General features: G+C 43.8%; 1 protein-coding gene across 1 annotated transcript; it reads right to left on the bottom strand.

Annotated features, from left to right (window-relative positions):
* Nucleotides 1-10976: 10976 nt before the first annotated feature.
* On the bottom strand, nucleotides 10977-53590 carry LOC140724683 (extracellular calcium-sensing receptor-like). The gene is made up of 8 exons (XM_073039108.1): nucleotides 53579-53590; nucleotides 52532-52702; nucleotides 36191-36354; nucleotides 27582-27873; nucleotides 24261-25097; nucleotides 18411-18638; nucleotides 11984-12107; nucleotides 10977-11884 (listed from the first exon to the last, which is right to left on the bottom strand). The coding sequence occupies exons 1-8, from the start codon at nucleotides 53588-53590 to the stop codon at nucleotides 10977-10979; spliced, it is 2736 nt and encodes a 911-aa protein (XP_072895209.1).
* Nucleotides 53591-64026: the final 10436 nt, after the last annotated feature.

Raw genomic sequence — 64026 nt, 5'->3', positions numbered from 1 at the left:
TAATCCTTGACCAGCCTGTCAAAGCATTTGAGACAAGACGCCAGTCGTTCAGGCATGTTACTTTGGTCTTTTTTTGGTCAAAATATTTTGAGGTCCCGGGGTGCTCTAGAAAAAAATGTCTGGGCCCTTAGTTTCGATCTGAACCACTCACGACGTTACGATAGTAAAATGGGAAAAGGAGAGGTCAAAATAAGCACAAAGGGTTTGACAATTGGAGGGACAAGTTTCTAAAATATTTAGGAATATAGAAAAATAGAAAACCTATAGCACAATACAGACCCTTCAGAAAGCTCATAAAGCTGGGCTGAACTTGTCCTTACCTTAGAAATTACCCAGGGTTACCCACAACACTCTATTTTTCTAAGCTCTATGTTCCTACCCAGAAGTCTCTCAAAATACCCTAACGTATCCGCCTCGACCACAGTCGCCAGCAGCCCATTCCACGCACTCACCATTCTCTGCATAAAAAAAAACTTATCCCTGACCTCTCCTCTGTACCTGCTTCCACGCACCTTAAAACTGTGCCCTTTCTTGCTAGCCACTTCAACCCTGGCAAAAAGCCTTTGACTCGATCTATCGCTGTCATCATCTTACACACCTCTATCAGGTCAGCTCTCATCCTCCATTAACTTTTCCAATCCTTCGGGATTTCCGAACTCCTTTAAAATCTTCACTCTCCACTGACCAAACTGGCAGTATTATAGCGAAACTGCCGGCAATAACCTTTGATACTTAAAACAGAAAGTAAAACTCCACTTTTGAACAAAACAGCGTCATAATATCGGAGTACGCAGCAACATAGAGTCAGTGGCGAATTCAGCCACGAACTGCCTACGTCACAGATTGGGATTCTCCATTTATATCCGGTTGGAACAAAACTATCACATGACCTCTCACTGGCGGGGAAAATGACGTCACTCCCCATCACAAGACCATTACCTCATCTCCAGCATAGCTTCAATTACATCACGGTCTCGTGACAGGTACAAGATACCCACGGGAATGTTACACCTACTTCCAAAAAAAATTGGTCTGTCAAGAACAAAATTTTAACAATTAACTATTTACAAAAAAAAACACAAATGTATAAAATTTACAACATACACAGTATACATAGTATTATCACACACCAACTTACAAATTATTACACAGGAGTGTTACAAATGTTAAAACATCACTCCATAAATAAAATTACATTGTACATTCAACATCGAGATAGACAATCAGCAATAACATTATCTTTACCTTTAATATGAGTTATCAACATATTAACCTCTTGTAACATTAAATCCCAATTTAATAGCCTTCTGTTTTTGTTTTTCATCTTACTCAGAAACACTAACGGATATTGATCAGTGTAAATGATAAGTGGTTTTTGAGTTGCACCAACATATACGTCGAAATGGTCTAAGGCTAAAACAAGAGATACCAATTCGTTATCGAATATCGAGTCGGATATCTTCTTTGATGCTCATTAAATTTCTTAGAAAAGTAAGCTACTGGATGATCAACCTCATCACCCTCATTTCTTTGCAATAACACTGCTCCTGCAGCCTCATCGCTAGCATCTACAGCTAATGAAAAAGGTTTTTCAAAGTCAGATACCTTGAGCACAGGTTGTTGACATATCATAGTTTTCAATTTCTCAAATGCTTCTTGACAAGGCACTGTCCACACAAACTTTTCATTCTTCTTCAAGAGGTTAGTTACTGGAAGGGCCACATTAGCAAAATCCTTACAGAATTTTCGATAATATCCTACCATAACCAGAAATCTTCTGAGAGTTTTTTTTCCCAGTTGGAGTGGGAATTTCTAAAATTGCCCGAACTTTTGCCTGAACAGGAGCTACCTTACCTTGACCCACAACATAACCAAGAAAAGTCACAGTGGGATGTCCGAATTCACTTTCAGCTAAGTTAATAGTTAAGTTAGCTTTGGAAAGCCTTTCAAATAATTTCTCAACCGCAATAATGTGTACTTCCCAAGTATCATTTCCTGTCACTAAATCGTCAATATAAGCATCTATATCTTTCAATCCCTGAATCACAGTGTTAATCATCCTCTGGAAAGTACCTGAGGCATTCTTCATCCCAAATGGATGAACATTATATTCATATAATCCAGATGGAGTTACAAATGTAGAAATCTCTCTACCTCTATCCGTTAATGGAACACACCAATACCCTTTCAATAAATCAATCTTTGTAAGGAAATTTGTTTTTTCCACTTTATCTACACAATCATCTACTCTAGGAATTGGATATGCATCTGTTTTCGTTCCAGCATTCACCTTCCTATAGTCGATACAAAACCTAATACTACAGTCTGGTTTCGGCACCATAACACAAGTTGAACTCCAATTTGAGTTAGAAGGTCGAATAATATAATTCGATAGCATATATTTAATTTCTTCCTCAGCAAGTACACATTTTTCCATATTCATCCTATATGTGATGTTGTTTAATGGGTTTGGCATCTCCAACATCTACGTCATGTGAAGCTATGGTAGTTATACCAGGAAAATCTGGAAACAAATCCTTATATTTAAAAATTAATTGTTTCACCTGCTGTTTCTGCTCTGGTTGTAAATGTGCTGATTTCTCATCAATATTTTCCAGAACGGTTGAGTTTGGTAACCTGGCAGAAACAATGTTGGGTTTAGAATGAGTTTCAGATGAATTATCCATTATGTCCCTTGTGAGATCAGATTCATTATTATTGACCACAACTGTCATAGTAGCAGACTGTTTCTCATAATATGACTTTATCATATTTATATGGCAAAGTTGTGTTGGCCTTCTACGATCTGGAGTTTTTATTACGTAATCCACATCATTGATTTTAGACACCATTTCATAAGGGCCATGAAATTTAGCTTGTAAAGGATTCGTTTGCACTGGGAAAAGAACCAGCACCTTATCTCCAGGTTTAAACGTCCTCATCCTAGCTTCTTTATCGTACAAGTTTTTCATTTTCTACTCAGTCAATTTAAAATTTTCCCTAGCTAAGCTACAAGCTTTGTATAGCTTTAGGCCAGTAAAAATGTTTTAAAATATTATCCAGAGTTTTCCTTACTCCTTGCTTTCCACCTAAGGGCACTCTATTAGCTAAAGTTAAAATCTCATTTCGATAAACTTTAGGAATAACTACCTGGTAAACAATATTCCATTCATCACTTGCAGGAATTGTAGGCGATCTCCACTTCCTCATCAACACTCCTTTTTCAAAATAATATCCTACTGGCGCCTTCTCAATTTCCCTATCTGGAAGAGCTTGTTCTTTTAATTTTATAATCTCAGGGTCTCTACTCTGATATCGTCTCCTTTCGAGACAGAGACAAATCTTCATGGTCAGACTTACTCCAAGAATCTTGTTCAAACAATGAAGGTTAGAAAGTTTCTGACACATCCTCAAAACTCGAATCCAGAGTTGAACAATCATGGGTCACAAACTCATCCTGCGCATCAATCTTTATAGCCATAGCTCGCGTTATCACACAGAAATAATCTGTGTTAGAATCCAACTGTGGTTCTTCTAACTTTATTGTCAAATGCTATTCAGGAAAAACTTGTCCACCTGCCAAGTCATTACCTAACAATAAAGTAATATCCTTCACAGGTAAGCTAGGCTGTAATCCTACTTCAACAAGTCCCATAACTAACCCTGACTTTAAATTCACTTTATGCAGATGTACAGGCATAAGGGCTCTCCCAACACCTTGTATAAAATTTATCTCACCAGTATCAGACTCTTCATTAAACTTTAACACACTGTCTAACATCAGTGACTGAGAAGCTCCAGTATCCCTAAGGATTTTTATTGGCACCAGAGTAGATCCTTCTTTAAAGGATACAAATCCTTCAGTTATAAAATGATCATAACCACTTTTAACTTGGTCAGACTAAGAAAACCTCATTTGCGTTTATTAAAATCTGTGGATTTACATGTGTTTCAGTATGTTGCACACAAGCATCTGGGACTGCTTCCTTTTCTTTCTTTTTCAATCGGAAACAGTTAGCTATTACGTGACCAGGTGTCATACAATATTTACAAATCTGACAAAATTGTCTTTCCTTCACAGGTTTTCCTTCCTCTTTACCCTTCACACTAACCTTCGATTTAATTACTGATTTACCTTGATTCACTATGTTATTTTTCCTTTTAAAAGTTCTACCTTGAGAAAATTTATCTTTATGAATTAAAGCATACTCATCAGCTAATTTAGTAGAGTCCTGTGTTTCCGTGTTTCTCTCATTTAAGTATGTCTTTACTTCATCAGGAATACTCCTTTTAAACTCCTCCATTAAAATCAGCTCTTTCAATTTATTATAGTCCCCATTTACATTTTTAGAGGAAACCCATCTCCCAAAACACATAGCTTTATCATAGGCAAATTCCACATACGTTTTCTCCACAGATTTCTTCAAATTTCTAAATCTTTCTCTGTAAGCTTCTGGAACCAACTCATGTGCCTTCAATATCTGATGCTTCACAATATCATAATCAAGAGCTTGCTCAGCAGTTAAATCTGTATAAACCTTTTGTGCTTTGCCTTTAATAACACTCTGTAACAACATTGACCATTTCTCTTTTAGCCACTCTGAAATCAGAGCAATAGTTTCAAAATGTGAAAATATTTTTCTACTTCTGTTTCACTAAATAGAGGGACCAAATTAATTGACTAACAACAAACGTTTTCCTAGAACCAGGAGACTGATTCGCAGACCTTAATTCGGTTATGGCCAATTCAAATTCCCTTTTTTTATTTTCTGTTTCGAACCTACAACGCTCCAAGTCTGCTTTACTTTGTTCCCACTTCATTTGTTCAATTTGTAACTGTATCTCTAGAGTACTTATTGGAAACGAATCTAAAACCGATTCATCAAAATCACCCGAATCTACACAGTGTGATGCGACTGTTCTCTGTATTAGAGCCTTTGATGTAGAGCTCGAAATACCTTTGAGTTCCAACCAACTAGCAATTTCAAATACAACAGTTTTTTTCGCCTTCGCTAATGGAGAGAAAATACAAATGAAAAGACTGAGGTGCTAAGGGTTTTGAGATTCCTTGTGCAGGACTCTCTATCGGTTAATTTGCAGATTGAGTCAATGGCGAGGAAGAGGACTGGAATATACCAAAAATCGGTGGTCTGGCATGGTGCCAGAGGAATGTAAAACTACAAAAGATACTCCACTCTTTAAGAAAGGAGAAAGGCAGCAGAAGGGAAATTATAGACAAGTTCGCCTGACCTCAGTGGTCGGGAAGGAGGTTAGAGACAATGGTTAAGGACGAGGTGATGGAGTGGTGATACAGGGCAAGATAGTACAACTTCAGCATAGTTTCTTTCAGGGAAAATCCTGCCTAACGAAACTGTTGGAATTCTTTGAGGAGATTACAAGCAGGTGAGATAAAAGGGATGAAATGGGCGCCTTCCGAAGGCCTTTGACGAGGGGCCACACATGAGGCAGCTTCAGAAGTTAAGAGCCCATGGTGTTACAGGAAATTTTCTAACATGGATAGAGCATTGGCTGATTGGTAGAAGTCAGCGAGTGGGAACAGAAGGATCCTTTTTTTGGTTTTCTGCCAGTGAATTGTGGTGTTCTGCAGGGGGCGGTGTTGGGACCACTTCACACTATTCTGTAGATAAGTGTTTTAGATGATGGAATAGATGGCTTTGATACGAGGATTGGTGGATGGGCAGGTAGTGCCGAGGAAACAAGTAGAACGCAGAACGATGCAGAAGGATGGAGATTAGGAGACTGGGCATGAAATTAGTAAATGAAATGCAATGTTGGAAAATGCATGGCCATGCACTTTGCTAGCAGAAGTAAATGTGCGGACTATTTTCTAACCGGGTTGAAAATCGAAGAATCTGAGATGCAGGAGGGACTTGAGTGTCGTTGTGCAGAACACCATGAAGGTTAACTTGCAGAGTGGGTGGTGAGGAAGGAAATACATTTATTTCAAGAGAACTAGATTACAAGTACATGGATGTAATGCTGAGGCTTTATAAGACACTGGCGAGGCCTCATCTTGTGTATTATGAGCATTTTTAGGCCCGTCATCTTAGAAAGGATGTGCTGGCATTGGAGAGGGTCTGGAAGAGGTCCACAAGGATAATCATGATACCAGGAATGAAACGGCTGTCTTACGGGTAACGTTTGATGGCTCTGGGTCTATACTCGCTGGAATTCCGAAGGATGATGGCTGATCTCATTGAAACCTTTCAGAGTAGATGTGAAAAGGATTTTTCCCATATTGGGAGAGTCTAGGACAAAATGCCATAGCCTCGGGATAGAGGGGATACCCTTTCAAAACAAAGATGTGGAGATATATCTTTAGCCAAAGGGTGGTGAATTTTAGGAATTAGTTGCCACATGCAGCTGCGAAGGCCAGATCGCTGGGTGCTTTTAAGGCAGAGATTTATAGGTTCTTGATTGAACATGGCATCAAAGGTTACGGGGAGAAGGCCAGGAGCTGGGGTTGCGGAGGAAATAGAAAAAAAAGATCAACCTTTGTTGAATGGCGTAGCAGACTCGAAGGGCCGGATAGCCTAATTCTTCTCCTGTATCTTATAGTCTATGGTCTTCTACCATAAAAGCCAGGAAGAAATGTTGGGAATTTATAAAGCACTGTCGGGGCTTCTCCTAGAGAATCGTAAGCAGGTTTGGGACGATTTTCTTAGAAAGGAAATTGGAGAGTGTTCAAAGGAGGTTCACGAGAGTGATTCCAGTATGACGTGGGTTGTCACATGATGCGCTTTTGGTGCCTCTGGTCCTGTATTCGCTGAGAAATGACAAGAACAAGGGGGGACCTCATTGAAACCTTTTGAATGTTGAGAGACTTTGATAGACTGGATATGGAGAGGATGTGTCATATAGTGCGAGAGTCTAAGATCAGAGAACAGAGGCACAGAATAGAGGCCCATTTAAGATCTCCCCCATTTCTTTTGGTTCCATACGTAGCCGACCATTCTGATCTGCAAGAGGACCAATTTTATCACTTACTATCCTTTTGCTCTTGATACACCTGCAGAAGCTCTTTGGATTACCCTCACCTTGACTCCCAAAACAATCCCATGTCTTTTAGCCCTCCTGCTTTCTTTCTTAAGTATTTTTCGCATTTACTATAGTCCTCAAACATCTGATTTACCCATTTCCCCATACATGTCATACATCTCTCACTTCTTCTCTACCAGAGCTACAATATCCCTAGAAAACCAAGCTTTCTTATTCTTATTCACCTTGCCTTTAATCCTGACAGAAAAGTACAAACTCTGCACTCTCAAAATTTCTCCTTTGAAGGCCTCCCACCTACCAATCACGTCCTTGCCAGAGAACAACCTGTCTCAAACCACGCTTTTTAGATCCTTTCTGATTTCTTCAGATTTGGCCGTTTTCCAGTTTAGAACCTCAATCCGAGGACCAGATCTATCTTTGTCCATGACCAAGTTGAAACTAATGGTGTTATGATCACTGGAACTAAAGTGTTCCCCTACAGACACTTCCGACACCTGTCCTAACTCATTTCTTGATAGGAGATATAACATTGCATCCTCTCTACCAGTACCACTATATATTGATTTCGAAAACTTTCCTGAACACATTTTACGAACTCTAACTTTTATAGACCTTTAACAGTATGGGAGTCCCAATCTATATGTGGAAATTTAAAACGCCCTACTATCACAACTTTATGTTTCCTGTAGTTGTCTGCTATCTCTCTGCAGATTTGCTCCTCTAGTTCTCGCTGACTATTCGGTGGTCTATAATACAACCCCATTAATGTGGTCGCACCTTTCCTGTTTCTCAGCTCCACCCATATGGCCTCGGTATACAAGTTTCACTAATGGCTACAATATCATATTTCACGTGCCAAACCATGCCCTCATCTCGTCAGACTTCTCCTCAATGCACCTCGCATTGAAATAGACACACCTCAGAAGATTATTACTACCACACACAGCCATTCTATTTGTGACTTTGCAGGAACCTTTAAAATCATTTATTTACACCCCCGCTCCACCATCAACTCTGGCACGCTTATTCTCACCCCCCTGCAGATCTAGTTTAAACCACCCTCCCACCAAACCTCCCTGCAAGGATGGTGGTTCCCTTGTAGTTCATGTGTAACTCGTCTCTATTGTACAGTTCCTACCTGCCCTAGAGGAGGTTCCAATGGTCCTGAAATGGAACCCTGCCCCCTACACCAGTTCCTCAGCCACGTGACTATCTTCCAGAGCATCCCATTCTTACTCTCCCTGGCACGTGGCATAGGTAGTAATCCTGAGATTACTATCCCCGAGGTCCTGCTTTTTAATTTCCTACCAAGCTCTCCATACTCACTCTTCAGGACCTCCTCACTCTCTCTTTCTACGTCATTGGTACCGCTGCGTACCATGACATCTGGCTGCTCACCCTCCCATTTCAGAATGCTGTGCACGCGATCAGAGACATCCCTGATCCTGGCATCCAGGAGGCAATAAAACATCCGGGAGTCTCTGTCATGACCACAGAACCTCCTGTCTGTACCTCTAACTATCGAGTCCACTACCACTACTGTTCTCCTCTTCTTCCCCCCTCCCTTCTGCTCTGCAGAACCAGACTCAGTGCCAGAGATCCGGCTGACGCAGCTTGCCTCAGTTAAGTCATCCCGCATGACAGTATCCAAATCGGTATACTTGTTGTTGAGGGCAATAGTCACAGGGCAGCCTTGCTCTGCCTGCACTTTCACTTTCCCTCGCCTGACGGTAACCTAATTACCTGTGCGCTGCTCCTTTGTCGTAACTACCTCCCTGAAACTACTATCTATAAACTGCTCATTCTCCCTAATGATCCGGAGGTCATTCAGCTCCTGCTCCAGTTCCTTAACGCGGATTGTTAGGATCTGCAGCTGGATGCACTTCTTGCAGGTGTCGTGTCAGGGAGAGCAGAGGTCTCTCTGACTCCCCACATCCTGCAAGAGGAGCATTCTAACATGCTGCCTGGAATTCTCTGTACTCTAAACAAACAAAAGAAAACTTGCTGGAACCAACCCTCGACTCTGCTCGTTCACGCCGAAGCCTGTTGAGCCAAAGCCGTCCCACTCTGACGATGGCCACTATGCGGATTGCCGCTGTAAATGGACGTCTTTTTTTTAAACCTTTGGCGCTTACGTCACGCGCCTGCGCAGTCTAGCATCTTTTCCCGGAGGAGTGAAAAAATGACTTCTCACCGAGATGGCTTTACGCCTTCAATCTTAGCCTCTTGCTTCGATTTAAAAAGTCCGTTGAAAAATTCCTCTCTTTTTTAAACCTTTGCCTTTCTACGTCACGCGCCTGTGCAGTCTAGCCTTTTTTACCCGTGCAGAAAAAGTGACTTCTCTCCGAGATGCCTTCAGTCCTTCCCTCTCAGCCTCTTGCTTCGATATAGAGTATTGTATTCTGTTGCGGTCACCTCACTTAACGAAGGAGGTTGTGTCTGTGGTGCACATAACGTTTACCGGGATAGTGTTTGAAGTTAAGGGCATGCATACGTGGAAGGATTGGATAAAGGTGTGTTCGCTGTAATTATGGGACTGCGAAAAGATCTCTTTCGGTTTTAAAGGTCAATGTGAGGCACAGAGTAGCGGCTAGTATCACTTCCCCAGGTTGAAATTTCCAGTACCGGAGGACGACCATTTAAAGTAAGAAAGGGAAAGTTCTGTGGAGATGTGCAGGGCAAGTTTTTTTTTACAGACAGTGACGGGTGTGTGGAATCCTCTTCCCTGGGAAGTGATGTTGCAAACCACGACAGAAGCTTTAGAGAGTCTGTTAGATAGGGTCATCAATTTGATAGATAGATAGGTAGATAGATAGATAGATAGATAGATAGATAGATAGATAGATAGATAGATAGATAGATAGATAGATGCAAGAGATGGAATGGTATGAATGTTAAAGAAAAAATATAATTCTGTTTATCATACGTCGATTGAAAAATACAGTGAAATGTGCTATTTGTGGTAAATGTAATCAGCGTAGACTGTGTTACAAAAAAAACCCAAAACTGCAGAAGTCACAATGGTCGCGGTGCCAATATTGCATGCCAACAACTAACTTACCCTTAACCTGTACAACTTGGGAATGTGGGAGGAAAGACATACAGTTATGGGGACAAGGTGCCAACTCCTTTCACAGAGTGGCAGGAATTGAACCCCAATCAGTGATCGCAGGTGTGTGAGTGATGCGTCAACTGCGACGCGGCCGTGCAGCTCCATTGTGTATGCAGAAATGATTAGTTGAGTTGTGTATTAAATTAGTTTATTTGGCACAATATTGTGGGATGAAGGGCTGTTACTGTGTTGTATTGTTGTGTTTTGTATGTTCTGATAAAGACACGATACACGTCTGATCAATGGTAATGGTTGCGAGTGAAATATTCAACACACTTCACTATATAAATGTACATTCATGTTAAAAATCTTCATTTCGACGTTTCCTTTAAGAAGATAAGATTAAGCAAGAGAGGGCACGGTTAAGGTCTACAAGGATGTTAGATGGAAAGAACGAGTAGTGTCATAGAACACTACAGCCAGAAACCGGCCTCTTAGCCCATCTGATCTGACTGGCTGCATCGTTATGAACCCGAGAGACAGCTCTCCACACCCCTACTGTCTATGTGCAGTCCCTATCAACAGTCTACTCAAAACTGCAGTGGTTTTGTACTTCCAGTAATGTGGGCCCAGGAAAGATTCCATACACGATAAATCCACAAGCCTTGACACTCACAGACGAGAGCTAGAGTATTATTAACTTCATTAGTTTGTGACGATGTTTTTCCGACAACGCAATTATATGTGTTATATGTGCAAAATGGACCAAATGTGATTGAACCGCAGTGTTATAAAGCTGCATATAATACGCTACATGTAGAATTAAATCTTTAAAAACACACGAAGGACACATGAAGGATAAAAAGGGCAAAACACTTCGTGCGTTTCGTCGATGCATATTATTCTATAATCTCTCTGCTCTACCCATCAACTGTTTCTTCGTGTTCTCTTCCGGTTTGATTAAAATAATGTAACATTTTGGAACAAAGATGCAACTTAACAATCCAAAGCTTGATGCTAAAATTGCAAAGATTTCCACAGCGACCGTGTACTTCCCGGGAGTGCTTACATAGGCTGGAATGAATGTTATCCACACTGCAAAAAAGATGAGCATGCTGAACGTTATAAACTTAGCCTCGTTAAACTTGTCCGGTAATGCTCTGCCCAAGAAGGCTAAGATCAAACATATGCACGCTAGTAGTCCGATGTAGCCGAAGACGCAGCAGAAAGCAACAGTGGAACCCACAGCACATTCTAGAATAATCTTTGAACTTTGGTATTTGGTGTTTTTCGACGGGAATGGAGGGGAAGTTAGTAGCCAGATCACACACACAATAACTTGAATCAATGTGGAGAGAAGGATAATGGATCTTTGCTGTGTAGGCCCGAACCATTTCATCACATTGCTCGACGGCAAGGTGGATTTGAAGGCCATCAGGACGACCAAGGTTTTGCTGAGAATACAGGAAATGCACAGCACGAAGCTAATCCCGAAGGCAGTGTGACGCACTGCGCACGACCACGGTGACGGCTGCCCAATAAACGCAATGGAACACAGGAAGCAGAGAATTAACGAGACCAACAGAAGGAAACTCAGTTCCGAATTGTTGGCCCTAACAATGGGCGTGTTTATGAAATATAGGAACACAGCCGCGACAGCTCCCGTGATGCAAGCCCCAAACAGGGACATGGCCGCGAGTATTACCCCCATGCTGTCGCGAAAAGAGAGGAACTCGATCTGTTTGGGAACACAACGGTCTCTTCGATCATTCGACCAGTAATCCACAGGACACTTGATACATTCTGTGGAATCTATGGATGGAAAATACAATGTGAAGATCTACAGTGGGAAGGAAGTTATCCGAAAATTCTGGGCATACAATCGTCCCTAATTCGATCAGTGTACTTTACCTGTTTGATTGCTAATCTCTCCGTCAGAACAGGGTAAGCAATCGAAGCAGCAGACGGGCTGACCTTGTCGAGCTCCCTTTCTTGTACCTTTAGCGCACGGTTCACTGCAGACAGATACTGGAACCTGTGGAGACAGAACATTGTATACTAAACGACACACTTATTGCGCAATTGCAGGACATGTCACTTTTTTGTGAGTTTTCCTTTCGAGGATTGAAGATTAACTTTGTCAGGTAGAGGTGCGGTAATAGGATACTGATCTGCGTCAAGCTTTAAAGCGTAGGTGACCCGGGTTATGTTCCCGCCGCTGTCTGTAAGGAGTTTGTTCATCCCGTGTCTGTGTGGTTTTCCTCCGGGTGCTCCGGTTTCCTCCCACATTCCAAAGGCATACAGGTTAGCATGTTAATTGGACAGCTGTGTCCAATTGGGTGCCGCGGACTCGTTAGGCCGAAAGGGCCTCAATGTACTGAATCTTGAAATAAAAAGAAAATATTTTCGCCATATGTATTCATATGTATGAGGATTTTTTTGTTTTGTGTTGGCGCAATAGGCAACAGCATTGTGCTTATTCTTTACTTGAGTCTGTACTTGATATGGTATTGAGAAATCAACCTGATCACGTGTCAGATCTGTCGGTGCGAGAGCGCGTTGGAGGTCGTGATCACAACTCCATCTCCTTTACCATAGCGCTGGAGAGAGTTAGGGGCAAACAATTTGGGAAATCATTTAATGGGCTAGGGGGAAATATGATGCTATTAGGTAGGGACTTGAGAACATAAATTGGGAGCAGATATTCTCAAAAAAATGAACGGCAGAAATGTGGCAAATGTTCAAGGGAAATTTGCATGGCGTTCTGCATTGATATGTTCCATTGAGGCAGGGAAAGGATGGTAGGGTAAAAGAACCATGGTGTACAAAGGATGTAGAGAATCAAGTTAAGACGAAAAGATAAATTTACAAAAGGATCAAGAAACTAGGTACCGACAGAGCTCTAGAAAATTATAGGTTTGCCTTCAAGGAGTAGAGGACTGACATTAGGAGAGCTAGAAGGGGCCATGAGAAGGTCTTGGCGTGCAGGATTATGGAACCCCAAGGAATTCTACAAGTATGTGAGAGCAAGAGGATAGCTATGTGAGAATAGGACCTATCAGGTGCGATAGTGGAAATACGTGCATGGAGACGGAGGAGGTAGTGCAGGTATTTAATAAATACTTTGCTTCAGTATTCTCCAGGGAAAAGGACCTTGGTAACTGTAGGGATGACGTACAGCGGACTGAAACGTTTGAGTGTATAGACGTTAAGTAAGAGGATGTACTAGAGCTTTTGCGAAAAATTAAATTCGATAATTCGCCGGGACTGGAGGAGATATACCCCAGGCTACTGTGGGAGGCGAAATAGGAGATTGCTGAGCTTCTGGCAATGATCTTTGCATCATCAATAGGGACTGGAGAAGTACCAGAGGATTGGAGGGTTGAAAATATTGTTCCCTTTTTCAAGAAAGTGAGTAGGGATAACCCAGGAAATTATAGACCGGTCTGTTTTACTTCAGTGGCAGGTAAGCTGTTGGTGAAGGTTCTGACAGGCAGGATTTACGTGATTTGGAGAGACATAATGTGAGTAGGGATAGTCAGCATAGCTTTGCCTGTAGTTGTGGTTGTACTTGATTTGGTTTTGAGAAATGTACCTGGTCACGTATCAGACCTTTCGGTGGGAGAGCATCTTGGAGGTAGTGATCACAACTCTATCTCCTTTACCATAGTGCTGGAGAGAGATAAGTGCAGACAATGTGGGTATTATTTATTTGGGCTATGGGGAAACGTGCTGCTATTAGGCATAAACTTGGAAATGCACGGCAAAAATGTGGCAAATGTTCAGGGATCATTCTCATGACGTTCTGCACTGGTATGTCCCAGTGTGTCAGATAAAAGATATAGGGTAGAAAACCGACGGTGTTCAAAAGGTGTACAAAATCAAGTTATGCCAAAAAGGAAGACTTACGAAAGGTTCAAGGAACAAGGTACTGACAAAGCTCTAGAAAATTAGTGTTGCCTGGAAGGAGTATAGGAATTAAATTAGGAGAGCTGGAAGGGGGCCATGAGAAGGCCTTGGCGAGTAGGATTAACGATAATCCCCATGCATTCTGCAAATTTGTGAAGAGCAAGAGGATAGTCATGTGAGAATAGGACCAATCAGGTCGACAGTGGAAACGTGCATGGAGTCGGAGGAGGTAGCGTAGGCACCTAATGAATACTTTTCTTCAGTATTAACCAGGGAAAAGGACCTTGCTAACTCTGAGGACGTCGTACAGCGGACTGAAACAGTTGAGCGTATAGAAAGCAAGAAGATGTGTTGGGAATTTTGAGAAACATTAAGTTAGAGAAGAGACCGAGACTGGACGAGATATACCCACAGGCTGCAGTGAGAGGCGAGGGAGGAGATTGCTGAGCCTCTGGCGATGATCTTTGCATTATCAATAGGGATGGAAGAAGTACCGGTGGTCTGGAGGTCTGCAAATGTTGCTCCCTTGTTCAACAGAACAGAACGATAAAGTGCTCAAAATGGTGTGCGTTCCTAACAGCCTCTCACAGTCAAGTTCAACTCTTGGCCTTCACTTGTGGCTCAGCTAAATCAGTGATGTGGAGAAGGATATCTCACTGCCTGGACAATAGACAGTTCTTCACATCTTCACCCTCCCCCCGAAGGTTTTTGCCCTGGGGAGGACACAGTCAATCAGAGGCTCAAACACATGATCCGCTGGGATAGACAGCTGCCTACTACAAGACCCTGGTTAGATCTCACTTGAGTGGGGTCACTTACAGGAAGGTTGTGGATTCTGTAGAAAGATTTACAAGGATGTTGCGTCGATTGGAGAGCTTGCCTTATGAGAATAGGTTACCTTTTCTTCTTGAATCCACAGGACATGAGAGGTGACTTGATAGAGGTGTATAAGATGATGAAAGGTATTGATCATGTGGATAGCCAGAGGCTTAGGACCAAGGCTGAAATGGCGTACACGAGGGGGCGTAGTTTTAAGGTACTTCGAAGTAGGTAGAGAGGGTATGTCAGGGGTACGTTTTTCACACAGAGAGTGGTGTGTGTGTGGAATGCTATGTTGCCGACGGTGGTGGAGGCGAGTACAATAGGGGCTTTTAAGAAACTCTTCGATAGGTACGTGGAATTTAGAAAAATAGAAGGCTATGCTGCAGGGTCATTCTCGGCACATTCTACAGTAGGTTACATGGTTAGCAAAACATTGTGGCCCGAACGGCCTGTAATATGCTGTAGACCTCTATGTTCTATCAAAAAACAAATTGAAAAGTTAGAAGAAATCAAGTTTTGTGTAAAATATATCTTTAAGGGTACCGATATGCAATAACTGTACATAAATACATAAATACCATCATGTATTTAAAATATCAACGCATAATAAGACTTGGTTTAAACTGTTTGCAGCGCATTGCAATAGAGAGTTGGGAATGGGAGGGCTAGCGAGAATGCTTGATCAGATTAATAGTATAGGGGAAGAATGTTTTAAAGTGCTGTGTTTGTTTATGTTAATAGCCTCATCACTCTTTCCAAAGGGAACTCTAGAAGAGTGGGTAGTCTCCACGATATTTTTTTGCCCTGCCCGCTTGTCGTGGAAACATACAAGTCCTATTTCTGTCTCAATTACTTCTTCTGGCAGTTCGTTTCATATACTAACTACCTACTGGATGAAAAAAAAACATGCCCATTAGCTCCCGGTTTAATCATTTCCCTCTCACATTAAACTTATGCTCTTTCGGCATTACTGTATGGTTTGGTGCAACATTCTTACATAAAATAGCACTTCCACAGTAAACTGTCAGGTCAACAGAAAAGGCCCTTGATTGCAGTCTGCAATCAAACGCACAAATTTCACAGATGAGAGTTGGGATCAAAGAGTGGAGGAGGTTGGTCTGGGGAGATGTGTGGAGGGTGTTGAGGGAATCTATGGTGGGACGAAGATCGAAACTCGACGGACACAAAGAGTCGACGGTGGGGCCTCAGAGACACGAGATTGCAGATTTGTGAGGGGAAATTAGAGACTGGGGTTCCAGTGACAACGACTAGTTCTCGGCCTGGACGTGCGGTCAGTGAAGGTCCAGGCTGCTGACAAAGTTGGATATAGCGTTTTTAGCAGTTTGAAGGTGTAAGGGATCTTTGGAACACGCATTGCCGGCGGTAGAACTGCGGTTTTGAATCCGTTCAGGATCATTGGAACCAGTGTTGACGATGTCCAGATACATCGGGGACGGTAAGTGATGCGGAGAAATTCGAAATCTAGGGGCATCCAACTGAATCGAGGCTCAATTCTGAGGTAGCAGGGATTGCAGTCTGGGGCCCTAGTGGGCCGTCGGCTTTGAAGACGACGGCTCTGCAGTCTGCAGATGAGCCATCTGCCGATCCTTGCTGACGCGGAGAAGGCGAGGAAACAGCGATCGAAATCTTGGATCCGGCAGCGATAAAGTATTGGAGGGATCAATTGCGTCTGGAGGAGTGAGAATCCCGGATCTGCTGCAGCGACTCCGACAGTCCCACCAGATTTCTCCGCATGGTGGAAAGGGTGGCGCGTGGCAAGAGTGTTGGGTGCGTGGATTGAACTGCCGGCAACGGTGGGGGAAGTGGATGCAATAGTGCTTTTTTAAAACTCTTAGATAGGTACATGGAGCTTTGAAAAATAGAGGGTTATGCAACAGGGTAATTATAGGCAGTTTCTAGAGTAGGTAGCATGGTCAGGGCAAGATTGTGGGCCGAAAGGCATATAATGTGCTGTAGATTTCTATGTTCTGTGTTCTGGAATGTGGAGGAAGCAGCAGTGGGGGAAGCAGTCAATTGAATGTGAGTACCTGGGGTCCTCAGAGGCTCCAAATCGACAAGTTTGAAAACTGATTTGGAAGCCATATGGTACAACCTGGCGGTGGAGACAAATCCCAGGAACTTTGCAAGGCTGTGGCAACGGGTCTGGATGAGACCATGGTCGAAGAGGCGGAGGGCAGCAGAGATCACAGAGGGGGAACAGTGAGAGACGGTTTCATTGAACTCCCGTCAAACGGAAGATTTAAACTTCTTCAGGATAGACATCCCTCGAAGAGAGTTCATAGTACGAGTAATATCACAAGCACGAGGAAATCTGCCAATGCTAGAAATTAAAAGCAACACACATAACGCTGGAGGAACTTAACAGTTCACTGGGCATCTATGGTCCGTGAACAGACGACGTTTCGGACCGAGTCCGCTCTCCAGGAGTGGAAAAGAAGGGAGAAGTCAGTTTAAGAAGGTTGGGCAGCGGGAAGGAAGAAGTACATAGTGGCAACATTGCATTTTCAGCAGGAATGAAGCCTGGAATAGACTAGATATCTGTTAGAGTCAGTGGATTTATAAAATATATCATCCATAAGACTGCCTGCAGAAGTTGAGACAGAGAGATCGAGAAAGAGGAGAGAGGTGTCCGTAATGAATTAAGTAAATTTTGAGGCAGAGTAAAAGTTAGAGGCAATTTTGATTAAATTGACGAGCTGAGCTTGAAGCAGGAACCAGCCTGAAAGCAATCATCGATGTAGCGTAGGCAGAGTTGGTGAGCGACTCTGGTGTAGGATTGGAACATGGACTGTTCCACGTAGCCGACAAAAAGACAGGATCCTTAGAGTGTCCTTCACTATACCTTTAGTGGGGAAGTCAGGGAGCTTAAAGACATTTTCAAAGCTTGTGAAACGTCACGGATGTACGTAGGACGGGAGCATCGGTATCTTCGTCACCATGGATGAGATGTGCTGAAGGGCCCGTTTTATTGCGGCAGAGATTTATAGTTTTCATTTACTTGTTTTTCTTTGGAACTTCAGCACAGAGAACAGATGATGATCGTAGTCTGATTTGGATTGTAGTGAGGAAGTTTCTGTCTAAGCCCTGATACGCTGCTGAGAAAACCCTCATCTGTGTCTCCTGCAGCTGCAGTAACGCCTGTGATTATGCATTCAGGCGGGTGTGCTGAGTGAATGGATTGTTTCTTCTTATATAAACCTCCATTTGAGAAAAGGATTAAAAATTCCAACCCTCAACAAAATGATGTGGAGTGAATTCTATGGGACACTTAATATTTTGGGAACAGCTTCTTAAAGCTTCTTGCAATGTATAATGATGATAAAATATTAATACAAGATATACATATGTATATGTATATCTGTATCTATATATACATACACAGAGTATATATATATTTATATACATTATATTTATCTTATATTAATATTTTATTAAACATTGCAATGTACAATAACTCAAAGTGTTTTGATTTTTTGGTTTACACGGTGTATTATATACACACATTTGAGCAAAGAAAATACATTTGTAAAAGCAACAGAACAATCTTTTCAACTTATGTCAATAATAATAAACTTGAGTTCCTTACATTGTGTCCAGATCCGTGCCAAACGATTTCACTTTCCTCTAAGATAAATTCGTTCCCTGGAGGCAGGGCAGCATCGTAATATCCAACTTTAACCAACTCCACTGAACCGTCCACTCGTCCTTGCCAGTTTATCACGTCATAGGAAGCGATGGGATCTCCATTCTCATCAAAGCGTATTTGTTCTCCGAACTGATTGGTGAAGCGGACCTCCCGAAGATAGTGCAACAGCTGCAGATACAACAACATTCACTAAGTTAAGCCGTTTACTCATTGAATAAGGTTTAATATTTAAAGAACTATATTAAACTAGGATCCTTTTAACTGAAGTTTAAAACAATGTACTCATCTGTACTTGACAGACAGCAATGAATATTACATTCATTTTTCACACGTACAGTACATCGAAACATCGAAACCTACAATGAAATGCGTAGTTTGCGTCAAGGACTAACACAGACCGAGGACGTGCTGGAGAAAACCTCAAGTGTCAAAGAAACATCGAAAACCTACAGTACAATACACGCCGTTCGGCCCACAAAGTTGTGCCAAACATGTCTTTACCGTATAAATTACTCTAGTTACCCATAGACCTCTATTTTCCTAAGATTCATATACCTATCCAAAGTCTCTTAAAAGACCCTATCGTATCCGCCTCCACCACCGTTGCCGGCAGCCCATTCCACGCGTTCACCAATCTCTGCGTAAAATAACTTACCCCGATATCTCCTCGGTATCTGCTCCCCAGCATCCTAAACCTGTGCCCTCTTGTGGCAGCCATTTCAGCCCTGGGAAAAAGCCTCTGACTGTCCACACGATCAATGCCTCTCATCATTCTATACACCTCTATCAGGTCACCTCTCATCCTCCGTCGCACCAAAAGGCCGAGATCACTCAACCTGTTTTCATCAGGCATGCTCCCCAATCCAGGCATCATCCATGTAAATTTCCCTTGCACCCTTACCATGGTTTCGACATTCTTCCTGCAGTAGGTTGACCAGAACTGAACACAGTCCTTTAAGTTGGGTCTGACCAGGGTCCTATATAGCTGCAACATTACCTCTCGGCTCCTAAACTCAATTCCACGAATTGTGAAGGACAACAAACCGGATGCCTTCTTAACCACAGAGTCAAACTGCGCAGCTGCTTTGAGCGTCCTATGGACTCGGACTCCATGAACCCTCTGATCCTCCAACACAGCCAAGAGTCTTACCATTAATACTATATTCTGCCATCATATTTGACCTTCCAAAATGAAACACTTCACACTTATCTGGGTTGAACTGCCACTTCTCAGCCCAGTTTTGCACCCTTTCAATGTCCGGCTGTAACCTCTGACAGCCCACCACAGTATTCCCAAACCTTCCAACCATTGTGTCTTCAGCAAACTTACTAACCCAACTTTGCACTTCCACATGCGGGTCGTCTGTAAACATCACGAAGAGTAAGGCTCCCATTAGGGCACACTACTGGTCACCGACCTTCATGCAGAACATGACCCGTCTACAAACACTCTTTGCCTTCTGTGGGCAAGCCAGTTTTGGATCCACAAAACAATGTCCCCTTGGATCCCATGGCTCCTTGCGTTCTGAATAAGCCTTGCATGGGGTACCTTATCAAATGCTTTGCTGAAATCCATGTTCTATATCTATTGCTCTTCCTTCATCAATGTGTTTAGTCACATCCACAAAAAATTCAATTGGAGTCGTAAGGCACGACCTGTCCTTGACCAAGCCATGCTGACTATTCCTAATCATATTATACCTCTCCAAATGTTCATAAATCCTACCTTTCAGGATCTTCTCCATCAACTTACCAACCACTGCAGGAAGAGTCACTGGTATATAATTTCCTGGGCTATCTCTACTCCCTTTTCTGAAACCCTCCAATCCTCCGGAACCTTTCCCGTCCCTCTTGATGTTGCAAAGATCATTGCCAGAATTTCAGCAATATCCTTCCTCTCCTCCCACAGTAGCCTGGGGTACACCTCATCCAGTCCCAGCGACTTACCCAATTTGATGCTTTCCAAAACTCCAGGATATCCTCTTTCTTATTACATGCTCGAGCTTTTCAGTCTGCTGCAAGTCATCACTACAGTCACCAGTCTGTTTTCCACAGTGAATACTGAAGTTAAGTATTCATTACATCTACTATTTCCAACGGTTCCATACACACTTTCTCACTTGATATGCCCTATTCGTTCACGTCTTTTCTTCTTGCTCTTCACATACTTGTAGAATGCCTTGAGGTTTTAGTTAATCCTGCCCGCTACGTCTTTTCATGGCTCCTGATGGCTCTCATAATTTCCTTCTTTAGCTCCTTCCTGTTAGTCTTATAATCGTCTAGATCTCTAACATTAACTAGATCTCTGAAACTTTCGTAAGCTTTTCTTTTCTTCTTGACTAGATTTTCTGCAGCCTTTGAACATCACGGTTCTTGAACCCTATCATAACTTCCCCGTCTCGTTGGAACGTACCTCTGTAGAACTCCACACAATATCCCCTGAACATTTGCCACTTTTCTTCCGTACCTTTCCCTGAGAACAACTGTTCCCAATTTAAGCTTCCAAGTTCCAGTCTGATAACCTGATAATTCCCCTTACTCCAATTAAACGCTTTCCAACTTGTCTGTTCCTATTTTCAATGCTATTGCAAATGGTCCAATGCTATTGCAAAAGGAAATAAAATTATGATCAATATCTGCAAAATGCTCTCCCACTGAGAGATGTGACAGACGACCAGGTTCATTACTCAATACCAGATCAAGTAGAGTCTCCGCTCTGCATATTGTGGTTGGCTTATCTACATATTGTGTCAAGAAACCTTCCAGAACACAGCTCACAACCTCCACCCCATCTAAACTCCTTGCTCTAGGGAGATGCCAATCGATATTTGGGAAATTAAAATCTCCCACCATGATATCTCTCTTATTATTACACCTTTCCAGCATCTGTTTCCGTATCTGCTCCTCGATATCACTGTTACTACAGGGTGTTTTTTATAGGCCTACTAGCCGGCTTATGAAAAAACACCCAGTAGACTTCTTGACCACTTTGTGTTCCTAACCTCCACCCACAAAGACTCCATAGACAATCCCTCCATGACGTCCACCTTTTGTGCAGCCGTGACACTATCTCTGATTAACAGTGCCACGCCCCCACAACTTTTGCCTCCCTCCCTGTCCTTTCTGAAACATCTAAGACCCATCACTTGAAGTAACCATTCCTGTCCCCGAGCTATCCAATTCTCTGTAATGGCCACCACGTCACAGCTCCAAGTACTGTTCCATGCTCTAAGCTCATCCACTTTGTTCACAATATTCCTTGTGTTAAAATAAACACATTACAAACCGTCGGTCTGAGTGCGCCCCTTCTCTGTCACCCGCCTATCCTCCTTCACACACTGTCTCTAAGCTTTCTTTATTTGTGAGCCAACCAGCTCTTCCCCAATCTCTTCAGTCCGGTGCCCACCACCCAACAATTCTAGTTCAAACTCTCCGTAGTAGACTCAGCAAATTTCCCCGCAAGGATATCGGTCCCCCTAGGATTCAAATGCAACCTATCCTTTATAGTATCGGTCACATTTGCCCCAAAGGAGTTCCCAGTGATTCAGAAGTCTGAATATCTGCCCCTTGCTCCAATCCCTCAGCCACGCAATTATCCTCCACCTCATTGTATTCGGATATTTACTGTCACGTGGCACAGGCTGTAATCCCGAGATTACTACCTTTGCGGTACTGCTTCTAGCTAACTTCCTAACTCCCTGTAGTCTGTTTTCAGGACCTCTTCCCTTTTCCTGCCTATGTCATTAGTACCAATACATACCACGACCTGTGGCTATTCTCACTCCCACTGCAGGATATAGTTAACGCGACCTGAAGCATCCCGGATGCTGAGACCTGGGAAGCAAACTAGCATCCGAATTTATTTCCTGCTTCCCCCAAAATGTCATGGTTCTGTCGGTGGTCCGCATTCTGATTCACGGTCTGGTCCATCTTTCCTGTTTCCAGGTTTTCCGGTTTCCCCCTGTTCTGTGCTCTAATTGAGGCACCTGATTATCATTTTGGGCTGGCTACATAAATAGCTCCCCGGTTCAGCTTCATTTGCTGGACTGTTCCCTTCACCATCCTCCTGAAGCCTTTGGCCGAAGCTTTGCCTGCAACATCGCCTGCGTTCTCGCCTGTATTGTGGTGTTCTACCGCTGGGGCAAGACCGGAACCTTGCTGTAGCGAGAAAATAAATTGTCTATCGTTGTTTGGAACTGTCTCTGTGTCCACACCTTCGCTAGGTAGGTCTTGCCGTTTGCCGCTACCTTAAGTTGGGAACCGTTTCTTTGTGTTGTCTCTACGAGTTCCGGCCCTACGTCCTACTCCTGACTCTGTGTAGAACACCGGCCCCAAGCCCTGTTCATAAGGAGGGGTCCCGGCTCTGTGTTCCATGTACCCCTGTTCCTGTCTCTCTTAAGACCCTCTGTTCCTGTTCACTCAAGACCAAGGACCCGTGTTCCTGTTATCTCAAGACCTAAGCTCCTTGTTCAGGTGTTTTAAGATCGAGACAAGGCTTTGGGTTCTTGTCTTATCCTTGTGCCTTGTCCTGTGCAGGAGTTCCATGTCTAGTCCTGCAGCGAAGCCTCAAAGAACCCAAACCTCGCCTAGTCCGGTAGCCAAGCCTCGAAGAACCCAAGCCATGTCCAGTCCTGTAGCCACGTCATGTCCTCGCCTAGTTCCGGGGTCCAGGTTCTGGGTCCTTGTCCAGTCTCTGGCTCGGAGTCCAAGCCCAGGCTTTTAGTTCCCAGTTCCTTGTCCTGGTCCCGCTTACCTATCCAAAGCCATAGCCCAAATCTGAGTTCCTGTCCCAGATCCTAGTCTGTGCCCTGTCCCGTCCCTATCTCTAGTCCAGTCCAGTTCCTAGTCCTTCAGTATCTGTGTCTTGCATTTGGGTCCGCTCCCCGCGCCCACCTTATGACACAGAATCGCCTGTCTGGCACCCTAACTATAGAGTCTCCTATCACTGCTGTCTTTCTCTTCTTTTCTGTACACTTCTGAGCCACAGCGCCGGACTATGTTCCCGAGACACGGCCACTGTTGCTTCCCCCAGGTAGGCTGTCCAGGCCAACAGTCCCCAAACAGGCGTACTTATTGTTAAGGGGGACAGCCACAGGGGTACTCTCTACTACCTGACACTTCCGCTTCCCTCTCCTGACCATTACCCACTGGTCTGTCTCCCGTGGTTCCGGTGTGACCTCCTGCCTATAACTCCTTTCTATCACCTCCTCACTCTCCCTGACCAGACGAAGGTCATCGAGCTGCAACTCCAGTACACTAACGCGGTCCCTTAGGAGCAGCAGCTCGACACGCCGGCTGTAGATATGGTCTTCCGGGAGGCTGGGAGACTCTAGGACTTCCCAAATCTGACACTGAGCATAGAACACCGGCCACACACACATACTTCCTTTCCACAATTAACACAGGTGAACCTCGCCTGGTGTCGCAATGGTTCCCATGACAAAAAACTGCCCTCAACTTATGAACCCTTACTTACCAGTCCGACTTTATGAAAGTGGGAGGAGACTGGAGCACCCGGAGGAAGCCCACGTGTCACGGGGAGAATGGACAAACTCCTTACAGGCTGCGGTGGGATTTATACCCTGGTACTGGCGTTGGAAAACGTTACGCTAACTTGTGCTTTTGTGCCGCCCAGTACCAAATAAAGTTGATCCTTAATCTTTGATCCTTGAATTGAACCCCAACGGAATGTAAAGCATTCCTTAACCGCTACGCTACCGCTTCGTACATTTTCTTGACTATTATGGAAACTACTTTTTGGCAGACGGGAATATTCCACTCGTTGCTCACCTGCCAGGGTAAAATGTTTGATTTTTGGCCACAAGTTTTGTTCACAAAGGGTCCGTTTCCGTCTGTACACGATTGTAAATTATGAAGAGCATGCGCCACAGCGTACACAGCTTTATACACATTGTAGGAGATTCTCAACTGTGAAACGTCAGCGTATGTATTTTCCACCGTCTCTAGACTCTCTGAACCGTTGCACAGTTTGTTTGGAGACAACGACGCGTTTCCGTCCAGAATCTGATTTGACAATTTTGGACTGCAGCCAAAAACATCCCGCCACAGTTCATCCACAAATGGGTGGTCTGGTGCCGAGGACGGATGGAGTTTGACCAGAAATTCTCTCAGACCAGGAATTTCCTGTTTCCGGATCGCAAACCCGATCGCTCCTGAAAGTATTTCACGGCTTTCCTCAGACCACAGATGGGTTGATGTTATCCAGCTCTCGCTCGCTATGATTTGAATGTCAGTAACGTTCTGTAGACGCATTTCCTTCACCAAGGACATTGCATCGCTTTCAAAAGTGAAAAGAATTACCACTTTAGCAGAGGACTTTTGCATCGTCGCTGTCACTTGCATCAGTTTAGATCTGGTGCTTGCAGAAGAAATAAATTCAATAAAAGCGATGCATGTCTCAAACTTAGAAACTTCTTGAATAAACGACAATATCGCGAATCGACCATATTCACCGTTATCAGCGACAATCCCGATCCAAAGCCACTGGAAGCGCTGTACAAGTCTGACCAAGGATTTGATCTGAAAGGCATCACTAGAAGCAGTTCTGAAGAACGTTGGGAACTCTCTTTTGTCACTTAGGCAGGTACAGGAAGCAGAGTAGCTGATCTGGAAGAGAAAACATATGTTACACAGCACATTAAAGCACAGTTCACAAACATCTGAGAGTCCTTGATTCCGACTTCGGGGTAAAACAATTTGTTTGTGCATTTTTTCACTCGTCTGTCAGAGAAAATTCGGCTTTGAGAGACTGAAAGAGAGCTATATTTTTAAAAATAAAATCATGTTGTTGTAAGATTAGCTTTATAGAGATTAGCTTTATTTCTCACATGTACTTCGAAACATACATAGAAATGCTTCGTTTTCTGTCAAATCAACTTCACGGGGTTGCACTGGGGGCAGCCGTAAGCGTTGCCACACTTAGGGTGCCCCCAATTCATGCTCACTTCTCACTAACCCGAACCGACAGGCAATTGGGCTGAGGGAGCAAATCGGAGCACTTGGAGGAAACTCATTCGTTTGGAATCAAACATTTAAGAAAAAGCAGCAGATTAAACTGATACCAATCCTGATGTCGAGTGTTGGCTCGAAATGTCGAATGTGTATTCCCATCCTTTGATGCTGCTAAGCACGTTGAGTTCCTCCGGCATTTGCTGTGCGTTCCGGTATGTGAGAATCTGTTGTGTTTAACCTTTAACATTGCAGAACATCTCAAATCGTTTCACAGATTAAACTGCACCTTGTGGAACTGAAAACTAAAAAAAAGGTCTCTATTTCTGCACAATAACAATTAAATCTGTATAATGATAATATGCTATATTCTTATATTTCAATGCTTGCAATAGATGGAAAAAGACGGCCATGCAGCACTTTACAGTTTGGTACGTACGGCATTGTGGGCATACCTGGATTGTGGTTGAAAGAAGATTATAGCGAGGAGCTTTACAGCCAAGGATCCATTTTGTATCGAATGTAGAAGCAGGTAGCAGAGGGGCTGTTAAAGTTCTGCTGTCAAAAATAAGTAAATCACTAGAAAGAGATGACAGAAGGTGTAAACCTTAGTGGGTAGAGCCAAAGAATTGCAAATGTAAGCAAAGCTCTGATGGGAGTTTAAGCTTAAGCAGCAGTAGCAGGGATGTGTACTACAAGTACAAATGGAGATAGAAAATGCACACCAAAGGGGCAATATTACAATCACCATGAGGGATTTAAGTATACAGGTAGATTGGGAAAATAGGGTGAAGGCTGGATCGCAAGAGGGAGAATTTCTAGAATGCATACGATATTGAATTTTAAAGCAGCGCGTGATTTTTAGCCTACTGGTTGGTCAACTAATCTGGATTGTGTGTTGAGCAACGAACTGGAGATGATCAGAGAGCTTAAGGTAAAAGAACTATTAAGGACAAATGAACACAATGCGATAATATTTACACAACAATTTTAGAAGGATAAGCTAAAGTCGGATTTAACAGTATTGCAATAGGAATTTGCTGAGGCATGAGAGTGGGGCTGGCCAAAATTGAAAAACAAAACAACACTGGCCGGGATGACAGCATAGCAGCAATCGCTGGAATTTCTGAAAACGATAAAAGGTGCAGGAGAAATACCTCTGAAAGAGGAAGAAGTATTCTAAAGAGAAATTGACACTACTTTGGTTAAAGAAGAAAAGTAAAAAAAAACATTTGAATAGAGGGCATATGATAGAGGGAAACGTCAAAGGAATTTAGGGGATCGGGAAGCATTGAAAAGCCACCAGAAGGCAACTAAAACGTGTAATGAAAGAGAGGCGAGGGTGGATATCTGACTGCTGGAAAGTGATGCTGGAGAGGGAGTGATGGTGGAACAAGAAAATGGCGGGCGAAACGGAATCAGTATTTTGCATCAGTCGTCACTGTGTTGAGACACTGGCTGCATGCCGGAATTTCGCGAGTCTCAGGGGGCAGAAGTGTGTGAAGTTCCCTTTATTATGGATACAGTGGTTCAGAATCTGACAGGTCTTAACGTGCTTAAGCTACCTGGACCAGATGGTATACAGCCCAGGGTTCTGTAAGAGGTGGCAAAAAAGATTCTGGAGGTATAAGTAATGATCTTTCAAAAATCAATTGATTGAAGAACGGAATGAGGCAGAAAAAAAGGAAATTATAGGCCAGTTAGTCTGATCTCTGTGGTTGCGAAGGTGTTGAAGGATCGGGGTATTTGGATTCACACGATATCCGTGGTGTCATTTTTCAGATGACAGGAAGGACAGTGAAGTTATGAACAGTGTGGAGATTGATAGGCTACAACAGGACATTGACAGGATCCAGAACCGGACTGGGAAGTGGCAGGCGGAGTTCAACCTAGAAATGTTCTAACAATGGAAGTTATAGGTAGCCGTTAGTGATAGTAAAATAACCTATGTCAGTAAAATTGTTACCAAATAATTCTGCGTGCTTCAAAGCAGACAATGCAAACAATCATGAATCTTCCTATTCAGCTCCGTCTACTTATACCTCATGACATTCAACAGACTGTAGAGCACAGCCTGTACAGTTTAGGCCAGACACAATTTTCTACGGACCGTACAGCTTACAGTAAATTAAGGAATCCTACCAGGCCGATATTGAACGGAGCTAATAGGCGTGAAGCAGCGACTGATTCCGAAGACGTGGCGTCGCCCACAACAATGGCCACTGCTGGGAGTGCTGAGCAAGTGTAGCTGGATTCAGGTTCATCTTCCTGGTTCAGGAACTGGAGGACTCCTTTGAGCGATTCGGAATGTGCATGGCAGCTGTCAAAGATCCTGTATCCGAGAGTTATATTGGGAAGCAGATTCGGATTCTTGTTTATTTCATCAATTGTGAAAATCATTGTCTGCACCCAACGAAGCTGCTCTTGCCGGAATCTAGCAAATATACAAGAGATGTGTCATCATATTGGAGAGACATGCAAAAATGTTAGTCAGTCCAGTTTCACAACACTGTGTACAATTCTGCTCTTCACGGTACTGGAAGGATGTGGTTGTAATAGACAGAATGGAGAAGAGATTCAATGGTTTACAATCTGGAATAGAGCGCCATAGTTAAATGGAGAGATTGTATGGGCTGCGTTTATTCTCAATGCAGTGGAGGAGGATGAAGAGTGACCTACAGATGCCTATAAAGTTCTGCGAATCTCTCCTTAGATCATGTCTTTTCCCAAGGCAGGGGAGGCTAAATCTGGATGGAACGATTTGAGCCAAGAGAGGAGAAATGTAAAAGAAGACCGGAGGGTCAGATATTTAAGTGGAAAGTGGTGAGGGCCTGAACTGCAGTGCTGTACTTTTCTATAGTTCAATGAAATGGATCTTGAAGTGAAGGTGAGGTGAAGTGTGTTTGTAAGAGAGTCCAGGAGCTATGGAGATGAGTTCTTCAACTCGTTCTCAATATTTCGTGCTTATTTATTATTATTATCAATATATGACATTTTAGTGTGTTTGCACTGTTCATTGTTGCTTGTCCATCTTATTATGTGCGGTATTTCATTGGTTTGTCTATTTATGTACTGTGAATGCCCGTATGGAAGCAAGCACCAGTGTTGTAAATGGTGGCATATATGTGTGTTGCCGATAAACCTTTGAACTTTGATTTTGAATAATGCCATAGAATGTTTCAATGGCTCTTTACTGGGGCGCACGCACTGCAGTTCAATAACCTTTTAAAAAACGAGAAAAACACGTATTGAACTTGAAATTTTTACTTGTAGAAATGCTCTAGTTACAGAGGTCTCAGGGCTAAAGGAATAAAGGGCAGAGAAGGCTATTAATCGCAAAAAATATCATCCGACTAATTGATTGTGAAATTTCCTCAATGATTGTTGCTCCCTGTGAATCAAGACAATAGGTATTTAGCAGGTAAAAAGAGATACAACAGATGTTGACTGCCGGAATTTTACCTTCCAGCTGATTCGCCTTCTGTGATAATGCAAAAGTACAATATAGGAATAAGCCCTTCGGCCCATCTTGTTAGTGCCAAGCCGTTTAAAATAACTACTCCAAACTACCTTCACCGGGACAATTGGCCGCCATGCCTCTATTATCTATGTGATTATCCAAAGATCTCTTAAACGTTGGAATCAAGCTCTCATGCACCTCTTGCGCAGGAAACTCATGACACACTCTCACAGTCCTATAGTGAACAAGTTTCCCCAACAGTCCTTCCAGGTGAGGCAACACTTCACTTGTGAGTCTGTTGGGTTCATTTATTGCATCCGGTTCTCCCGATGCGGCCACCTCTACATCAGTGAAACCCGACGCAGATTGGGGGATCGCTTCGCCGAGCACCTTCGTTCCGTCTGCCACAACAGACAGGATCTCCCGGTTGCCACCCACTTCAACTCTGCTTCACATTCCCATTCAGATATGGCCATACATGTCCTCCTCGACTGCCATGATGAGGCCAAACTAAGGCTGGAGGAGCAACACCTCATATACCGTCTATGTAGTCTCCAGCCCCTTGGCATGAACATCGAATTCTCCAACTTCCAGTAATTCCCTCCCTCTTCCTTCCCCCATTCCAGCCGCCTATCACCTCTCTCATATTTCTGCCTTCTTCTACTGCACATAGTGCTTTCCCCTTACATTCTTTCTTCACCTTTCTTGCCTGTCTCCTCCCTGCTTCCACTCCCCCACCACTTGATATTTCCTCTGATTGGTTTTTCACCTGGCACCTACCAGCCTTCTCATTCCCCACCTTCCCCCAACTTATTTATAGGGCCCATGCCCCCACGTCTTCAGTGCTGACGAAGGGTCTCGGCCCGAAACATTGACTATTTGTTTCCACGAATGCTACCCGACCTGCTGAGTTCCTCCAGCGTGTTGTACGTGGTACCTGGACCCCAGCATCTGCAGTGTACTTTTATGTTTACGTTTCCCTTCAAGTTCCCTATAAACTTCACATCATTTACTCTTCACTCTTATGGGCCTCATGAGTGAAGAAGTTTCCACTCACTCTCCCCATGAACCTCACGTTTTCCACCGTTTTACTCTCACAGTCTGAGTGACGAGGTTTCCCCTCACGTTCCCGAGAAACGTTGTATCTGTCACACTTAATTCATGACCTCCAATTGTAGTCCCACTCGACCTAAGTGGAAACAGTCTGCTTGCATTTACCTTATCTATACCCCTCATAATATTGCATAGCTCTATCAAATATCCTCTGAATCTTCTAACTTCCAAGGAATAAAATCCTAACGTAGTTAATCTTTCCATATAGCCCAGGTCCCCCAAGAGCCCGCAACATCCTTTTAAATTTTATTTTTACTTTATTTGCAGCATTCCGTTAGGTAGGTGACCACAATTGAACAAAATATTCTAAATGCGGCCTCAGCAATGCACTATACAACTTCAACATAACATTTCATTTCTTGTATTCAGTACGTTTATTTAGATGGTTTATCACCAAAAGCTTTCGTTACGAGACTATCGATCTGTGACGCAATTGTCAATGAATTCTGGACTTGTATTCCGAGATCCCTTTGATCCAATACACTCCTCAGAGCCCTGACGTTTACTGTATAAAGCGACCCTCGTTGGCCCAACCGAATTGCAACAACGGGCATTTATCGGCATCAAATTCAATCTGCCATTTCAGCCCTTTTGCCATCTGGTTCAGATCCCGCTGCCATCCATGAAACACACACACACAGCACTGGAGGAACTTAGCAAACCAGGCAGGATCAATGGAAGAGGGTAAACAGTCATCATTTCTGGACGAGACGCTTCATCAGGACACTCAGTCAGGAATCTTTTCTCTTTGTGTCTTGCTTGGAATTCTGGCTGTTACAAGGAAGGACTGGGGGTGAATTCAGGTGCAGAACACAGTTAAGGAAACGTATTAGGACTTGACTTGGACTCAGATCTAGGACGTGGAGCCGGAGCCTTTACCGGAGTGGGATCCAGACACTTGACCGGACTGGGACCCGGAACCTTGAACTGGACTGGGGCCTGAAGCCTTGGACAGGGTCTTTGAGCCTTGACTTAGACTGGGACCAAGAGCCAACAAAAGAAAACAAGGTCAGACCACTCGCATCCCGGCTAAGAGCAGCCGCAAAACGGCCGGCAACACTCAGCTGGACACGAGAAGACAAAAACAAACAACAACAGACAAAACGTATTTCGACACGGGGAAGTTCATGAAGTCGGCCCCTTATTCTTGGCGGCTCTGAAGACGGTCCCTTTATCCGGCGGCTTGGAACTTTTATCGCCGTCCTGGCCACGGTGACTATCCAGCATCTTGACACGAAGAAGGAACAGCGGATGACGGGCTGTCGGCTCGACCCCGGAACTTAGACAGGAAGGCTCTCGACTCGACTCACTCTCGGCAACCCGGAACGAGCATGACCGGACTGCTGAGGTGACGAACCAGCAGCGAGTAGATGTACGCCGGAGTTCTTATGCTGTCGGTTCGAATGAGGATTAGGAGAACAGTGGAACACGGGGAAAGGAAATTAACTGAAATGAGCAGTTACCGGACCAGACCATGCCACTGGCATCTGCAAATTTTCTCGTATCTCCGTTACAAGCCATGAAGGTGTTCTTCACTGCCCACAACATCACAGATCTTGGTGTCATCCACAAAAGTAGTGTTAATCACATTATCATCCGGAGCATTAGGGTGAGGGTTAATATTAGAGTTAGACGACAAAAAATAACAGACCTAATACCGATCGCTGTGCCAGTACACTAGTGACTGATCTCCATTCAGCGGTGCAACCATCTACTTCACTGTCCGGATTCTCTCTCAAAGAAAGTGCCCACTCCAATTTGCTAACTCATCTAGAATGCCGAGTGACTGAATCTACTTGACCAACTTTCCAAGCGGTGCCTTGTCATATACTCTGTTAAAGTCCATGTGGAACACATCCACTGCTTTGTCTTCATCAACCCTCCTGGTACTTCCTTAAGAACTGCATAAGATTGCTCAGACGTTAATCACTACACACGAAGTTATGCTGATGGGTTTTAATCTATCCATGTCCCTCCAAGTACTTATATATCCGGTCACTTAGAGTAACTTACAATAACCGGTCTCTAGTTTCCTGGTTTATGTTTAGAGCCTTTCTTAAAGAACGGACAACATTGGCTGTCCTGCCATACAGCGACACCCCACTTGCAGCTAAGGATGATTTAAATGTCACTGGTAGGGCGCCGGCACTTCTGCACGTTCCTCTGACAGGTTCCGAAAGAACACACTGTTAGGCTCTGGTGATTTACCCATCTTAATTTGCGTAAAAACAGCAAACACATACTGATTTGTAATCTGTATACCGTCGCTGAATTTGCCTTACTTCTATAGACACTGTGCCCGTCTCCTTAGTAAATACAGACGCAAAAATATATATTTAAGATCCCCCGCCATCTCTTTTAAACTCCACGCGTGGATTGCATTCTGATCCTCAAGAGGAACAATTTTGTCGCTTGCAATCCTTTTTCTGTTAACGCATCTCGAACCCTGTAGGATTGCCCTTCACTTGCCTGTTAAGGCAACATCATGACTTCTTCTTTCCCTCCTGATTTCTTTCTAATCTTGCATTTCTGTATTCTATAACCACCTCATATATTCCTGCTCCCTATGCTTGCTCTGTACCTCCTTTTTGCTCTTACCGAGTACCGCAATATCTATTAAAACCAACGTTGTCTTTACCTTTTATTTTGATACGCACATAAATGTTCGTACTCTCAAATTTTCACTTTTAAAGGTCCCACTTACCAAGTACACTTTTGTCAGTGCTCAGCCTGTCCTAATCGAATCTTTCTGATGCCATAACAATTGGCCTTTCTCCAATTTAGAACCTGACCTCGTGAAGCAAACGTACCCTTTTGCATATTGACTTTGAAATTAATGGCAATGTGATCACTAGAAGGAAAGTGTTCACCAATCTTCTGTCAGCATAAGACCAGAAGATATAGGAGCAGAATTAGGCAATTCAGACCATCGAGTCTGCTCCGCCACTCTGTAATGGCTCATCCCGGATCCCACTCATCCCCATACTTCCGCCTTCTCGCCACATTCTTTGATGCCCTGACTGATCAGAAAACTACGAACTCTTACCTTAATTGTACCCACGGACCAGGCATCCACCCGCCGTCTGTGGCAGAGCATTTCACTGATTCACTAATCTTTGGCGAAAAAAATCTTTCCTCTGTTCCAAAATGTCGGCCCTCGAATTGGAAGCTGTGACCTCTCGTTCTGGATACCCTTAAAAGAGGAAATACCCTCCACACATCGACCCTATCTCGACGTTTCAACGTTGTGTGGTCTTCAATGAGATCATCTCCTCCCACCAACCCCCTGTCCCGTATTCTTCTAAATTTCAGAGTACAGGTCCAAAACTTTCAAACGTTCCTCATATGCTAATCACCCCATTCCTGGAATCATCTGCATGAAACTGCTTTGGACTCTTTCCAATGATAACACTTTCTTTCTCATATATAGTGACCGAAATTGTTGACAATACTGCATGTGCGCCTGACTACTGTCTTATGAATCTCAGTATTATCTCTCTTTTATATTCTATTCCCCTTGAAATAAATGCCAACGTTGCATTTGGTCTCTTTACCAGAGATTCAAACTGTAAATTAGAGATTGTGAAGGCTCTCTGCACCTCTGATGTTTGAACCTTCTCATCATTTAGATAATGGTCTGCACTATTGCTCCTTTTCTCAAAATGCGTTATCATACATTTCCCAACACTATATCCCTTCTGCCAATTTGTGGCACATTCTTCAAGTTTGTCTGAGTCCTGCTGCATTCGTATTGCTTCCTCAGCACTACCTTCACCTCCATCTGTCTTCGTATCATCCGCAGAAATTACCTCTAAGCCATCCATGCCATTATCCTAATTATTGACAACAATGTGGAAAGTAGCGATCCCGATATTGACCTCAAGAAACTCCAGTAGTCACTGGCAGCCAGCTTGAAAAGGTTCCTTTTTTTCCAATCGCTGCCTCCTGCCTGTCAGCCGTTCGTTTATCCATGCCAGTACCTTTCCAATAACGCCAGAGGATTTCTATCTTGTTAACCAAGCCTCATGTGTAGCACCTTATCCAATGCCTTCTGAAAATCCAGGTAAATGACATCTGCGTCTCATTTGTCCTCCTTGCTTGCTAATTTTTCGAAGCGTTCTAATGCGTTTGTGAGGCAAGATTTCGCTTTACAAAAAGCAACACTTTCCTAACCACTGAGTTTAGGCTATCTGGCCTTTCAGTTAATCTCTTTTGTCTTCCTTCCTTCTTAAAGATTTGAGTGACATATACAATTTTCCTGTCCTCCTGGACCCTGCCAGAATTACTGATTTTTGAAAGATCATGACCAAAACATCTATATATCTCCAACAACCTTTCTCAAGACTCTGTCATATAATCCAGCTGCACCAGATGATTTTCAAACCTTCAGACCTGCTTTATATTGTTGGCTAGTTTGCCCTCATATTTCGTATTTTCGCTTCTTAGAGCTTTAGTAGTGGCTTTTTGTTGGATTTTAAATGCTTCTCAGTCATCCAAATTCCATCTAACCTTTACTACCTTATATGCCCTTTACTTGGCTTTTACTTAACTTCCCTTGTCAGCCACGGATTCCTACTCCTGCTATTTGAGGAAATCTTCTCCTACATGGTAACATCTACCCCGCATCTTGTGAAATACCCCCAGAAGCTTCTGCCATCTCTGTTCTGCAGTCATCCCCCCTGGTATCACCGTCCAACTTAGCTGTGAAAGCTCGTCTCTCATGCCTTTATTCAATTGCGATACGGGTACATGTGACTTATGCTTCCCCCTCTCAAATTACAGTATGAATTTAATTATATTATTATCACTTGCACTTTCTAGTTCCCCAATAGCAGATCAGATATCACACACTCTTTCGCTGGGACGTCCATGTGCTGATTAAGAAAACTTTCTTGAACGCATCTGAGAAACCCTAGCCAATTTAGTCCTTTTATAGCATGGGATTCCCAGCTAATATGTGCAAAGTTGAAAGTCACGGCCGTGCTCAGTGAGAACATACCGCAGAGCTCATCTTGTGAGGCGCTCTGGTTGGAACTGAGTAATAACAAACTAATGTTCTTTGCAAGAGTCTGCGCTCTCTTTACAAATGTGCTCATCTAAATCCATCGGATCGCTGAGTAGTCTCTAATCGCATTAACGTGGTGATACCTTTATTTATTACTCAGTTCCAACCACAACGCCTTACTAGGCGAGTTTTCCAGACTGTGCTGATTGAGCACTGTTGTGATATAGTCTTTGAACAGTAACGCCTCCTTTCATCTCTTCCGCTGTGTGACTTCTAAACAACGGAACTGCATTGAGCTTCCAGTCCCGCTCCCGCTTCTATCAAGTCTCACTAATGTCTACAGTATCATAATTCAGCTTCTCCGATGCCGCTGATAATATTTTTAACATTTTGCAGCATTTGACATTCACTTATTTAGAGTTGTATTTTTGTATTATCTATCTATCTATCTATCTATCTATCTATCTATCTATCTATCTATCTATCTATCTATCTATCTATCTATCTATCTATCTATCTATCTATCTATCTATCATTCATTTACTTCTATACTTATTTATTTAGTGGTACGTCGTCCAACCGGCCCTTTTGGCCCTATGAGTGGTGCCGTTCAGTAAACCAGCGATATCAATCTAGCTAATAAAATTACAATTTACAGCAACCAATTAGCCTACCATCTGGTGGTCTTAATGAAGTTTGAGGAAACAAAAACATACCGCTCGCATCCCTTGAAGAAGTACTCACACTTTTCAGACGGAGACGGGGAATGAACTCCGACAACAACACACACAAAATGCTGGTGGAACACAGCAGGCTAGTCAGGACGAAGGGTCTCGGCCCGAAACGTCGACATCGCTTCTCCCTATAGATGCTGCCTCGCCTGCTGTGTTCCACCAGCATTTTGTGTGTGTTGTTGTTTGAATTTCCAGCATCTGCGGATTTCCTCGTGAATGAACTCCGAACTCGATGCCCCGAGCTGTAATAACCACTCGCTATTTGCGAAGCTACTGTATTCAGCTGTTAATCCCGCTCTCCCTAGGTCCTGATTTACATATGATGATTCAGTTTCATGGCAACTTCATAATAATTTGAGAAAAATGCACCATACAGTGAATCAATTCTTTCGTGAGCGTGGGTGTTGATTGGTTATTAATAACGGATTAGTTTACTTACTGATGACAACGGACCAGTTGAGGTTGAAATCGAAATGTATTATAGACTGGAGCCGTTCTAAAATGTATGGGGAATAAACCTCCCAGCATGACATCTCCGAATTGAGAAATGCCGCGACTGAACTTTCCTCGCAGTTTGCACGTAGGTCCTGTAGCAGAATCTGCCTTTTTGATTGAGAAGAGAAATAATAGTCTCCAAATCGTATGAAACTGCATTGCAAAGGTTATGAACAACTTTTCGAAACACACTCACAATATTATACAGTTCCTCTGATGAGTACCTGTTTATATACCCATTGGTAAACAAGCATTGCAGATGTGATTGAATTCTAGCTGCCGGATAAAATCATCCCACCGGAATAACTGGAGGAAATTTTTGTGTTCTTGATAAACAGTTGTGGAGTGAGACTTAATCAGAGAGGTTTCTGCATGCCGGAGGCAACGTGTCCCCGGATTTTAGATTTTAATGAAATTTTCTATGATTAATATGAAAGATATTACTTCAGCGAATAAGGAATTTTGGAGAACTCTCTATAGATGCCCTTTATACAAAACATTCAATGCTAAAAGCAAAGGGAATGACGTTTGAGAACTTATCTATATGACGCTATTGTCATTGTTGTCTTTCGGCTGTAAGAAGTTGTCAGTTGTCAAAGAGCATTCTGCAGTGCCATCAGACAATAATGACAATTAAAATGCATTTTATATATCCAAACGCGGGGCGGACACACACCACCTGAGTGAAGACATTTCCATTAATGTTCCCTTCGAATATTTAACCTTTCACCTTGAACCCGTGTGATCTACTTGTAGTCTCAGCCAACGTCTGTGGAAACAGCTCGCTTATATTTACTCCATATACCACTCATAATTCTGTATTCCTCTGTCAAAATATCTCCTCATGCTAATCCACCTTTCACTACTCAGTTAAGGCTATAAGACTACAAGACTTAGGAGCACGAATTAGAATCAGAATCAGCATCAGAATCAAGTTTATTATCACCGGCATGTGACGTGAAATTTGTTAACTTAGCAGCAGCAGCACAATGCAATACATAATCTAGCAAAGGAATATAATAAATGCAGAATTTTTTTTAATAATAGCAATAACAATAACAACAACAACATTAATAATAATAATATAAACATAATATTAAATAAACGAGTAAATCAATTACGTATATTGAATAGATTATTAAAATTCGCAAAAAACAGAAATACTGTGTATTGAAAAAAAAAGTGAGGTAATGTCCAAACATTCAAATTCCATTCAGGAACCGGATGACAGAGGAGAAGATGCTGTTCCTGAATCGCCGAGTGTGTGCCCTCAGGCTTCTGTACCTCCTAACAGTGAGAAAAGGGCACGCCCAGGGTGCTGGAGTTCTTTAATAATGGACACACCTTTCTGAGACACCACTCCCTAAAGATGTCCTGGGTACATTGTAGGCTAGTGTCCAAGATGGAACTGACTAGATATACACTCTTCTGCAGATTCTTTTGGTTCTGTGCAGTACCCCCTGCATACCAGTCAGTGATGGATCCTGTCAAAATGTTCTCCATGGTACAACTATAGGTGTTTTTCAGTGTACTTGTTTACATGCCAAATCTCTTCAAACTCCTAATAAAGTATAGTCTCTGTCTTGCCTTCTTTAAGACTACATCAATATGTTGGGACCAAGGTTCCTAACGAAATATTAGATTTCCTATTAGTAAACGAGGTAGACAAGTGTGTGCGGGGGAACATTTTTGGTCTAGTGATCATAACGTCATCAGTTTCCACTTGGTCATGGATAAAGATAGATCTGGTCCTCGGGTTGAGGTACTAAACTGGAAAAAGGCCAGATTTGAAGAAATGAGAAAGGATCTAAAAAGCGTGGATTGGGACAGGTTGTTTTTTTGGAAAGGATGTGATTGGTAAGTGGGAGGCTTTCGAAGGAGAAATTTTGAGAGTGCAGCGTTTGTATGTTCATGTCAGGATTAAAGGCAAAGTGAATAAGAATAAGGATCATTGGCTGTCTAGGGATATTTGAAATCTGATAAAGAAGAAGAGATAAATGTATGACATGTATGGTAAACAGGGAGCAAATAAGGTGCTTGAGGAGTATAAAAACTGCAAAAAATACTTAAATAAACAAATCAGGAGGGCAAAAAGAAGACATGAGGTAGCTTTGGCAGTCAAAGGGAAGGGTAATCCTAAGAGCTTCCACAGGTATATTAAGAGCAAAATGATAGTAAGGGATACATTTTGTCCTCTTGAAGATCATAGTGGTCGGATATGTATGGAACCAAAAGAAATGGGGGAGACCTTAAATGTTTTTTTTCCTCTGCATTTACTAAGGAAACTAGCATGGAGTCAATGGAAATAAGGCAAACAAGTAGTTAGGTCATGGAAACAATACATATTGAAGAGGTGGAGGTGCTTGCTATCTTGAGGCAACTCAGAGTAGATAAATCCCTAGGCACTGACAGGGTATTCCCTCGGACATTGAACGAGACTAGTTTTGAAATTGCAGGGGCCTTGGACGATGTATCCACGGGTGAGGTGCCGGCGGAGTGCAGGATGGCTCATGTTTTTCCGTTATTTAAAAATGACTCTAATCGTAATCCGGGAAATTATAGGCCGGTACATTTGACGTCAGTAGTAAGTAAATTTTTGGAAGGGGTCCTAAGAGATAGGACCTAAATGTATTTGGATAGACAGGGACTTATTAGTGAGAGTCAGCATGGCCTTGTGCGCGGTAGGTCATGTTTAACCAATTTATTAGAGTTTTTAGAAGAGGTTACCAGGAAAGTGGATGAAAGGAAGGCAGTGGATGACGTCTACATGGCCTTTGACAAGGTCCCGCAGGGGAGGTTAGTTAGTAAGATTCATTCGGCAGATATACATAAGTGAGCTAGTAAATTGGATTAGACATTGACTCAATGGGAGAAGCCAGAGAATGGTAGTGGAGGATTGCTTCTCGGAGTGGAGGCCTGTTACAAGTGTTGTGCCACAGGAATCAGTGCTGGGCCCATTGTTATTTGTCAACTTGCTACGTACCCCGTAACTGGGTGTCCAACCAGCAGAGAAAGAAGTATCCGTTGGAGTCTGGTAGTACTGTTTTCAAACAGTGTTTATTAGTAAAATACACAAATCAATATCAACAATGCAAGTATATAGATAATACACGTTAGCAATACTAAACCTAAAAGTGTGGGTATAATAATAATAATCAATAATAAACATGCTCTCTCGATGTCTAGGGGATAATGAATTGTCATATGTGAATATAAAGTTCAGTTCAGTTCATACGTGCTGAGGTAGACGTTGGTCGTTGTGTTTGTTGTGTTGTAATTGTTGGAGAGAGAGAGAGAGAGAGAGAGAGAGAGAGAGAGAGAGAGAGAGAGAGAGAGAGAGAGAGAGAGAGAGAGAGAGAGAGAGAGAGAGAGAGAGAGAGAGAGAGAGAGAGAGAACGAGCAGTAAAGGCTACAGACAGGCAAACCTTCCTTTACGTTCTTGATCCGTCGATGTGTTGTGGCCATTCAGGTATGACACCTCTGTCATTCAGCTGGACCGTTCTTCTGTGGTGTACTCGTCTCCCAGGCAAGGCCGGACACACACACAAGCCCCCACCGGCCCTGCTATAACACTGTGAGTTAAACTGACCGATCCTTTGTTCGGTCTCCGATGCCCCACACCTTCACGTGGGTTCCAACACTCAAGCAGTGCTCACTAGTGTGTCTCCTGGTGTGTCTGAGGGGTGTCTCTCCAGACCTCACTTTTATCCCTACTCACAGGGTCTCAGGTGTCAATCAGTTTTGAATAGCTTTGTCCATCAAACCAGCCCACTCTGGCTGCTCACCGAGGAATTTTAATGAACAGAATAGTATAAGGTAAACAATCCTTTCAGAAGCCATAAGTCTTTCAGAAGTCATAATATGGGGGGACATAGGCAACTCTGCACCCTTCTGCCCATCAGATCTGTTCATCTCTCATAACAATCTATATCAATGATCTGGATGATAATGTGGTAGATTGGATCAGCAGATTTGATGATACAAAGACTGGAGGTGTAGTGGACAGTGAGGAACGTTTTCAAAGCTTGCAGAGGGATTTGGACCAGCTGAAAAAATGGGCTGAAAAATGGCAGCTGGAGGTTAATGCAGACAGGTGTGAGGTATTGCTCTTTGAAAGGACAGCCCAGGGTAGAACATTCACGGTAAATGATAGGACACTGAGGAGTGCAATAGAACAGAGGGATCTGGCAAAAGAGATACGTAATTCCCTAAAAGTGGCATCACAGGTAGATGGGGTCATAAAGAGATCTTGTGGCACGTTGGCCTTTATATATCAACGTACTGAGTATAAGAGCTGGTGTGTTATGGTGAGGTTGTATAAGACATTGGTGAGGCCGAATTTGGAGTATTGTGTGCTGTTTTGATTACCTAATTACAGGAAGGATATTAATCAAGTTGAAAGAGTGCAGTAAAGGTTTACAAGGATATTTCCGGGACCTGTGAAACTGAGTTACAGAGAAAGGTTGAGTAGGTTAGGACTTTATTCCCTGGAGTGTAGAAGAATGAGGAGAGATTTGATAGAGGTGCATAAAATTATGATGGGTATAGATATAGTGAATGCAAGCAGGCGTTTCCCACTGAGGCAAGGGGACAAAATAAAAACACTGGACATGGGTTAAGCATGAAAAGGGAAAGGTTTAAAGGGAAAATTAGGGGGAGCTTCTTCACACAGAGAATATTGGGAGTGTGGAATGAGCTGCCAGTTGAAGTAGTGAATGCAGGCTCACTTTTAGCATTTAAGAAAATCTTGGACAGGAATATGCATGAGAAGTGAGTGGAGGGAAATGGTCTAGGTGCAGATTAGTGGGACTAGACAGAAAAATGGTTCAGCACAGCCACGAACGGCCAGAATGCCTGTTTCTGTGCTGTAATGTTATATGGTTCTATAGTTAGATCCTCAGAGATTTTCACACCCAGAAACTTGAAGCTGCTCACTCTGTCCACTTTTGATCCCTCTATGACGATTGGTCTTACCGTTCCTGAAGTCCGCAATCATCTCTTTTGTCTTACTGACTTTGAGTGCCAGGTTGTTGCTGCGGCAGCATTCCTGTAGTTGGGTCGATTGAGCCTATCGAGTCTTCTTCGCTCTTCTGTCATGGCTGAACCCTGATCCCACTCAAATACCTACGGCTGCCTTCTTGCCGTATTTCGATGCCCTGACCGACCAGGAAAATATCAACGTCCGTCTTAAATATTCCAGGGACTTGGCCTCCACCACTGTCTGTGGCAGAGCATTCCAAACAATCATCACTCTCTGGCTAAAAAAAAAAATGCTCCATACCTCTGTTCTAACGGGTCGCCTCTCAGTTTTGAGGCCGTTGCCCTTTAGTTCTGGACATCCCAACCCAGGAACCTATCTAGTGCTTTCAACATCTCGTAGTTTTCAGAAGATAACAAGATCACAAGACAAAGGAGCAGAAGTAGGTCATTCGGCCCATCGAGTCTGCTCCTCCACTCCACCATGAGCTAAACTATTCTCCCATCTAATTCCAATTTCCGGCTTTTTCCCCATATCCCTTGGTACCCTTACTAATTAGATACCTATCAATCTCCCCCTTAAACACCCTCAATGATTGGGCCTCCACAGCTGTACGTGGCAATGAATTACATAAATCTACGACCATCTGGCTAAAAAATTTCCCCTCATCTCTGTTTTAAATGGGTACCCTCTAATTCTAAGACTGTGACCTTTTGTCCTGGACACACCCACCAAGAAAAGCAGCCTTTCCACATCTACTCTGTCCAATCCTTTCAACATTAGAAATGTTTTTATGAGATCCCCTCTCATTCTTCTATACTCTAATGAATACAATCCAAGAGCCGGCAAACGCTCCTCATTTGTTAGTCCCTGTATTCCAGAAATCATCCTAGTGAATCTTCTCAGAAACTCTCTCCAGCATTAGCACACCCTTTCTAAGATAGTGGGCCCAAATCTGCAGACAGTATTCCAAATGGGGTCTCACCAGTGCCCCATACAGCCTCATCAATATCTCCTTACTCTTATACACTATTCCTCATGAAATGAATGCCAACATTGCATTCGCTTTCCTTACGGCCGATCCAACCTTGTGGTTAACCTTTAGGGTATCCTGCACTAGACCCCCAAGTCCCTTTGCACTTCCAATTTTTGAATTTTCTCTGCATCTAAATAATAATCTGCCCGCTTGTTTCTTCTTCCAAAATGTACAACTGTACATTTCTCAACATTGTATTTTATCTGCCATTTCTTTGCCCACTCTCCTAAACTGACCAAGTCTCTCTGCAACCTTTCTGTTTCTTCAACACTTCCTGCTCCTCCACCTATCTTGGTGTCATCCGCAAACTAAGCCACAAAACCATTTAATCCAAAATCTAAACCATCGATATACAGTGTAAAAAGAAAGGCCCCAACACCAACCCCTGCGGAACACCACTAGTAACCGGCAACCAACCAACCAGAATAGGATCGCTGTATTCCCACTCTTTGCTTTCTGCCTAACAGCCAATGCTCCACCCATTCCAATATCCTTCCTGTAATTCCATGGGCCCTCATCTTATTAAGCAGCCTCTTATGCGGCACCTTATGAAAGACCAAATACACAACATCCACAGCCTCCCCTTGTCAATCTTATTTGAGATTACCTCGAAAAATTCCAATAGGTTGGTGAGGAAGCATCTTCCCTTCATGAAACCATGTTGGCTTGGGCCTATTTTGTCATGCACCTCAAGGTAATTCATAATCTTATCCTTGAGGATCGACTCCAATAACTTTCCAACTACCGATGTCAGACTAATTGGTCTGTAATTTTCTTTTTGCTGCCTGCCCCCTTTCTTAAACAACGGAGCTACATTTGCAACCTTCCAGCCCCCCGGAACCGTGCCAGAATCTACTGATTCCTGGAAGATTATTTCCAATGCCTCCACATTCTCTAAAGCCACCTCCTTCAGAACGCGTGGATGAACTTCATCCGGTTCGTGAGACTTATCTATCCTTAGTCCTTTTAGCTTCTCAAGCACTTCCTCTCTAGTAATCTTGACTGTACCTAATTCTATTCCCTGAGACCTCTGGCTATCAGGTATGTTGCTAATGTCTTCCATTGTGAAGACTGATGCAAAATACTCATTTAGTTCCTCTGCCATCTCTTTGTTACCCATTATAATTTCTCCAGCATCCTTTCCAATAGGTCCTAAATCAACCAGTGGCACTCTTTTACTCTTCATATATTTAAAAAAAAACTCTTACTGTCCTTTTTAATGTTAATTGCCAATTTCCTTCATAATTCATCTTTTCTTTCCTAATGATTTTCTTAGTTTTCTTCTGTAAATTTTTAAAATTCGTCCAGTCCTCAGTTTTCCCACTAATATTTGCTTCATTGTACGCTGGCTCTTTTGCTTTTATTTTAACCGTAACTTCTCTTGCTAGCCACATTTGTGTCATTTTTCCTTTTATGATTTTCTTTTTTCTTGGAATATATTTTTCCCGCACTCTCCTTACTTCTTGTAGGAATTTCATCCAATTCTGCTCTACTGCCCCTCCATTTAGCTTACTTTTCCAATCAACTTGGGCCAGTTCTTCTCTCATATCACTGTAATTTCCTCTGTTCCACTGAAATATTGATACACCTGATACCAGCTTCTCCTTTTCAAATTTGAAACTGAACTCGATCATACTATGATCGCTACTTCCAAGGGGTTCCATAACCTCTAGCTCCCTAATCACTTCAGGTTCATTACACAGCACCAAATCCAAAACAGCTGATCCCCTGGTGGGTTTATGGAGAAGCTGCTCGAGAAAGCAATCCCGTAGGCATACTACAAATTCCCTCTCCTGAGATCCAGTATCTTCCTGACTTTCCCAATCCACTTTCATTTTAAAATCTCCCATAATTATCTTGACATTTTCCTTCTGACACGCTTTTTCTATTTCCAGCTGTAACTTGTAGTCCACATCCCGGCTGCTGTTTGGAGGCCTGTATATAACTGCTATTAGTGTCTTTTTACCCTTGCCATTTCTTAACTCGACCCATAGGGATTCTACTTCTTCTGAACCTATGTCCCTTCTTTCTTCTGATTTGATATCATTGCTTACCATCAGGGCCACGCCACCCCCTTTATCCACCTTCCTATCTTTCCTATACACTGTGTGTCCTTGAACATTCAGCTCCCAATCACATCCATCATTTAGCCATGACTCAGTGATGGCCACTATGTCATATCTTTTAACCTGTAGCTGTACATCAAGGTCATCCACTTTATTTCTAATGCAGCGGGCATTTAAATATAGTAAATTTAGATCAGTATCTGTTACTGATTTTGCTATATGTCTATCGCACAGCAAATTATCCTGTCTATTCACCTGCCTGTCCTTCTTGCTATCTTTGCTGCACAGTACCTTTGACTTATTTCTATTTTCCTCTTCCTCGACCCTAGCACTCATTTTCCTTCCCATTGCCAACTTAGTTTAAACCCTCCCTAACAACTATATTAAACAATCCCGCCAGGATATTAGTACCCTTTGAGTTCAGGTGTAACCCATTGTTTCTGTATAAGTTATGCCTCCTCCAAAATAGATCGCAGCGATCTAAAAATTTGAAGCCCTGCCCCCTGCACCAGTTACTTAGCCACACATTCATCTGCTTAATTCTGCTATTCTTATCACATTGGCACGCGGCTCAGGCGGTAATCCTGAGATTATTATTCTGGAGATCTGGCATTTCAATTTTCTTCCTAGATCCGAGTAAAATACCTTCAGGACCTCCTCTCTTTTTCTGTCTACGTCATTGGTACCAACATGTACCAAGCCTTTTGTTTGCTCGCCCGCTCTTCTCAGAATACTCTGGACCCGATCCGAGATATCCCGCACCCTGGCACCAGGGAGGCAACACACCATTCGGGTATCCTTGTCCGGCTCGCAGAATCTGTTGTCTGTTCCCCTCACGATGGAATCACCAATGAGATTTTAATTCTTTTAATTCCAGTGAGTACAGGCCTGAAGCTGCCAAACGTTCCTCCCATATTAACCACTTCATTCCCATAATGATCTTTGTGAAGATCCTCTGGACTCTCTACAATCACAGCACATCCTTTCTGAGATATTGGGCCTAAATCTGTTGATAATACTGCAAGTGCGGTCTGACTAGTGCCTTATAAAGTCTAAGCATTTTCTCTTTGATTTTATATTCTATTCCCCCTGAAATAATTTCCCACATTGCATTTTCCTTCTTTATCTCAGAGTAAGCTGTAAATTAACCTTCTGAGAGTCTTATGTTGGCCATGGCGGATTTAAACTTTGAACTTGAATGGGTCAAGGATAGTGGAAGCAGACAGATCAATTGTCTTTGTCGCTACCATGTGCTTGGAAATGGAGGGTAACATTACGTGGAACTGCTGGGCTTGATCAAAGGTTTAAAGAACACACAATGATACTTCGGGTAATATGTTGAACTGGAGATAATTTCCAAATAAGAATGTACCTGTGAGATGTTCTTTAGATGGCTGTAATATACAGGTTTGTGAATGTTGGGGTTGGTGCTTCAAGCTCGTTGCTGATTGAGAACAAGGAGATATGACCTACCGATTGTCACTTGATGGGAAGAGGACAATAAATAGATGTTGGTTTGGAGCAGAGCTAATAACAAGGTGTTGAAGGACAGACACGTGAATTGTGGGGAATGACAGTGGAATGCGATATTTAAATTGTTAAGGAATGGATATAAAATTGGACACTTTGTGTATGTTTGTAGCGGTAACTTCCAAGAATAACAAATACAAGGGTGAGCAACTCTGCGTGAAACACGTGGTGAGTGAATAGGGAACACGAGGAACGTCTGGCCATCGTAGACATCGTTGCTCGGGTAATACCGTTGCAATTCTTGTACTAATCAGCAGAGTCAGGGATACATAGCGGGTGTGCACACAAGGTATTTGAATTGAATGGAACTGAATTGACTTTATTTCTTACATCTTTCACATAAATGGGTAGTATAAATCTTAAAGTTACGAATCCATCTAAATGTGCAATGTGCAATCATAATAATTTACAATAATTTATAGTAAATAGAATAGTCAAAGTAATATAGAGTACACTTAAATCAGCGTAAGTTCATCAGTCTGATGACCTGCTGGAATAAGCTGTCCCGGATCCTGTTGGTCCTCGCTTTTATGCTACGGTACTCCTTCCCGGATGGTAGCAACTAGAATAGCTTATGGTTGGGATGGCTTGAGTCCCCACTGATCCTATGGGCCCTTTTTACACACCTATCCTTGTATATGTCCGGAATCATGAGAGGTTCACAACTACCAATGCGCTGGGTTGTCTGAAGTGTCCTGCGATTAGCGGAGGTACAGTGATGTATTCGGTGATGTGGATGCCGAGGAAATTAAGCTGTTTACCCTCTAAAAACCAGAACCATTGATGTCAATAGGGATTAACCCGTCTCTATTCCTCCTGTAATCTACAGCCATCTCCTTTGTTTTTGCGACTTTGAGGAAGAGGTTGTGTCTTGACATCAGTGTGTCAGAGAGATAACTTCTTCCCGGTAGGCCACCTCAGTATTGTTTGAGATAAGGCCAATCAATGCAGTGGCGTTAGCAAACGTAATTAGTAGATTGGAGCTGCGGGTGTCGATACGGTCATGTGTATGCAGAGGGAAAAGGAGGGAACGGTACGCAGCCTTGAGGGGCCTTCTGTATTGAGTGTCGGAGCGTTGGAGGTGAGGGAGCTCACTCTTACAAGTCTAGGATCCAGCTGCACAAGGTAGGGACAAGGCCTATCTTGTAGAGACATGAGGGGGAGGTGTTGCATTGCTTGTCCGAGAAAATACTACAGCGGTGCTTTGGCAGGATAGATTAGAGGGCTCATCTAGGGAGACTATTTTGGTGGAATTGAAGAACGGGAAAGGTGTAATAACACTTATAGGGGTGTACTATAGACAACCTAATAGGGAGCAAGAATTGGAGGAGCAAATATGTAAGGATACAGCAGATACTTGTAGTAAGCAAGGTTGTAACAAGGTTGTGATTGTCGGAGATTTTAACTTTCCACAAATAGACTGGGAAGCCCATTCTGTAAAAGGGCTGGATGGTTTGGGGTTTGTAAAATGTGTGCAGGATAGTTTTTTGCAGCAATACATAGAGGTACCGACTAGAGAAGGGGCAGTGTTGGATCTCCTGTTAGGGAATGAGATAGGTCAGGTGATGGACGTATGTGTTGGGGAGCACTTCAGGTCCAGTGATCACAATACCATTAGTTTCAATATAATTATGGAGAAGGATAGGACTGGACGCAGGGTTGAGATTTTTGATTGGAGAAAGGCTAACTTTGAGGAGATGCGAAAGGACTTAGAAGGAGTGGATTGGGACAATTTGTTTTATGGGAAAGATGTAATAGAGAAATGGAGGTCATTTAAAGGTGAAATTTTGAGGGTACAGTATCTTTATGTTCTTGTTCGGTTGAAAGGAAAGGTTAAAAATTTGAGAGCGCCATGGTTTTCAAGGGATATTGGAAACTTGGTTCGGAAAAAGAGGGAGATGTATAATAAATATAGGCAGTATGGAGTAAATGAGGTGCTCGAAGAATATAAAGAATGTAAAAAGAATCTTAAGAAAGAAATTAGAAAAGCTAAAAGAAGATACGAGGTTGCTTTGGCAAGTAAGGCGAAAATAAATCCGAACGTTTTCTACAGTTATATTAATAGCAAAAGGATAGTGAGGGATAAAATTGGTCCCTTAGAGAATCAGAGTGGACAGCTATGTGTGGAGCCGAAAGAGATGGGGGAGATTTTGAGCAATGTCTTTTCTTCGGTATTCACTAAGGAGAAAGATTGTGTAAGGTAAGGGAAATAAGTAGGGAAGTTATGGAAACTATGATAATTAAAGAGGAGTAAGTACTGGCACTTTTAAGGAATATAAAAGTAGATGAATCTCCAGACCCTGACAGGATATTCTCCAGGACCTTCAGGGAAGTTGGTGTAGAAATAGCAGGGGCTCTGACAGAAATATTTCAAATATCATTAGAAACGGGGATGGTGTCGGAGGATTGGCGTATTGCTCATGTGGTTCCATTGTTTAAAAAGGGCTCTAAGAGTAAACCTAGCAATTATCGGCCTGTCATTTTGACGTCAGTGGTGGCTAACTTAATGGAAAGTATTCTTAAAGATGGTATATGTAATTATCTGGATAGACAGGGTCTGATTAGGAATAGTCAGCATGGATTTATGCGTGGAAGATCATGTTTGACAAATCTTATTGAATTTTTTGAAGAGGTTACGAGGAAAGTTAACGAGGGTAAAGCAGTGGATGTTGTCCATATGGATTTCAGTAAGGCCTTTGACAAGGTTCCGCACGGAAGGTTAGTTAGGAAGGTTCAATCGTTAGGTATTAATATTGAAGTAGTAAAATGGATTCAACAGTGGCTAGATGGGAGATGCCAGAGAGTAGTGGTGGATAACTGTTTTTCAGGTTGGAGGCCGGTGACTAGTGGTGTGCCTCAGGGGTCTGTGCTGGGTCCAATGTTGTTTGTCATATACATTAATGATCTAGATGATGGGGTGGTAAATTGGATTGGTAAGTATGCAGATGATACTAAGGTCGGTGGCGTTGTGGATAATGAAGTGGGTTTTCAAAGCTTGCAGAGAGATTTAGGCCAGTTAGAAGACTGGGCTGAACGATGACAGATGGAGTTTAATGCTGATAAGTGTGAGGTGCTACATTTTGGTAGGAATAATCCAAATGGGATATACATGGTAAATGGTTGGGCATTGAAGAATGCAGTAGAACAGAGTGATCTAGGAATAATTGTGCATAGTTCCCTGAAGGTGGAATCTCATGTGGATAGGGTGGTGAAGAAAGCTTTCGGTATGCTTGCCTTTATAAATCAGAGCATTGAGTATAGGAGTGGTGATGTAATGTTAAAATTGTACAGGACATTGGTAAGGTCGAATTTCGAGTATTGTGTACAGTTCTAGTCACCGAATTATAGGAAAGATATCAACAAAATAGAGAGAGTACAGAAAAAGATTTACTAGAATGTTACCTGGGTTCAGCACCTAAGTTACAGGGAAAGGCTGAACAAATTAGGTCTTTATTCTTTGGAGCGTAGAAGGTTGAGGGGGGTACTTGATAGAGGTATTTAAAGTAATGAGGGGGAAAGATCGAGCTGACGTGGATAGGCTTTTTTCCATTGAGAGTAGGGGAGATTCAAACAAGAGGTCATGAGTTGAGAGTTAGGGGGCAAAAGATTAAGGGCAACACGAGGGGGAATTTATCTACTCAGAGAGTGGTAGCTGTGTGAAATGGGCTTCCAGTAAAAGTGGTAGAGGCAGGTTCGGTATTGTCACTTAAAGTAAAATTGAATCGGTATATGGACAGGAAAGGAATGGAGGGTTATGGGCTGAGTGCGGGCCAGTGGGACTACGTGGGTGTAAGCGTCGGTACAGACTAGCAGGGCCGAGATGGCCTGTTTCCGTGCTGTAATTGTGATATAGTTATTTGGTTATATAAACAATTTGGTGTCCCAGGGTACTCTCGAGAAAAAGGTCTGGGCCCTTAGTTTCAAGTTACTTTGGGAAAAGTAGAGGTCAAGATAAGCACAAAGGTTTTGACAATTGGAGGGGCAAGTTTCTAAAATATTTAAAAACTTAGAAATATAGAAAACCCACAGCACAATACAGACCCTTCACAAAGCTCACAAAGCTGGGCTGAACATGTCCTTACCCTAGGAATTACCTAGGGTTACCCACTGTGCTCTATTTTTCTAAGCTCCTCGTACCTACTCTGGAGTCGATTAAAATACTCTATCGTATCTGCCTCCACCACCGTCACCGGCAGCCCATCCCACACACTCACTGTTCTCTGAATAAAAAAAAAATCTTATCCCTGACTTCTCCTCTGTACCTACTTCCACGCACCTTAAAACTGTGCCCTTTCGTGCTAGCCACTTCAACCCTGGCAAAATGCCTCTGACTCGATCTATGGTTGTCATCATCTTATACACCTCTATCACGTCATGTCTCATCCTCCGCCGCTCCAAGTCCGTGTTCACTCAACCTATGCCCGTAAGCAGGCAACATTCTTGTAAATTTGCTCTGCACCATTTCTATGGTTTCCACATCCTTCTTCTAGTGAGGTGACAAGAACTGAGCACAGTACTCCAAATGGGGTCTGACCAGCGTCCTATATAACTGCAGCATTACCTCTCGGCTTCTAAACTCTGTCCCACGATTGATGAAGGCCAATGCACCGTATGCCTTCTTAACCACAGAGTGAACCTACGCAGGAGCCTTGAGGGTCCTATGGACTCGGACCCCAAGATCGCTCTGATCCTCCACACTGCCTAGAGTCTTGCCTTTAATACTATGTTATGCCATCACATTTGACCTACCAAAATGATCGACCACACCTATGTGGGTTGAGCTACATTTGGCATTTCTCAGGCCAGTTTTGCATCCTATCAATGTCCCACTGTAACCTCTGATAGTCCTCCACACTATCCACAGCACCCCCAACCTGTGTCATCACCAAGTTTAGTAACCCTTCTCTCCACTTCATCATCTAGGTCACTTATCAAGATCACAGAGTGTAGGGGTCCCAGAGTAGAATCCCGAGGCACACCACGGTCACCGACCTCCATGCAGAGAAAATGGCCCGACTATGAGGCATGGATAACAAAGATTGAGATTGGAGTTTCAGGTACACTGGGTGATGCATTGTTCGAAGCAGTTAGTGAAAATAATTTAAATAAATTGTAAGGGATTACTGAAGAAAAGCCGTTATAAATGGATGTATGCGGGGTCATCAAATTGACGTGGAGAGAGAAAACCAGAAACTGACAGAGGGGTTGTACATGTGTAAGGAAGAACTGGAGAAGAAGAGAAAAGGAAATGATATTCCGAGGGCGCAGGGTCAGAAGAATTTGATCCACATGGATGAGTTTCAGACTCAGTGAGAACGCGGGAAAAGGAGAAGCGGAAAGAGGAATATACAACGGCAAGTACAGAAATGGGGGAATGGAAAAGTCACTGTCAGGTTTTACGGACTGCAATGAACGCCCTACAGAACAAAGGCAGCGCTGACAACACTAAGTGTTTAAAACAAATCGAAAAGCTGCAATCTCAACTCAACTCAGAGAGGAGTTTAGTGCGAGGGCTGATGGTGATGGCGATATAGATTGGGTGACTTAGCGTATGAGGTCGCACATTACAATAGTGAGGATGATTGGGGAAATGGCCCTCCCCCTATCGATTTTTCCAAGAGTAAGTATAGAAATCACCAATGGCGCCCGTGATAATGGAGAGAGTTCAGGAAACACCACAGTCAAGGGCACTTGTTGTGACACTGTATCCTACCCCTTTTCCGTGTGTCCCAATTGGTTATTGTAGCTACGAGAAAACCAAAGTGTGGAATTGGTTGACGACCCTAGGGAACTTTCCAGTGCATTCAGAAGTAAAGATAAAACGGAGGAACGGAAGTTAACCCTTCTGTGTTTAACTTCAGTATTACACCCAGTCCTACCAGAGAAATAGGCACAAGGCCAGGGGACACTAGGGGATTTACAGGAGGCTGTAGCCGTGGTGATACGCAACGAGTGAAAACAACACACTGAGTCGAGCAGGGCGAGCCGCCACAAGGCTATGTTAGAAGCTGCATGGGGTTAATTGAGGTGACCCGGTGGAGTATTGCATAAGTGCAGACAGAATGTGTCTGAGAAAGTGCAAAGACTTCTAAATGGCTGTGCTCTAAAAAGGTTGCATCAATGCATTAATGTGGCGCTCCCATCAAGCTCCAACGATGTGATGCCGAGTCTTTCTAAGGCACTGGAGAGGCCTCACCTTGAGTATTGTGAACAGCTTTGGGCCTCATATCTTAGAAAATATGTGCTGGCATTGAAGAAGGCCCGGTGGAGGTTCACAAAGATGAATACAGGAATTGAAAGTTCTCATACGAGGAAGTGTTGATGGCTTTGGCACAGGGCCGGAATTAGTGGGGCCGGAGCCACTGGGCTGGAGGCCCTGATAGGCCCCTGCCGACACCGTAAAATGCTGCTGTTCCAAGCAAAAAAAGGCAAGAAGAAGAGTAACGGTCGTACTGGTCTAAATGTCAAAGCTGTGGTCCAAGACATTTAACGGGGAGCGTTGGGAATGGACCTAAATGAAGGACACAGACACTGAAGTACCAGGAACAGGGCGGGACAGACTAACGGACGGGACAGGTCGCAGATTAGGCCAGGTAAACAGGACCAGGACGAGGGATTGGGAACAAGGAGACTGGGCGTGGACTCCGAGCCCGAGACTGTACCAGGACCCAGAACCTGGGTCTTGACTCGGGCTCGAACCCCAAACCAGGCGAAGACGTGACGAGGTCTGGGTTCTTGGAGCTGGAGGCTGGGGTCTAGAGGCTTGAGGTTGGGATTTTGAGGCTTGAGGCTGGGGTCTTGAGGCTTGCATAACTCGGAGGCTGGAGCCTGGAGGCAGACTACGAACTGTACATCAACATAGAGCCAGGACTTCTCCTTCAAAACGCCGGGACTCAACTTTCACTCCACATCAAGGTGGGGCAGGTCCATCCGCGGGTAACGGCAGAACGGCCTGACTTACCCGATGGAGGCAAAGACAAGACAAGACAGATTTCCCCCGCAGGGCAACGACAGAACGTCTAGACCTACCCCAAGGGGCGAGGACGGTAAGAGAGAGACACCAAAGAACGAAAGACAGTTCCATCTCTGCATCGGGTTGTTCCGAGTCGCAGTCACGGCCAGCAACCTAGGCTGGCTATGGAAACAACCAGATTCCTACTTAGCTCGGAGTGGCTGCCGGCCACCCAGCTGGCCCGTTAAACGGCCGATTCCATACCGCAGTGACCTCACCGACTACTGACAGCAAGTCTCCAAGAAGCAATGTTTCTCCAACGCGGCCTTAAGTTGGCAAGTGGCCGTTCTAGCCTTCCACCAGCCTTTTGCTCCCACGGTATCTTGACAAGATGACCCCCCAAACACACTCAATCCCAGGGCCACTTATATTCCCAGCCTCAAGATGAGAATCAGATGCTTATGGTTAAGTCCAACTGAAACAAGGGACAGCCGGAGGACCCAGCGTCCAGAGTTCGCAGACTGGACTGTGAACCGGAACGCGGACTTCGGAGCGGACCATGACAATTGGTTTAGTACAACACGTAGGCTATGAAGCTACAGGCCTTAAGAGGGAGGACAGAAAGTAATGCAGATTCTTAGTTTGAAGGGCAGCATCTAATGCTCTCAAAAATTGACTTAGGCTTAGTTGGCTTAGTAAAGTTATGAGGAAGACGAAGTACTCCCCTTCCAACGGAAGGGGAATATAAGAGCCATTGCCTTGATATGTACCATACTCGCCATTTACGAACTTGCGTTCGAAATGAAATTTGGAGAAAAAACGTCTCTGCTGTTTGTATTCTCGTTCCAAAGCTTTGATATCCACATCCTTATTCTGACAGGACTCCGGCCCTTTCTTAGCCCAGTATGCTCGGACTGAATCATCAAAAATTTCCTTTCCCCAGGGAGCAGGATCAGTGATGTAGGGATGCTGAGCACGACCTTGTAACCCTCCCACTGACAAAAGTTTAAACCAATAACCCATAGGCAAATTTGATAGACATACCGTTAAACAAATCAGATGACTGCTTCCCAGGGCTTGTCCCATAGGTCTTTTGACATTGAAAACACGCTCGAAGCTCGAAGCACAGAGTAAAGGTATTTGCGAAAAATAAAATTTATACGCATTTATTTATATATTTAGTTTATTTTGGGCCCCTCTGCAGCCCTGGCCCCTTGGCTGCAGCCCAGACTAGCCTTGCCTAAAGTCCTGCCCTGGCTCTGGGTCTGTACTCGCTGGAATCCTGAAGGATGAGGAGGGATCTCATTGAAAACTTTCGAATGTTGAAAGGCCTAGACAGAATAGATGTGCAAAGGATGTTTCCCGTGGAGGGATCGTCTAGCACAAGAGAGCACAACGTCAGAATAGAGGGGCGTCCTTTCAAAACAGAGATGTTGAGAAATTTCTTTAGCGACTGGGTGGTGAATTTGTGGAAGTCATTGCCACGTGAAGCTGTGGAAGCCAGGTCGTTTGGTGTGGTTAGGGCAGAGATTGATATGTTCTTGATTAGACATGGCATCAAAGGTTACGGGGAGGTGCCTGGAACTGGGATTGAGGAGGAGACAGAAATAATATCAGCCATGATTGAATGGTGGAGCAAAGGCGATGGGCCAGATGGCCTGATTCTGCTTTTCTGTCTTATGGTCTTATCGTCTTTTTTTTTCTTGGTTCTTCGGAAAAGTTTTGCATAATGGGAATTAATGGTTATTTTAAGTTTTGTAGTTCATTGAGGAAGGTTCTGTAGGAAAAACAGTGTAAGCATGGACTTCTGTGTTTTAGTTTGTGTTTCATATTTGCTTTCCATGGAACTGATTTTAGGGAATTCTGGATTCCATGTGGGCCATACGTAATCTTGCTTGAAATGGAAATTTCTGCTCTCTAATCCGGATATGAGATGCCCATATTTCTGTGTGAAAAGTGGCATCCAGAGAATTTGTTTATTACTCTATAGTTCAATTGCGAATTTGAAATTAATAATTTTGTGACGATTGGAGTATTCAAGGAGATATCCTAAATATATTTAACTAACAAGACTGCTTTCTTTTACAGAACATGGAAGATGCTGTTCAAGACTTTTGACATTGATTTTAAGTTTCAGATTCCTTGGAAAATAATTTTGCAGTGATCAGTATTTTGTCATGTAAATTTCAAGTGGAGGGTTCACACAGCATTTCAGCATTAATTCCTTCATCATCTTAAAACAGACATTTAACTTGCCACTACAGCTAGATGTTTGAGTTTAAATGTCTTGATCAGTTATCCTTGGCGCTGAAGGACTGGCATACAGATGGAATGGGTATTAAAGTTTCTACCTTCCGTGCAGGTAATCTTCATTGTTCTGGGGTATTGCGATTTGATAGCAAATGACCAATAAGGGGAGCGGTGGAAGAAGATGAGGAACCAATACTCGAGAACAAAACACAAAGGAAAAATCTTTTATCTTGTTGTATACAGTTCCTCGTGTATATAGGATGGGAAGAGAAATGCTCGAGTGACTATATCCGTTGAACTGGCTGCAGTCAAGTATTTTTCAAAGGATGCCTTGAACAGTAGTAACTCTACACAGGCGAATATTGTACAAGGGGCAATTAGAGTGAAAAGGTTCACCCAATGTGGGTAAATTCAGGAGACAAAACTTAGAAATTGTGCTTACACTACCTATAGAAACTTGTCATTGTTTATTTCGCTTGTGATTAATATTTTTTTCCTTACAATATGCAATGAAGAGAGAGACATATTGTATAACAGCAGCACCAAAGTTATACCAATGGATGTAAATAGTGCCTTTGAAAAATCAGGATTTCACCAGATTTTAGATCTGACTTTTGGAGGACAAACATTGTCTCAGCTAGCAGTAAATGTGGTAATGAAGGAGAACCTGCTAATCGAAAGCTGTGATACAAACCAAATTGTTCCTCACTGTTCAGAAATGATTGGTGTAAATGGGGGGGGGGGGGCGGAGCGTTGGGAATGGACCCAAATTCAGGTCACAGACACTGAAGTACTAGGAACAGACCGGACAAACTAAAGGACGGGAGCAGGTCGCAGACTAGGCTAGGGAAGCAGGACCAGGAAATGGGACGGGGAACAAGGAGCCTGGGCATGGATTCCGAGCCCGAGACTGCACAAGGACCCAAAACGTGGGTCGTGGCTCTGGTTTGGACCCCAAACCAGGCGAAGACATGAAGAGGCCTGGGTTCTTGACGCTGTGATCTTGAGGCTTGAGGCTGGAAGCCGGGGTCTTGAGGCTTGAGGCTGGAGACTGGAGGCTGGGGTTTTGAGGCTTGAGGCTGGAGACTGGAGGCTGGGGTCTTGAGGCTTGAGGCTGGAGACTGGAGGCTGGGGTCTTGAGGCTTGCGGCTGGAGGCTGGGGTCTTGAGGCTTGAGGCTGGAAGCCGGGGTCTTGAGGCTTGAGGCTGGAGACTGGAGGCTGGGGTCTTGAGGCTTGCGGCTGGAGGCTGGGGTCTTGAGGCTTGAGGCTTGAGGCTGGGGTCTTGGAGGCAGACTAGGAACTGTACATCAACATAGAGCCGGGACTTATCCTTAGATAAGCCGGGACTCAACTTTCACTCCACACCAAGGTGGGGCAGGTCCATCCGTCGGGTGACGGCAGAAAGGCCAGACTTACCGACGGAGGCAAAGACAAGACAGATTTCCCCCGCAGGGCAACGGCAGAACGGCTAGACCTACCTCACAGGGCGAGGACAGTAAGAGACAGACAATGAAGAATGACAAACAGTTCCATCTCTGCATCGGGGTTGTTCTGAGTGGCAGTTACGACCAGCAACCATGGCTGGCTATGGAAACAACCGGATTACTACCAAGCTCGGAATGGCTGACGGCCCCCCAGCTGGCCCGGGAAACGGCCGAATCCATACGGCAATGACGGCTCCGACTATTGACAGCAAGGCTCCAGGAAGCAATGGTTCTCCAACGCGGCCTAAAGATGGCAAGTGGCCGTTCTAGCCTTCCACCAGCCTTTTGCTCCCACGGAATCTTGACAAGACGACTCCCCAACCACACTCAATCCCAGTGCCCCTGATATTCCCAGCCCCAAGATGAGCGTCAGGTGCCTATTGAATAAGTCCAACCGAAACTACGGACATCCAGAGAACCTGGAGTCCGGAGTACGTGAACCAGACCGTGCACTGGAATGCGGATTTCTGAACTGTCCATGACAATTGGTGTTGGAATACGACTGATGATTGGCCTCATAATGGTCGAAAGCTCTCAATGGTTGCATGTACTATGAACATGTTTGTGAAGAAATGATGCGAGATTGCACAAAGGAAATGAGACTGATGTCTGTTGATATTTGTGGGTGAATAACGGTAATATGGGGTTGTGGCGATCCACTTTCTGCGCTGGCGAACCGGCTCACAAATAGCCAGCGCGCGGGGAGAGACTTTGGTAATGCACCTCTGACCTCATTTGCGCCCGGAGAAGGCGAACGCTAGGGATTAAATGCCAGCGCCGCGAAGTTTGAATAAACTAGTCTCGAAACGACTTACCGACAGCGTGTCGTTGTCTCTAGCTCTGTATGTAATACATCGCTACAGGGTAAAGATGGGAGTGCAAGGATAACGTTGGGGTTTTTTATTTTCTTTTTGGGTCCTGTTTCAGGGCGAAAAGGATTTATAATCTGATCACAACGTTATTGTGAATGTATTGCTGGTAGAACATAATACATAGAAACCACTGTTGTCCCAGAAACGGAGGTCGTGGCAGATTTGAGAGCTGAGATATCTCGGTTGATATCGGCGAGTACTGTCCCACGAATGTCTAAGCCGATAGGGAACCTAACCCACTGATGGGACATTTCAATCGGAGGGCTTCTGCTGAATGTAGAGCCATGACCAGAGAAGTGATCGGTATTGTCTGTGGAAAAGATGGACATTTCAAACGGGAGTGTTACGGACAGACAAATCTTCGGAAAGTAAATCAGCGGCTATCAAACAGAGAAGAGGTAAAAATACGAAGAGATCCAGTAAAGGAACGGGCGAATAAATCTTCTGGGATTCAGTCCGGGGAAATTGCGTATTGAGAAACAAACATCTGACAGCAGAAGTTCCGCAATCCAGAAACCCTGTAAGCACCTCTGACAAAGTGGTGTAAGTGGTCCAGTTCTATTCCCCTTGGATTAAGTGCAGCAAAGTCCCCAGTATCATCATAAATCACTAATTGTTTTAATCGATTTTGATCATTCAAGTAAGTTACAATACATTGAGAAACAGGAGCTTTGAACCCCATGCAATTAGAGTTTGTGCCGTCAGAGACAATATAGAACATAAAACATAGAACATAGAACAGTACAGCATAGTACAGGCCCTTCGGCCTACAATGTTGTGCCGACCCTCAAACCCTGCCTTCCATATAACCCCCCACCTTAAATTCCTCCATATAACTGTCTAGTAGTCTCTTAAACTTCACTAGTGTATCTGCCTCCACCACTGACTCAGGCAGTGCATTCCACGCACCAACCACTCTCTGAATGAAAAACCTTCCTCTAATATCCCCTTTATACTTCCCCCCTTACCTTAAAGCCATGTCCTCTTCTACTGAGCAGTGGTGCCCTGGGGAAGAAGCGCTGGCTGTCCACTCTGTCTATTCCTCTTAATATCTTGTACACCTCTATCATGTCTCCTCTCATCCGCCTTCTCTCCAAAGAGTAAAGCACCAGATCCCTTGATCTCTGATGATAATCCATACTATCTACTCTGTACGCTTTGCAATGCTTCCACATCCTTCCTATAGTGAGGCGACCAGAACTGGACACAGTACTCCAAGTGTGGCCTAAATAGAGTTTTATAGAGCTGCATTATTACATTGCATCTCTTAAACTCTATCCCTCGAGTTATGAAAGCTAACACCCCATAAGCTTTCTTAACTACCCTATCTACCTGTGAGGCAACTTTCAGGAATCTGTGGACATGCACCTCCAGATCCCTCTGCTCCTCCACACTACCAAGTATCCTGCCATTTACTTTGTACTCTGCCTTGGAGTTTGTCCTTCCAAAGTGTACTATCTCACACTTCTCCTGGTTGAACTACATCTGCCACATCTCAGCCCTCTTCTGCATCCTATCAATGTTTCTCTGCAGTCTTCGACAATCCGCTACACTATCTACAACAGCATCAACCTTTGTGTCATCTGCAAACTTGCCAGCCCACCCTTCTTACCCCACATCCAGGTCGTTAATAAAAATCACGAAAAGTAGAGGTCCCAGAACAGATCCTTGTGGGACAGCACTAGTCACAACCCTCCAATCTGAATGTACCCCCTCCACCACGACCCTCTGCCTTCTACAGGCAAGCCAATTCTGAGTCTACCTGGCCAAACATCCCTGGATCCCATGCCTTTTGATTTTTGGAATAAGCCTACCGTGTGGAACCTTGTCAAATGCCTTACTAAAATCCATTTAGATCACATCCACTGCACTACCCTCATCTATATGCCTGGTCACCTCCTCAAAGAACTCTATCAGGCTTGTTAGACACGATCTGCCCTTCACAAAGCCATGATGACTGTCCCTGATCAGACCATGATTCTCTAAATGCCCACAGATCCTATCTCTAAGAATCTTTTACAACAGCTTTTCCAACAGCTTTTCCACAGACGTAAGGCTCAATGGTCTATAATTACCCGGACTATCCCTACTACCTTTTCTGAATAAGGGGACAACATTCTCCTCCCTCCAATCCTCCGGTACCATTCCTGTGGATAATGAGAACATAACGATCCTAGCCAGAGGCTCAGCAATCTCTTCCCTCGCCTCGTGGAGCAGCCTGGGGAATATGCCATCAGGCCCGGTGACTTACCCGTCCTAATGTATTTTAACAACTCCAACACCTCCTCTCCCTTAATACCAACATGCTCCAGATCATCAACCTCACTCATATTGTCCTCACCGTCATCAAGTTCCCTCTCATTGGTGAATACCGAAGAGAAGTATTCATTGAGGACCTCACACACTTCCACAGTCTCCAGGCACATCTTCCCACTTTTATCTCTAATCGGTCCTACCTTCACTCCTGTCATCCTTTTGTTCTTCACTTAATTGAAGAATGCCTTGGGGTTTTCCTTTACCCTACTCGTCAAGGCCTTCTCATGCCCCCTTCTTGCTTTTCTCAGCCCCTCCTTAAGCTCCTTTCTTTCTACCCTATATTCCTCAATAGACCCATCTGACCCTTGCTTCCTAAACCTCATGTATGCTGCCATCTTCCACCTGACTAGATTTTCCACCTCACTTGTCACCCATGGTTCCTTCAACCTACCATTCCTTATCTTCCTCACCGGGACAAATCTATCCCTAACATCCTGCAAGAGATCCTTAAATATCGACCACATGTCCATAGAACTTTTCCCTGCAAAAACATCATCCCAGTTCACACCCGCAAGTTCCAGCCTTATACCCTCATAATTTGCCCTTCCCCAATTAAAAAATTCCTATCCTCTCTGATTCTATCCTTTTCCATGATAATGCTAAAGGCCAGGGAGCGGTGATCACTGTCCCCCAGATGCTCACCCACTGACAGAAGACAGGCCGAGGGGCAGGTAGTTTTGAGGAAGTAGAGTGGCTAGAGAAGGACTTATACAGATTAGGAGAATGGCAGAGAAGTGGCAGATGGAATACAGTATCGGGAAATGTATTGTTACGCACTTTGGAATAAGAAATTAAAGGGCTGACTATTTTCGAAATGGGGAGAAAATACAAAATAAAAAGACTGAGACGCAAAGGGTTTTGGGATTCCTTGAGCAGGACTCTCTGTCGGTTAATTTGCTGATTGAGTCATTGGCGAGGAAGGCAAATGCGATGTTAGCATTTATTTCAAGAGGACTAGAATATACCAAAAATCAAAGGTCTGGCGTGGTGCCAGAGGACTGGAAAACTGCAAAAAGTTACTCCACTCTTTCAAAAAGGAAGAAGGCAGCAGAAGGGGAATTATAACCATATAACAATTACAGCACGGAAACAAGCAATCTCGGCCCTTCTAGTCCGTGCCGAACTTTACTCTTACATAGTCCCACTGACCCCCAATCAGCCCATAACCCTCCGTTCCTTTCCTGTCCATATACCTATCCATATTACTTTAAATGACAGGTTCGCCTGACCTCAGTGGTAGGGAAGGAGGTTAGAGACAATTGTTAAGGACGAGGTGATGGAGTGGTGACACAGGGCAAGATAGTACAACGTCAGCATAGTTTCTTTCAGGGAAAATCCTGCCTAACGAAACTGTTGGAATTCTTTGAGGAGATTACAAGCAGGAGAGATAAAAGGGATGAAATGGACGCTTTCCGAATGCCTTTGACAAGGTGCCACTCATGAGGCAGCTTCAGAAGTTAAGAGCCCATGGAATTACAGGAAATTTACTAACATGGATAGAGCATTGGCTGATTGGTAGAAGGCAGCGAATGGGAACAGAAGGATCCTTTTTGGGTTTTCTGCCAGTGAATAGTGGTAATCTGCAGGGGGCGGTGTTGGGACCACTTCACACCATTCTGTATATAAGTGATTGAAATGATGGAATAGGTGGCTTTGATACGAAGATTGGTGGATGAGCAGGTAGTGAGGAGGAAATAAGTAGAACGCGGAACGATGCAGAAGGATGGTGAATAGGAGAATGGGAATGAAATTAGTAAATGAAAAGTAATGTTGGAAAGTGCATGGTCAGGCACTTTGGTAGTAGAAGTAAATGTGCGGACTATTTTCTAACCGGGGTGAAATTCCAGAAATCTGAGATGCAGGAGGGACTTGGGTGTCGTTGTCCAGAACACCCCGAAGGTTAAATTGCAGAGCGGGTGGTGAGGAAGGCAAAGGCCATGTTCGCATTTATTTCAGGAGAACTAGATTACAAGAACATGGATGTGATGCTGAGGCTTTATAATACACTGGCGAGGCAACAAACCATCCGGGAGTCTCTGTTACGACCACAGCATCTCCTGTCTGTATCTCTAACTATCGAGTCCCCTATCACTACCCTTCTCCTCTATTCCACCGTCACTTCTGCTCTACAGAACCAGACTCAGTGCCAGAGATCCGGCTGCCGCAGCTTGCCCCACGTAAGTCATCCCACCCGACAGTATCCAAATCGGTATACTTGTTTTTGTGGGGAATGACCACAGGGGAGCCCTGCTCTACCTGCACTTTCCCTTTCCCTTGCCTGATGGTAACCCAATTACCTGTGCGCTGCTGCGTTGGCGTAACTACCTTCCTGAAACTACTATCTATAAACTCCTCATTCTCCCTCATGATCAGGAGGTCATCCAGTTCTTGATCCAGTTCCCTAACACGGTTTGTTAGGAGCTGCAGCAGGATGCACTTCTTGCAGGTGTCGTTGTCAGGGACAGCAGAGGTCTCCCTGACTGACCACATCCTGGAAAAGGTGCATTCCAACATACTGCCTGGCATTCTCTGTACTCGAAACAAACAAAAGAAAACTTGCTGGAACCTACCCTCGACTCTGCCCGTTCACGCCGAAGCCTGTTGTACTAAAGCCGTCCCACTCTGACTCAGTCCACTCTGACGATGACCACTGTATATGGCGGTCTTTTTTTAAACTTTTGGCGCTCTACTTCACGCACCTGCGCAGTCTAGTTTATTTTTCCCGAGCAGTAAAGAAGAAATGACTTCTCCCCGAAATGCCTTTACTCCTTCCCTCTCAGCGTCTTGCTTCGATATAGAGTATTGTATCGATCTAGAGTATTGTATTCTGTTGCGGTCGCCTCATTTTACGAAGGAGGTTGTGTCTGTAGAGCGGGTGCACATAATGTTTACCGGGATATTGCTTGAATTTAAGGGCATGCGTATTTGGAAGGCCTGGATAAATTTGTGTTGTGTTCGCTGTAATGATGGGACTGCGAAAAGATCTCTTCGGGATTTTTTAGTTTTATGTGAGGCACAGAGTAGCGACTGCTATCACTTCCCCAGGTTGAAATGTCCAGTACCTGTCATGGTCTGGTCCAAAGTCTGCATTCTGGTTCAGGTTCCGGTTCGCGGACTACGGACTCCGGGTCCTCCAACTGTCCCTTGTTTCAGTTGGGCTCAAGCATTTGCACCTGATGCTCATCTTGTGGCTGGGAATATAAGTGGCTCTGGGATTGAGTGTAGTTGGGGGGGTCATCTCGTCAGTCTCCGCTTGGAGTAACCCATCAGTGGAAGGCTCGTTCGCTCAGTGAGTTATGGATTTGGCTGTTCCGTAGCCCGCCGAGGTTACCGGCAGCCTCGAATCTTGGAGCCACCCGAGGCCGAGCTCCCTTCCTGTCTCTCGCCTCCGTCGGGTAAGCCAGGCCGATTGCCATTACCCAGCGGTTGTTTCTGTCCGTTCCCTCCGTTGAGTAAGTCAGGCAGTTTGCCATTAACCTGCGGTTGGTTCTGTCCCTTCCTGTCACTCACCTCCGTCGGGTAAGCCAGGCCAGTTGCCGTTAGCCAGCGGTTGGTTCTGTCCCTTGCCTTCGTCGGGTAAGCCAGGCCCTTTACCGTTACCCTACGGATGGTTCTGCCCCTTCCTGTTCCTCGCCGCCGTTGGGTGAGCTTGGCCAGTTGCCGTTACCCTACGATTGGTTCCATCCCTTCCAGTTTCTTGCCTCCGTCCGGTTGTGTCCCGTGACCTGCCCAGGAGTCCCGCTACCCGCCCAGTAGTCGAGCTGGAAGAACCCAAGACTCAAGCCTCGAAGAACTCCAAGCCCCAATACTCAAGCCTTCAAGAACTCCAAGCCCCAAGACTCAAGCCTCCAAGAACTCCAAACCCCAAGATTCAAGCCTCCAAAAACTCGAAGCTCCAAGTCTCAAGCCTCCAAAAACTCGAAGCTCCAAGTCTCAAGCCTTCAAGAACTCCAAGCCCCAAGACTCAAGCCTCCAAGAACTCCAAGCTCCAAGACTCAAACCTCCAAAAACTCGAAGCACCAAGACTCAAGCCTCCAAAAACTCGAAGCTCCAAGTCTCAAGCCTCCAAGAACTCCAAACCCCAAGACCCAAGCCTTCAAAAACTCCATGCCCCAAGACTCTAGACTCGAGCTACCTAAGACTCCAAGAACTTCAAGTCTCCAAGTCTCCAACACCTAGAATACAGTGAAATCTTCCATTTGTGGAACATCAAATCAGCGTGGACTGTGTAACAAAAAAAAAGAAAACTGCAAAAGTCACGATACTCTCGGTGCCAATATTGCATGCGAACAACT

This window comes from Hemitrygon akajei, chromosome 3, assembly GCF_048418815.1.
Source record: "Hemitrygon akajei chromosome 3, sHemAka1.3, whole genome shotgun sequence".
Taxonomy (NCBI): domain Eukaryota; kingdom Metazoa; phylum Chordata; class Chondrichthyes; order Myliobatiformes; family Dasyatidae; genus Hemitrygon; species Hemitrygon akajei.
This window is presented reverse-complemented; position numbering and strand designations above follow the sequence as displayed.

Coding starts and splice junctions, on each gene's coding strand:
- LOC140724683 (XM_073039108.1), bottom strand. Junction 27,874..36,190: donor CAACTGGTCCGTTGTCATCA/GTAAGTAAACTA, acceptor TATATTTGCTAG/ATTCCGGCAAGAGCAGCTTC. Junction 12,108..18,410: donor GGCACGGATCTGGACACAAT/GTAAGGAACTCA, acceptor CTGTCTCCACAG/GTTCCAGTATCTGTCTGCAG.